The sequence below is a fragment of the Sarcophilus harrisii genome, chromosome 6 (assembly GCF_902635505.1).
Source record: "Sarcophilus harrisii chromosome 6, mSarHar1.11, whole genome shotgun sequence".
Lineage (NCBI taxonomy): Eukaryota > Metazoa > Chordata > Mammalia > Dasyuromorphia > Dasyuridae > Sarcophilus > Sarcophilus harrisii.
Window position 1 is genome coordinate 127820055 of NC_045431.1, and position 72089 is coordinate 127892143.

General features: G+C 37.3%; 1 protein-coding gene across 2 annotated transcripts; it reads left to right on the forward strand.

Annotated features, from left to right (window-relative positions):
• Positions 1–24783: 24783 nt before the first annotated feature.
• Positions 24784–47599, forward strand: PITX2 (paired like homeodomain 2). 2 transcript variants are annotated; one of them, XM_031942064.1, is made up of 4 exons: positions 24784–25095; positions 29593–29648; positions 43305–43510; positions 46269–47599. In XM_031942064.1, the coding sequence occupies exons 2-4, from the start codon at positions 29603–29605 to the stop codon at positions 46830–46832; spliced, it is 816 nt and encodes a 271-aa protein (XP_031797924.1). In that variant the 5' UTR covers positions 24784–25095; positions 29593–29602; the 3' UTR covers positions 46833–47599. The 2 variants fall into 2 exon arrangements, with proteins under 2 accessions (XP_031797924.1, XP_003773038.1); XM_003772990.3 differs by lacking the exons at positions 24784–25095; positions 29593–29648 and adding an exon at positions 41338–42382.
• Positions 47600–72089: the final 24490 nt, after the last annotated feature.

Below are 72089 nucleotides of genomic sequence, written 5' to 3' on the forward strand. Positions count from 1 at the left end.
AAGTTATGAGTTAGTCACCTCTTTTGGGGAGAAAAATTTGGATGATGCAACAAAACTTATTAAACTCTTTATAAAATCTTTGACTCACCAATTCTACTACAGACATGTGATAAGAATAACATATGCTAAAGTCTCTGTCATGTAAACTGGGCTAGTTTTTCTTTAAAATGTAATGAAATGGATCAAAAAGAGAAAACAGAATAATAATAATAAGAATGACCTGAAAACTGTGACCAAAAAAAAAAAAGAATCTTGACACAAATTATAAGAAAAAAAGCAAATTGTCCTGATATGATAGAACATGAAGAGAAAGTAGAAGTAGAAAAAATCTACCATTCACCACCTCAAAGAGATCCTACAAGGAAAACATATAGGAACATTATTGTTAAATTTCAAAAACCCCAAATCAAAGAGAAAATTTTATAACAAAAAAAATTCAAATAGGCTAAAGTTACCATTGGAATTATACAGAATTTATATGTAGCTACAATAAAAGACCACAGGTCCTGGAATATTATATAATAACAATCAAAAGAACTAGGCCTGCAGCCAAAAATAGCATACCCAGCAAAACTAAATATAATATTGAATGAAAAAAATGGACATTCAATTAACTCGAAGATTTTCAGTATTTTGTCTCAAACAAACCTGAATTCAGTAGAAAATTTAATATATAAGAGCCAACATTAAAGACTAATTTCAAAGTACTTAACAAGGACAAAGTACTTAAAAAGGTGAAAACATAAAACATACAGCTAACATTGACATCTATAACTAGGTAGCTCAAAAGAAAGATTGGTTCAGAACTGAATATGATCTAAATCTAAAAAGAAAATTGTCTAGGAAAAGGTAAAAATAGCTATTATGCTATTCAAATGAGGTGCAAAGGAAGAAATAGCAGCATTAGGTGGGAGAGGAGAACTGGCAGTTCTGAAAACCTACTCACATCAGGAATGGGTTACATAGGGAACAATACATGGGGAAGGGATAGGAAGGGGTGTGAATGTGTGTACCATGAAGGGTGCAGCACCCTCCAAAATCTATGAAGAAATAAGGGGAAAGGGAATAGGATAAGGTGGGATACAATAGAGGGTGTAGATTAATAGGAGTGGGACAAAGTATGCATGTTAATAGAGAAGAAATAAAGAGGGAGGGAAAGGCTGGCACAGGAAAAAGTGGGATACAAAAGGGTCTTTAGAATAATGGGTGTTGAATAAGGTATGTGGATTAACGAAACTGTAATAAAGAGTGAAGGCAGAAGATAAGACTGGGATCCACAGATAAGAGGGAGGTTAAATAATAACACAAATTAAGGAGAAGAACTAAAGTGGAAGAGTTAGCAGGAATAGGGAATATAGGACACACACAAACAAAATAACAAGGATCAGGAGTAGAATTTATTAGAAGAAAAAAAAAAAAACAGTAGGCCTAGTAATTACTGATCTCATACAAAGACAAACAAAGATTCAATCAAGAAAGAAATCTATATTATATGTCAGTCAATATTAGTATTGTTTTAGATGCTTATCAATATATGTATATTCATTTGTGAGTGCATGTATATGTGTATATGTATGTATATGTGTATCTATATATATGTGGGAAGGGTAGTGTGAATATATATGTGTACATATATGTTTGTATAAATATATATGGTTGTGGGGTGTGTGTGTGTGTGTGTGTGTATGTGCTTAACTGTAACCTGCTTTGGGAGATGGAGGGGATGGAAGGGGGGATAAAAGAGACCAAAAGAATAACTTACACAGAAACAAAAAACAAAAAAGAATTATAATGAATATAATGTCTTCTATTATTATATATGCTTTCTTGAAATGAACATTTTATTGTTACACATTTTGAATTCTCCCTAATATTCTGCTGGACACATGACAATTTTTTTTATTTTCCTTTTACTATCGTGTTCTTTCTTATTTTGCATTTAGTTTTAAATAAATTTTAAAATAAAATAAAATGTAATGAAATTGGTTTTCAGATTTAACTGGGACTATGGCTCAGGCTTCTGACATAATTTTTTGGTGGTCTACGTATAATTAGAAGAAATCAGGAACTAACAGCATGAGTTGACAACATAGAGGCAGGGAAGCTGTGCTCAAGTAAATCAACACTGCATCCTCATTGAAGATCCTTCCTTTATTATGACTAAATAAACTTTCTTTCATTAACTATCCAGGTATTTTACTTCATTCCAGTACTGAACTAAACTATTGGAACAGCCTGAATCAGGTTTGGCTACAGTGGAGTATATAAGCCATAAAATCCAGCAAAGTCAAAGGCTTTTTCTGCCTTTTATATAAATATTTTCTGCCATTTATATAAATATTTCAATATAACGTTCCCAAGTAATATTTTAAATAATTTTGAATATACTATTAAAAATATTATTCTGATATTAAAAAACTTTAGGATGGATAGGAAGGAAGTAGGTACTGATTAATTAGAAGCATGCTAAACAAAGCATGTTTTATGAATATAATGAACTTTAGTAAGAAATTATGAATATGAAAAATTGGGAAGCATCTATGTGAACTAATTCAGAGTAAATTAAGCAGATTCAGCACAATATGCACAATAATTACAAAGATGTAAATAAAAATTACATTGAAAGGACCATTTTGGGGGAAGAGATGATGAAATGCATTTTCTTCCTGACAAATCTGACTCACTACAGAAGTGAAAGGCTAATTATGTTGGCAGATGTGAATTTTGTGCTATTTTTGCTAAACTGCTTTTTCTACATTACAAGGAAGAATGCAATTGGGAAATAGTATTTCAACAAGGGAAAGTCATATAAAAAACAAAAAAAACATAAATAAAAGTTTAGAATAAACACAAATAAATAAAAGGGAAGCAGTAATACTCAGAAGAGAAAGCTTTACTGAAGACAAGAGATAATCTCATTCACAGCTTTGCCTAGGGCTTATTCCAAACAAGATTCACCCAGTTCATATAGAGTTTCTCCACATCCTGAACTGCTACCTATTGACAACACATTAACAGACTGGTGGGATATTAAATAAAGAGTTTTAAATAGCCAACTTTGGGGGCATCATTTTTTTCTATCAAAGTCAACAGATTCAGGTCAATAAATAAGCATAAGGACCTGCTATACTGTTGTCTCCTATGTTGGAGAGATATAAACATGAATAATCTACCTTCAAGGACTTTAGTTAGATAAGACAAATATACAAATAGCTGCAGAATACCCTAACTACAAGAAAAAATAAAGTGTTCAGAAAAAAGGAAAATTGAGCACATTCCTATCACCCTGGAAGTAGCATTTAAAGCTCAGTTGTGAAGGATAGATAGAATCTTAACCTATAAAAGTGAAAAGGAGTCATTCCAGCTGGAAAGGATACCAGGATCAAAGATACAAAGACAACAAAATGTGTTAGTGCTTTATACAAAAATGTTCATTGAAACTGAGAAATAGTTGCCTAAATTTGCAAGTACCAGCAATGTTGTGAACATACCAATATGCCATTTGTGTAGCCGTAAATTGATCTAATCAGCTTTAAAAGTAATATTTAATCATGTGAGGAAAAGATAAGCAAAATATCCCCCTTCACCAAGATATTTTGCTGATAGGTATATAGCCCAAAAGGAGTCAGTAACTAAAAAATATCCTCCATACGGGAAAATATGTAAATCAATGCTATTTATAGTTCCAAAAAAAAAAATGAAAACAGAAAAGCTATGTCAATTGAGGAATAACTAAATAAGTTTGGGACATCCAAATGTAATGTCCTGCTAAAAACAACAAATATGATAAATATAGAGAACATGAAAAAAGTTACACAAACTGATATAAAGTAAAACAAACCATTAAAAACAATACACACAAAATTGAATCCATGTTTTGTGAAATCTCTGTTCTTCTCTTCTCTTAATCTCTAAGCCACTTAGAGTCATCCCCAACTCCTTCCATTTTCCCACCTAGTTTTTGATAATGATGTGGCTTTTCTCTTTGTTAAAGTCTAACCATCTTCATGTAACTTTAATCTGATCTCTTCCCATCATCCTGGGTCGCTATCAACTTCCTCCCTTTTCATTGGTTTCTTTCCTACTGCATGCAATAAAAATATGGCCAAGTCTCTCTCATCAAAAAAGGAAAAGAAAAAAAAGAAAAAGATCAAACTTTAGTAGATCCCCCTAGTCCTTCAAGCTATTGTCTTACATCTCTCCGATCTGTTTCAACCAAACTTTTAGAAAAAGCTATCTACAGCCACTCCTCACACATTCTCCCCTCTCACTTCCCAGTCTTTTACAATCTGGCATACTTCATCATCAGTCTTTTTGAACTTTGATTGGTCACTGCAATGATTTCTTAACTGCCAAATCTAATGGTCTTTTTCTCACACTATGTTGGATTTGATACTATTAGCCACCTTCTGCTAGATATCTATTCCTCTCTAAACCTCTAAACTTTTGTGACACTACTCTCTGATTTCTCCTCTTCCTTCTGAGTGTCCTTTGCTGGTTTATCATCTATACCATGCCCCCTAATAGTTGCTGTTACCAAAGAGTGTCTTTTTCCTTATTCTCTATGTCTTTGTCTGATTGTCTACTCCTCTGTCTTTGTTTTTAAATTTTCTGTCTGTATGTCTCTCTCTCTGTGCATCTGTCTCTGTCTCTCTATCTCTATCTTTCTCTCTCTATCTCTCTCTCTATTTTTCCATCTCCCTTCCTCTCTCCCTCTCTTTTCCTCCCTCCTCTCTTTATCTCTTTCCCTCTCTCTCCCTTCCTCCCTCTCTTCTTCTTTCCTCTCCTCCCTCTCCCTCCCCCCCCCCTTTCTCTCTCTCTCTGTCTCCCCCACCTCTTTTCTTTGCACCATCCCTTTTCTTTTCTCAGGTCCATCATAGAGCTCCCTCCATTAGCTATCATGGGTTTAATACTGATTCCTATGCCAGTGACTTAAAGATCTATTGAGAAAAGAGCAATATTCAGCCTCCGCACATTTTGACATTCAAAATCAATGGCCCTCAAAACATCTCAAAATCAACATGTCCAAAATGTAATTCATTTTATCTCCCCAAAGTCCTTCCTCTTCCAAATATACAAATGTGTGTGTGTGTGTGTGTGTGTGTATAGAGAGAGATGTTTGTATGTATGTGTAAAATTATTCTACACACACTACTATTTATCAGCTACTTCTCTGGATGCAAATAGTGTCTTTCTTCATATGTCCTTTATAATTAATTTATATATTTAAAATAGTCAAAATTATTCATTTGCCCAAAGTCATTCTTAAAACAATATTACTAAATCCAATGTTCTCTTGGTTCTCTCAATTCACCCTTCATTATTTTGTTCAAATATTTCCATATTTTTTCTAAAACTATTGAGCTCATCATTTCTTATAGCACAGTTGTATATATCACATCTTATACATATACTACAATTTATACAGTCATTCCCCAGTTGATGGGCATCCCTGCAGTTCTTTCCTGTTCTTTACCACTATAAAGAGAGCAGTTACAAGTAAATAATCACCCAAAATCGCAGCCAGCTAATAAAAGTTCAGATCTTTTATTGTGTCCTTCAATATAGCCCAGTTAGCTCAGGCCTATCTCTCTGCTTGGTTCTAAGAGCTCTTGCAGCTTTGTCCTTGGCTTCTGCCTCTGCTTTCTTCAGCCTCCAGCCAGCACCAAGGTGGAAGGTGCAATGAATCTCTCTTGCCTCGGAGAGAGACTTGTGGGCTTCCTCCCAGAGTGCTCCTCTCCGACCCCAGTCAATGTTCCAAATTAAATCCCTGAGTGGCTCACTGGAGCTATATTTATGCTGAATGTAAAAGGCTGACTCCACCTTCTGGAGGCAGGGATTAAGGGAGGTGTGAATTCAGATATCTCTTTCTAAACCTTGAAATCTCCCAAACATGTGAATTCCAATGAGTACTTAAATATTTCTTGCTTCTATGAGCTTTCTAAAGGTGTGAACACAAGTTTCTATCAGTTGTACTTAGTACTTGTTTCAAGTTCTGGCCCAAAATATCTCCTTCTAAGATCAAATCAATCATATTGAACCATGCTAAATTAGATAATTATTGTCTCTATCAACTCTAATGGCTTAACAGTTTGTAAAGATTCCAACACAGGTTCTTTTCCTTTTTCCCTAATCAGTTTGGGAAATAGACCTAGAAGTGGCATTGCTGAGTCAAAGGGTATAGGCAGTTTAATAACCCTTTGTTATTCCACAATTCCATATTGTTCTTCAAAATTGTTGGATCACATCTGTAACCAGAGGACTATGGTAACTGAGTGTGAGTCACAACATAATATTTTCATTTTTTGTTGTTATTTGCTTGCATTTTGTTTTCTTTCTCATTTTTTTCTTTTTGATTTGATTTTTCTTGTGCAGCATGATAATTGTGGAAATATGTATAGAAGAATTGCACATGTCAACATATATTGTATTTCTTGCCATGTATGGGAGGGGTGGGGGAAAAGGAGAGGAAAAAAAATTTGGAACACAAGGTTTTGCAAGAGTGAATGTTGAAAATTATCTACATGTATGTTTTGAAAATAAAAAGCTTTAATAATAAAAAAATTTTAAAAGAAACCTTAAAAACTGTTAAATGAGTAATTCCATAAACAATGAATTAGTGTCTCAATTTTTCCATTTCCCCTCCAATATTTGTTGCTTTTCTCTCCAGTAATTTTAGCCAATGTGGGAAGTAAAAAGTTATATCTTCAGGATATTTTAAATTTCATTTCTCTAATCAATGGTGATTTAGATATTTTTATATTACTATAAATTGTTGTTATCTCTTCATTGGAAAATTACTTGTTCATATCCTTTGACCATTTAACAATTGAGGAATAGCTCATATCCTTATATCCAATCAGTTTCCAAATCTTGCTGTTCTACCTCCACAATATCCCAAGCATCTATCCTCTTCTCTTTTCTCACACAGCTATCATTTTAATTTGTGAGGCCTTCATCAATTCCCACCTATTTTATTTTAATGATCTCCTAATTGATCTCACTGATTCAAGTTTCTTTTTACTCTCATTCATCCTCCACACTATTGCCCAAATGATTTTACTTAAGTGCAAATCATATTATGTCCCCCCTTCAATCAATTTCAGTGGTTCCATAATGCTTCTAAGATCATATCTCCCCTATTTAGGTTTTAAAGGTCTTCACAATCTTGTACCAACCTTCCTTTTGGGCTTCATTGTCAATTATTCCCTTTCTCATACCTTGTGATCTCATCAAACTGATCTTCTCTTTCTATCTCACTCCATCTAACATTTCCATGACTTTTCATTGAATGGCACACCTTCAATGGAGTATACTTTCTATTTACTGTTATCACAAAGAGTACCTCTCTTCTTTCTAGACATAGTTCAGGTATCATCTTCTTCATAGAGGTTTTTCCCTTCTCCAAAATTTCCATTGCCCTCTTTCTTTAGCTACCTTGTATTTTAAACTTTGCACTTAATCTGTTTATGTTTATTTTCTATATTCTTTTGCATAAAGTTATTGCTTCTCCATTAGTATGCACTTTCCTTGACTATGTTAATTGATTCATTAATTATATTTACATCCTCAGCACCTAATATACTGTCTGACATATAGCAGGCACATAATAAATACTTGCAGACTGATTGAATGAATAAATGAATTAATAAATGATAACAATAATATAACTGAGAACAATAGAAAAAAGTAAATTGAAGTCTGTGAAATTATAATGTCCAATTTGGCCCCAAAGAAAAATTTGAGAAAGCATCTCCCCACTTTTTTGCAGAAATAGGAAATTATGCATATGTCATTTCTTTTAATGTGTTTGATTGAAATGAGCAAAGCACTCTTGCCTGAGTTGCCAATTGTGGTCTTTTAGCCAACCATCAAACAGTGCTTGGAGCTACTCATAGCTGTTAAGTACTCAGGGAACCAAGAAATGACTGAGCCTTTGGTCCTCTAATCAATTAAGTCTCAAGGATAATATCAATATCTTTTAGGGAAAAACTAGACTATCTTGAAGAGAGGAAGATGTTAGTTTACATAACCACCCACCCTTCCACTTCTGTAGTAATGCTATAAAAATAATAGAAAGGGAGGGCAGAATATGGCAAAATTTACATAGGTTTTAGAATGTTTATAAACCTTTTTTTTTTTTTTAATTTAATAGCCTTTTATTTACAGGATATATACATGGGTAACTTTACAGCATTAACAATTGCCAAACCTCTTGTTCCAATTTTTCACCTCTTACCCCCCCCACCCCCTCCCCTAAATGGCAGGATGACCAGTAGATGTTAAATATATTAAAATATAACTTAGATACACAATAAGTATACATGACCAAAACATTATTTTGCTGTACAAAAAGAATCAGACTCTGAATTATTGTACAATTAGCTTGTGAAGGAAATCAAAAATGCAGGTGTGCTTAAATATAGGGATTGGGAATTCAATGTAATGGTTTTTAGTCATCTCCCAGAGTTCTTTTTCTGGGTATAGCTAGTTCAGTTCATTACTGCTCCATTAGAAATGATTTGGTTGATCTCGTTGCTGAGGATGGCCTGATCCATCAGAACTGGTCATCATCTAGTATTGTTGTTGAAGTATATAATGATCTCCTGGTCCTGCTCATTTCACTCAGCATCAGTTCGTGTAAGTCTCTCCAGGCCTTTCTGAAATCATCCTGTTGGTCATTTCTTACAGAACAGTAATATTCCATAATTTTCATATACCACAATTTATTCAGCCATTCTCCAACTGATGGACATCCATTCAGTTTCCAGTTTCTAGCCACTACAAAAAGGGCTGCCACAAACATTCGTGCACATACAGGTCCCTTTCCCTTCTTTATAATCTCTTTGGGATATAATCCCAGTAGTAACACTGCTGGATCAAAGGGTATGCACAGTTTGATAACTTTTTGAGCATAGTTCCAAACTACTCTCCAAAATGGTTGGATTCGTTCACAACTCCACCAACAATGCATCAATGCCCCAGTTTTCCCACATCCCCTCCAACAATCATCATTATTTTTTCCTGTCATCTTAGCCAATCTGACAGGTGTGTAGTGGTATCTTAGAGTTGTCTTAATTTGCATTTCTCTGATTAATAATGACTTGGAGCATCTTTTCATATGACTAGAAATAGTTTCAATTTCTTCATCTGAGAATTGTCTGTTCATATCCTTTGACTATTTTTCAATTGGAGAATGGCTTGATTTTTTATAAATTAGAGTTAATTCTCTATATATTTTGGAAATGAGTCCTTTATCAGAACCTTTGACTGTAAAAATATTTTCCCAGTTTATTGCTTCCCTTCTAATCTTGTCTGCATTAGTTTTGTTTGTACAAAAACTTTTCAGTTTGGTATAATCGAAATTTTCTATTTTGTGATCAGTAATGATCTCTAGTTCTGCTTTGGTCATAAAGACCTTCCCCTTCCACAGGTCTGAGAGGTAAACTATCCTATGTTCCTCTAATTTATTAATAATTTCATAGAATGTTTATAAACCTTAACTTGATTATTACTCACTACTCTTAATGTGAGTTTATATACTACTGGAAGAAATTGATTGGATAAACCTAGATATTCCCATTATAAATGAAATGAGAAAAAAAGAAAGAAGTTTCATTTAATGAAAGGATAGTTCATAAGTCATCTTTGAAGAAGCAAATAAAAGAGAGAAGTCTGAGCAAATAAAGAGAAAGGCAGTATGGTACAGTTGGAAGAATGCCAGAGAGGGAGTCAAAGGACCTAATTTTAAAATTTTCTTCTATCACTTGCTACAGCAAGTTTCTTAACCTCACTGGGTCTCCATTTTCACATCTGAAAAACAAGGAAATAGGATTCAGTAGTTTTTAAGTTTGCTTCCAGCTCAGATTCTATGATTCATGTACTGATCTTTGATAGCTCAGGTTACTTTCTTCAGAATTGCTTTTCTTATATGCTTAAAGGCAAAAAGAAATATAATTTTATTAAACATTTAATTATCTCATATTACCATATTTATGATATATACTTGGGAAAAAACTACTATGAAAAATAGATATTTTAAAAAACATATTCACCATAGGGTGGTTAATTTTAAAATGTATTACTTTACAAAGCTGCGAAGCAATTTTTGCAGCAATTTTTGCAAAATTTTGCAATTTTGAGAAATGAGTATTTCTCATAAAAGTTTCGTTTGTCAAATACATAGAGAACTGAATCAAATGTTTAAGAATTTAATTCATTCCCCAATTAATAAATGATCAAAGGATATGACAAGCAGTTTTCAGATGAAGAGATTAAAACTATCTATAGTCATATGGGAGGAAGGGAATGCTCTGAACTCATTAATTTATTAGAAAAATGCCAATTAAAACAATTCATAATTTTAAGATTGGCTGATATAAAAAGGGAAATAATAAATGTGGAAAATATGGGAAAATAGGGACACTAATGCTTTATTGGTGGAGCTGTGAGCTGATCCAAGCATTCTGGAGAGTGCTCAAGGGGTTATGTGCACACAATTTGATCCAACAATACCACTGCTAGATCTGTATCCCAAAGAAATCATGAAAAGGGGAAAAGAACCCACATGTATAAAAATATTGACAGAGTATTTTTGTGGCAAAGAATTGCAAATTGAGGGGATATCCATCAAATGGGAAATGGCTGAATATGTTGTGATATATGAATGTGATGGAATACTGTTGTGCCATGAGAAATGATGAGCAGGCAGATTTTGGAAAAACCTAGAAAGACTTACATGAACTGATATTGAATGAAGTGAGCAGAATGAAAGAACATTATACACAATAACAGCAACAATGTGTGATGATCAACTATGATAGACTTAGCTCTTCTCAGCAATACAATCATCCAAGACAATTCTAAAAGATTCATGATAGAAAATGCTATCCACATCCAGAAAAGGAATTATGGAACCTGAATGTAGACTGAAGCACACTATTTTTCACCCTTTTTTTGTTTTTTGTCTTTTTTCTTTCTCATAACTTTCACTTTTTGACCTGAGTCTTCTTTCACAACATAACTAATGTGGAAATGTGTTTAACATGATTGGATATGTTATAATCTACATTAGATTGTTTGCTATCTCGAGGAGCGGGGAGGAAAAGAAGAGAGAAAAATAGGAATTCAAAAATCTTATTAAAGTAAATGTTGAAAACTGTCTTCATGTGTAATTGGAAAATATAAAATGCCATTAACTGGAAACCAAAGTAAATAAATAAATAAAATGGAGAAAATGTATTGTTTTATATAGGACTTCTCTGTGTAGTATTTGTGTGTATATATATACATACATGTGTACATATCTTGAAAATTGTTGTTTTAAGCTACTATTTTTGAAATAGTCTGAACTTAAAGAATAAATTATTTTTAAATGTATATCAATGACTTACATTAAGCTTCATGGCTTTTAACTAATTTTTCATTTCATTTAAACTTTTTTAAACTTAAACAGTTTACCACTCTCAATTCACCCCACTCACTCAGTTCATTCAAAATTCACCACTCTCAAGAAGAGTATTAGGTCTTTTGTTACTGCCATAGAGAAAATGGTGAAGATGGATTGATGAAAATAAAATGGTGAATCTTAGCCAGTATGGAAAATTTTGTTCCTATTTTGGAGTAATTAAAAAAATTTGATGGGAAAACATTGATTCTCTTCGAAACTTTACCTTTTTCTTACCCCCAAGTCACCTATCAACTATGTATCTCACCTTTATTCCTTTCCCCCAATCTTTTCCCTCTTATAAGCAGAAGAAATGTCTGGATTACAGCCTTCTAATGAAATTACTTTGGGAGAGATCTGGAAATAATGTGCTTTTCCAGTTTCCCAAAAGCACCTCCAGAGTAAGAACTATATTTCAGTTTAATCACATAATTCCCTGTAATGGAGGAATCTGTTTGAAACAATGAAATAATTAGGAAAGTGGGAGGTTTCTTTCACTTTCAGAAGTACTGGATCTTGTATTTAAGTTTAAGAATTTAAGATTATTTTTCATCTCTGCTTAGATGTGAAACAATAGAACTTTCCTTGGATATTACTCTAAGAATCATTCCACTCTGTGTGTGTGTGTGTGTGTGTGTGTGTATGTGTGTGTGTGTGTGTGTGTGTGTGTGTGTGTGTGTGTGTGACTGTCTTTGTTTTGGTGTGTGTTTCTATTTCTTTTTCTCTGTATGTCTGTCTCTCTCCAAGTGTACGTGTCTGTATCTTACACACACACTTCCTATGTGCACCTCCCTGTGTATACAACTAAAACCATAACTTGTTCAGATTCAACTAAAACATTACCTGAGCAGTGGGGACCTAATGAAAATAATGATAATAAATCACATTTTTACAGCACTTTAAGGTTTATAAAATACTTTATATGTATTATATCATTTGACTTAGAAATATTGCTTTCATCATTCATAAACTAACAAATTGCACAAAATTGAATCTGGCAGACAAACTGAGTTTTTTTTTTTTCCTTTCTTTTAAAATTTTTTTGTTAACTAGCTATTTCTATTTTATTTTCTCCTCTCTTTTTTCGTTCTTCTTCCTTTTCTCTGATTTTTCCTTTATTCAGTATTTTACATTTAAGAAGTGAAGATGCTTTTTGCGTTCCTCTTTTTGTAACTTAAAAATATATTAAGGCTTTAAATATAATTTTCATTTCTCTGTATGTTCTACCTAGTTGTTTAAAATATGAATAAAATAATAAAATCACATAAAAATATTGATAGAGTTTTTTTGTGGCAAAGAATTGCAATTTGAGGAGATACCCATCAACTGGGAAATGCCTGAGTAAGTTGTGGCATATGAATGTGATGGAATACTGTTGTGCCATGAGAAATGATGAGCATTAGTGTGCTCATTAGAGAAAAGAATGTCATATGAGAAAACATTTTAGGGATACAGAAGGCCAGATTTAAAAGGGAGAAAGAGAAAGCAACACAAAAAAAGAGAGGGATAGTGCAAAGAAAGCTTTTTTTCCCCAAGAAATAAAAATGCTCTTCATTAAAAACAAGTCATACAAAATTTTTGGATTCATTGTATTTACTCTATTGTAAATCTGTGAATTTGAAAAACTCACCAAGGAAATGTAAGAATAAGGTGAATAAGGGGCAGAGACAAAGTTGGAAACTTGTAATTGTTCCTAAAATATGTAATTGGTTTTTTTCATTTAAGAAATATTAGTATTTTTAGGTCATTAGCATCTTGGAATTGGATTTTGAGAAGTTTAAAAGAAATGCAGCAGTAATATAAAACATAGAGAACATAGAGGAAAATGATGATGAACCTTTGATTTCACCCACAAAGGAGCTTCCTGGTGAAGTATTCTTTCTATAGCCGAAAAATGATAACTGTTCTACCTCTTATACCTAGAGAATTGTTTTGGGATTTTGAGAGGTTAAGTGGCTTGTCCAAAGTCATATAAACAATAAGAAAAGAATTTGAACTCAATTGTTACTGACTTCCAGGTCAGTTCTTCATTTACTAAGCTCTCTATCCACTCTATTACAATGTCACTCATAGGCATAAGTAAATAAAATTGAAACTGAATAGAAATTTTTAAAATAATAGAGAGAGAGATCATATGTCTACTGAGAGACACGCTTGACTGGGAAGCATTTGATTCTGTTCTAAATCCAGCTCTGTTATGGTAAAGATAGATGATCTGGGATAGGTCTCATCTCTCTATTCCTAAGTTTCCATCTGATAAATGAGGATGGCAATATTTCTATAGGGATTTTTTTCTGAAGGTGAAAAAAAAGATGAAATATTTTAACGTCCTTGGAAGAAGAGTGACTGGTTCATTGAATAGTACTGTTTTGTTATTATTTGTACTTTTAACCTTTTAATAAACCATATGATATAACATAATTTTCTTCAGCAATTGGAACTGAATCAATAGACAAATGTACTATATATATGTTCATTTATAAAGAATCTGATTTCATTACCAAGCTGCTTATGGACTCTCCTTTTCTGAAAAGGGCAGTTGATGATTTTTCTGGAATGATTTAAGTATAGACATAAGGTTGGGTCTGATGACTTTTCTTGGTTATTTTCAACTCTTTGATCCAATGTGTGAAAAATCTACTTTCACCATTGTGGAAAAAGCTAGTTATGAGCACTGCTGAATCCAGATGGCAGATGAGATATTCTACATGCCCAGAATATTTATTTCCATCCAGGACTGGGTGTTACTGAATGAGAAAAATCTGAAGAAAAAGCTGAGGCCTCTTTTGTCAGGCTTCACAGCAATGGACTGATTTTATCTTAAAGTGAATAGCTGGATTTCCTATTTGAATCATACTCTGAAGTAGAATTGTATTCATGGGTTTACGTCCAATGCAATCTAATTGCAACAAAGGCATAATGATATTAGTTTAAGGGAGTTCCTAATTTCCTTCGTCATATAGTACACTAGAGAATGACACCCTTATATGTATCCTATTCCCCTTCTTGCACAAAAATTGAGCTCCCAAAGTTATGCTGATAATATATGACATATTTTGATACCACTCAAGAGTCCACCAACAATGCCCATAGGGTGCTGTTCTTGACCCGTTGAGATGATACAGATTTTTGCAGCAAAGTAACTTTCAGCTCCACCATGAGGTACTTGGAATCATAAATTTTGCTCTTTGCTTCTCTCAGACCTCTTTCCCATTGCCATCATATCCTTTTTACCAAGACATACTGTCAGTTGTTTAAAATACAAAATTACCCTGTATTAGGGTGGAGATCACAGAGAATATTATGACATTACAAGTTCAATTGCATTATTCACTTTAACTTGGCACAGTTTAATTTAATTAAAAATTGTTTGTAAAAAAAATAATAAAAATTAAAAGCTTGGTGCTTTTAACAAATTATTACTCTGCTAGTTCACTGACAATGACCACTAGACATTGTACTTTACCTGTTGCAATAAGTAGGAGAGAAAGAGAAGCCTGCCAAGTTCTGCCAACAAGTAATTTTATAGTGACACAATCCAAGTAATAGTGAAACAGTTCTCCAAAGGCTATATGATCTATTCCTTTAAAATTCAATCATCAAGTCACCCTTTCTTAATGACTTTTAGGTCCACCATTGATTGTAGGTCAAAATTTCCACTTTCACCTAAATTCTGATCCAGTGTTTCTTTTCTTACATGAATAGCAAAGGAAGTAAGTTTTTTTTTTTCTTTTGCAGGTTCTTTGGCTCTTACTCTAAAATTCCAGTTAGTTCCGAAAAGATTTAAAATTTTAATATTTCTCTGGCCTCCTGGATGACAAAAATGTCCCTGAACTCTTCTTTCTTTTTTATAATGTAAACTATCTAAGATACATAAATGATCAAGAGAATTTTCTTTGTTCTTGCCCACTCAAACTTTTCCTATAATCTGACCTTAAAAACATGTTTATCTTCCAAAATTCATCCATGCTGTCTATTTCTTCTGATTTTCCAGTTTCCTCATACTTATTGAACAATTTTTTTAACTTCTATATTTCCTTTTATGAGTAAACATTTTCTGAAAGAAAATGATCTTCTAGAACTCATTCTGATCATTACTTCAATGTGCCTTCATCTTTTCTTTGTCTCCATTCTCCCAAACAAAATATGACTATTTCCCATCCTGATCTTTGATAATATAGATCCCTGCCATCTCTCTTGGACTTAACTAGATATCATCATTTCTCCATGTGATTGATTCATGGGATTCCTACACATTTTGTTTGATAATCTTTCCACTGAAGTTATACACATCTTCTGATTCATTTAATGTGTATGATAATAGGAAAATATCTAGGTTATCTCTCTTTTATTTCTTACTCTCACTGTGTAATTGGGTCTTTTTTTTTCCCTTTCCTTTCCTGGCCACACTTTAGCAATATGGTATAATGGTGAAAGAACTGATTTCAGAATTCAGAAGACTTGGGTTTTGATTCTTGCTTCTGACAGTGTTACCCTAGATAGGTCACTTAATCTCTCCACAAGCCAAGCAACTTTCTAAAACTAAGTTGCTAAGCAGATGCCAAATTGTGTTGGTAGAGAATGTCTCTTAACAGATAAAATCACAAGTCCAGTCAAAATAAAAATAATAAATAAATAAATAACTTAATCAAATTCTTTATACCACTTTCAACAAGTTATTATTGAATATATGCTTCAGTTTAATTGTGTAATCTGAAAGCATGGATTTTCATGGATTTCCGACAACATAGTTTCACCAGAAAAAAAAAACTGGTTGATGTTTTGTTTTGTTTTTTAAGAGGCAACCTGGGAATACTGAAAGTATTCCACAATATCCCAAGTAAAATCCAGTTCAATCTTCAATGACTACTTAATATAAAATCATTTCATTCATCCCCAGTGACTTCTGAATCCTAAACCCAATTCATGGCCCATTTTATAGTATTTGTAATTTGATTATTGCACTGATAGATTAAATCAATAAGCTGCCAATCCAAATATATGTCATAATTTGGTCAATTTAGATTATTCATCCACTTAGAAGTTTGTTTTTCCTGGATGTATTACTTGTTTTCCATCCTCCTCCATAATGTTTTGCAAATGAACTTGCATTCTAAATTTTAGATTAATTTGTCTACTATGCTTCTCCCTTTGACAATAGCAGATGTGTGTAAACTTGAATAGTTTCTGGATTCTTTTGGCATGATCATTGTGATACTTGTTTTATTAACATTCTTTAAAATTATGAATAAAGGTGTTATGGACAAGGCTTAAAGTCAAAGTATATAGTCTTTAAATTTGGGTTAATGATTGCTAAGTAATGGAAATTTATAAGCATATAGACAATCATTTACAATTTTTTCCGTTTGATTGATTTTCAAAATTATGTCATGTTTTTCCTATATACAAAATACTGTAAAAAAGTCACTACAATTTTAAATTAGAAACTCATATGATGATTTTTTAAGCTTAAAACTGCACTGGGAATTTTGGGAAATTTTGAATTTGAATAAATGTGCTTGACAATGAGAATCAAAATAAAAAATTTTAGTCAAAAATAAATGTTGATGATCAGGAAATGTCTTTGTTTTTATGTTTCCTATCTTTTCAGAGGAAAGAACTGGTTCCAATAATTTGGAATAGATTTCCTATCATTGTTCAGCTGTATCAATTTAATCCAACTCTTCAAGACCCCATTTGGAGTTTCTTAACAAAGATACTGAAATGGTTTCCATTATTTCTCCAGCTCATTTTACAAATGAGAAAATTGAGACAAACAGTATTAAGTGACTAGTCCAAGGTCACATAGCTACTAAGTGTCTGAGGCTAGATTTGAACTCACAAAGAAGTCTTCCTAACACCAGGTCCAGCACTATGGCACCACTTAGCTGCCCCTTAGATCTTCTGCAGTAGCACAAATTGTATTCTTCAAATGTTAATCTTTTGCCCAATTTGATATTAATTTTGATCTTCATCCTAACTTGTTAATGCTATAATTACAGATAGCTAGTTCTGGAATGGTTCCTACAAGTATGCTAACTGTTAGAATATTGTCAACATCAAGTCCCTTCCAAATCTCTTCTTGAAAGTACCTATGATATACAGACTTGAAGAATCAAGCAATGTGTCCTTCTTTTATATGTTAATTCTGAATCATATTTTCAAATATGTGCTCATATTACATAATATCATTATCTCCCATACATAATGCCTTAGGTTCTCGAGGGCACATTAACCTCATAACAACCCAAGAAGATGGTTATCTCAAGTGACATTATCCATATTTTATGTATGAAAAAACATAATTGGAAGACCCAAGAGATTTACCCATTATCACCCACTAAGAAACGTTGACTTCCAGTTCTTGTTCTACTGAACTATTAAGTGTAATATTGATTCATGTTGATAAAGCATATAGGGGAGGCTAGTTGGAGAAATGGGTAGAACATTGGCACGAAAAAAAGGACAAAGCATATCCAAGTTTACAAAATGATTTCTCACAACAGTCCTCTGAGGTTAGTGACATTTGTCAAATAAGGAAATTTAGGTTCAGAGAAAAAGGATTGAAAAAGCACACAATAAGAAGACTGTACTACCAGCATATTTATCTGCTGACTTCAATGTCAGGAGGGGACAATGATGTCCCCTGATTGTCTTAGGAGTTTGGATGCCTTAACTTGTAAAGTAATCTAGTGTCTCTTAGACCTGACAAAGAAGGATAAGGAATAGGGATAGAGGAATGCATACAATCAGTGCTTGAAACAAATATGTGTTTTAATGATGGTTAGAATGTTCAGTTTATAACATTCTATCACATTTACAAAAATGGAATATGTGAATGGAAAAGACTATCATCCAAAAGAAGTATAGTAAATCAATCCACTCAAGATATAGGCGTTTACCAACCAGGTTGGGAGTAGTCTTGTCCTAACAGTCCTAATCTAACAAAAGATAATCCAGAAATGGTAAGCTTAACAAACAAACAAAAAAATATATCACAAAGCTAAGCTTTTATTAAGTGCCACCCCAGGAACTTCACTCTTTCTGGTTTTCCTTAGGACCCAGAAACAACCACTTTCCTTTTCACTAAGACTTTACCACTCCATATCTCTGGAGCCTGCTGAAGAGGGCTGAACCTAAGAAGAAATTCTGAGGAAATCTCCTACAGCTAATTTCAAGAAATACTCTGATTGGGCGCCCAAAACAGAGTACACGAAGCAGTTGGTACTGTATTAATATTTGATGTCATCCAATAAGACAATTGTGCAGGCAAAAACCTGTTTTGCTCTTACTTGTAAAATCCTGGTACTTCTCCCTTTCACATATAGCTATGAACACAGTTGTCTTTCTTGCTTAATTCTCCTGTAATGAAATAATTCTACATCTAAAAATGAAAGGTGTGTTCTAGTGGGTCTAATTCATAGCGCCTTCTAGTTTTTATTGTTCTTTTTTTTAACTGAATGTACCTTTTGCCCTCTCTCCCCACTCCCTACATTGGACTTAAAATAACACAGATGAGAGCCAAATAGCCATTTGACTCATGGACTTAGGTGTTCTGGTCACCAATACAGTATATAGCATATATACCCTGTCTCTTTGTGGTTTGAAAAAAAATGTCCTGAAGATGTTGAGGACATTTCCACATATGTTCACACTCTATTTTTAAAGGCATAAGAAAAGAGCCTCTCCAACCTGAGATCAGGCAGCCATCAAAATTTTCAATGCAAGAAGTGGAAAGGGGTAACTATAAAATCCTCTAGGTTTCAGGACAGAAAAAGTATGTCTTCATATTTCCTATTGTATGAAAGTAATCAGGAGGGTGCCCCTTTCCATGACTTAAGTATAAAAAGATTGAAAGATTTCTAAAGGGGATATATGTACCAAAGGTCAGAGGTTTCAATAAGCAGGCCTACGGATGGAAAGAAGAACTTGAATAGAAAACTGCTGCTAAAGTAAAGCCACCGAGAAAAAAGGGAGTTGCTGAATAATTAAAAAGTTAAGAATAAGTAAACTCAGTTGCCATGGGGGAAGGGTCGAGGAATAGAGGGAGGAGGGCAAGGAAAGAATTAAAAAAGCAGTTGATGTGGTAATTAAGAATTTGGTGAGAGCCTGGTCAGGTCACCTCCTTTCTCAGATCAGAGCCCCATCAGAAATTCTTTCAAGTGTCCTTCTGCGTCGCCAACTATGACAACAGTAAATCAATAAGTACTTGAAATGAAAGGGGATGCTGACTAGCCCCCAGGCTACAGATTTTCCCGCAGCCTGGCTTTTTCTGAACTCTTATCATGCCTTTGCAGTGCCTCTTTTTAGAAGGGCTACCTTTTATTCCTATTCTCAAGACGAAGGTAAGTGCTCAGTTAGCATATGTATTATATGTGTGGGGTTGTCAGAGCTTGCTAGAGCCCAACTCTACTATGCTCCGGTAGTCCTGGACTCTATGCTCTTACTGCCGGCTCTGCTTTGGAAGGGTAAAGAGAAACTTCGGCTGAGCAGCTTACCCCAGGCCATCCCAGTTCGGAAGCTCATCTACTCTGACCACAGTTGTGAGCCTGAGGGTAAGGGCGCGTGGATCCTGGAGAGCGCAGACACTACAAAAAATCTGAAGAAGACTGAGCTTCATTCTCTCCCATTTAGAAAGAAAGACACTGCCTAAGTGGGGAAAGGAATGGAGGAATTTAGAGTCTTCATAGCAAAGATCTAAGGAACTAGAGGGACCCCAAAATAAATGGAAGAATAGCAATGCGACTCAGATTCCTCCAGTTGAGTAACTACTGCTCAGCTGTGATTCAGATTGTCCCCCCCGACACACCCTAATGTGTCCTGATTTAACAATCTTTCCTGCGACCAACGTTCCCGGGACATTTTAATTAGGTAATTCATTAGTAAATCAATACAGACATTTATATATTCTTTTAGCTCAAGTGGTTAAGTACTAAATTCGAAATGATTATAAAACACTGGAATAAGTGATGCATTGTGATTTTAATTTATATGCAAATCAATTGATTCACTTTCAATGCTGCTTTTTTTTTGGGGGGGGGGAGTGTTAACAATTATTGTATTGTAGTGTCGTAGACATGGATCAAACGCCTGAATTGGCGATTCTGCAACAAGATTTGGACAGGAAGGCAAATTTAGAGCAGCCAACAAATCAATACTGTTCGAAGCGTTTAAACACCGCTAGCCATTGGTATTTACATACTCGCTTGTTGTCAGAGCTGGGGAAATTGCTTGCAAGGTTTCAGATCATAATCCAGATACGAAGAAAGTAAATGGTAGTGGAGCACTCGACCCCCGCGTGTTTAAAAAAAAAAAATTATTGTACCTTTCCCTGGTCTTGGCTATTGAGCAATGGGACTGTGGCACTGAACAACAGACATTAGTCCAGAGAGTTGCCCTGCATTGAATCTCTATTTGTTCTTCAGGCATTTGGATTCTCGTTCGAACGAGTTCCCTCCTTTATTTCAAAAGATTTTTGTTGTTAATAATCGTAGGTCCAGCAACAATCATTCTCAAAGCCCGAAATGCCCTTAGCCAACACGAACATACGCAAAACATTCATGAAACCATTAATATACTTTGGGACTACAATCTCTCTTTCTCTCTCTCTCTCTCTCTCTCTCTCTCTCTCTCTCTCTCTCTCTCTCTTTCTCACACACACACACACACACTCAACTTTATCTCAGATAATTCGAGGAATGGAGAGGGAAAAAACTTTCTAGCACACAGGTTTATTGGAAATTAACTTTGTACATTTCCAAATCTTGGGAAAGCTAAAAGTACATATGTTTAAGCAGGTTTTTACAATGCTGTGGGACTGGGATTCTCATCCTGAATAACAGTAGTATCCGGGACCAACTTGTTTATGTAAAAATGTAACATCCTTGAAATTCAGGATTAGATTATGTCAGTGTCTAACCTCAGAATCCCAGACCATGAGATCTGCTAGCTGTGTTACTGGTACCTTTGATGCTGAAATCTTGTTTACAAGGCGGTGGATTGATTACGTTTGCTAAACTAGGGCGGGTGGTGAGGGAGAAAAAGAGGGGGTAAGAAATGAAAATCTAAATATAATCGCCACGGCCCACTCTAATATTTACTGCGGAGGGATTGGGGTGGAGAAGGATGAAATCCATGTATTAAATTAGCTCCATAGTTTCCAGACACCCTAGAACCCCTGTTCCTCAGCAGCACATCTAATATATTCCCTAGTGATTCTGGGCATTAATTAGTTGTTTAATAGGAGTATGACTAAAAATGTAAAAGAAGGATTAGGAGCGTGAAGCGTATGTCCAGCTCCTTCCACACACTCAAGGAGGGAATGAAAATCATTCTGTATCTTATATTTCTCTAGGAGCCATTTGCATTTCCCACCAGCTGCTCACTTCAGCTGCTCGGGTGCTGGGGCAACCGAGCACCCACAGGCTCATTTCAGGAGCCTGCTCCAGCCCTCAATTGAGGTGAGCCAGCGTCTTCACTGGACAGACTCCAAACAGAAAAACGAGAGAAGAGACAAGATAACGAGAGTGTCGATAAACCCTTTCATTTCAGCCCCTAGTCGTAGGGTCTGCAACCCACTGAATCATGAAAGTGGGGGATTTGCACGACCATATCCGTGGGTCTCTCCAACAACTCCTCCCCTTTTCTGTTTCTCCTGTTCTGTATGTGTCTTAGCAAGTCTCTGTTCCTACCTTTTCCTAGGAAGGGTTCTCATATTCTTCCAAATTCATAGTGAGGCCCATCATCGCTGACTATTTTAATCTCTACAAAAGTGGGGGGAAAGTGAGACGGAGTCAAAACAAAAGCGTGAACAAATTTCCCGAAGTATTGGGAGGAGGGAAGAAGACACAGAAAATCTCACTTTAAGAGTTCTAAGCAGAAACCCAAATATCCATTTCAGGCTGCACGATTTCTCTTTAAACTTGATAGGTTTTCAGGTCTTCTGCGGCTGCCTGACTTGGTGGTGGGATGGAATTGAGAAATTAATTTTCTGGGAGGTCATAAACTTCAGGAATTAGAGTCGGTACTAGACGATGGGGGGGGGGGGTAGAATAATTAAAGTTAAAGCTGTATTTGGGCATTTTCTCCCATTTCTCTTTCTAAATAAGGCTAGCATTTGCCTTGAGTTTCCACCCGTAGAAAGAAAGAAAGTTTGCGTTTTCATGGATGTTATATGTGGGTTAGCAGTGGCTTAGCAATTTAGATCTCACATCAAACTGGCCTTCGTGGCAAAAGAGGATAACCCCTTCCATAAAATTAGCCCATCTGTCGACTGTTAGTAATTTCAAAGAAAACACTCAGAACAAATTGAGCAAGTTTGTTCGTCTGTTTTCACTGCTGAAATGTATTTAAAACACGAGGTAATTCCAGAAAATGCGCGACCTAGCTCAAAGGAAAAAATCCAGTATCTCAATGCAGTATATCTCTTTGAAACCATATAAATCTGACGAAGTTTATTCCAAAGGACTAATAATGAACGCTTGAAACGGGTGGGGAAGAACAAAACTGTTATGAGGAGATGAGAATTCTACTGATCAGGGTTGGAAAATGAAGAGCATCCTCTGCTTTGGAGGATTCAAAGAGTAAGGATGTTTGTGCCCACAAAGCACCTGTTGGAGAAATGAAACATTCCCTAAGACTCGACCTGTCTCAAAAATATAAATGAACGGCATTCCCTCAAAATGGGAAAACTATTGAATTCTAGGATTGAATGAAGATTTTGCACCTAGATTTAGTCTTCGTCTAGATTTGCAGAATAAATGTGGAGAAAGGATACAGTCAATGTTTTTAGTTAGAAGACAAAAAGTCACCAAGTCCTTTGTCTTCCCATTCCACCGCCCAGGAAAATGTTCTTTCTATCTTTATAATGCTAGTCCGGTTTTATTTTTTTGTTTGTTTCGTTGAGGGGAGTGGTTGTTTTATTTTTTGTTGGGTTTTTTGTTAGGAACAAGTATATGTTTCAAGAGAATCCCGGTGCTGCCATTTAATATTTATTATTCAATTCTAGTGAACCCTAATCTCGTCATTAAAAAAAATAATTATAATAAGATATCAGTGACCTCGGGTGAACTTGTTGAGTGTACATGCAACAAAGGAAATTCTAGACTTAAATGAACTTCTGAGTTTTGTCCTTCGAAATCCCTTCATTAAAAAGTAGTGAGGCCAGCCCCCCAACACACACACACACACACACACGGCACACTTACGCACGCCCTGAAGAAGCTACCCACTGAGAAATGAAAAACATTTTCTATTCTAGTCCGAGTGACTTTGAACTAGAGAGGAGTGAACAGTATTGCATTGGGCAAAGTGACATGGCCCACTCTTGCCTCCTTAACACTGACTCTCGCTCTGTCTCTCTGTCTCTCTGTTTCTCTTTCTGTCTGTCTCTTTCTCTGTCTGTCTGTCTGTCTCTCTCTTTGTGTCTTTCTCTCTGTCTCTCTCTGTGTGTCTGTCTCCGTCTCTCTGTCTCTCTCTCTCTTTCACTCTCTCTCTCTCTCTCTCTCTCTCTCTCTCTGTGTGTGTGTGTGTGTGTGTGTGTGTCTATCTCTCTCTCTCTCTGTTTTGGGAGATCCAGAGAGTAGGGGTGTCTCTCTCTCCCTTTCTCTCTTGTTCTTTTCCTCCTTCTCTCCCTTTCTCTTTCCTCCTCTCACTTCTCTATCTCCCCTCATTTTTCTTCTACACTGCTGTACCATCTACTTTTCCGCTAACTCTCCCCCCATCATCCTAGGCTGCATCTTTAGTTCTGCTCGCTCTTGATTTTCTCTTCTTGATGAATATTCGTAGTCAGGTCTCATATCTCACTAACCCACCCCACTCCACCCCCCCACCCACCCCCCACCGCCGCTTCTCCTCAACCCAAGCCAAACACTCAGGCACATTTTCTTTTGTTTTACCGCTTCTAGTTTTCCTGACTCTATTCACTTATCTCGTAAGTTTTATCTCCTTGAGCTGACATAAAATTTTTAAAAATAAATAAATAAAAGACAGTTATTATCTTTCTGCTTCATTTGATCATTTCTCCTATAGTCTTTCTTCTGTATGGGGCTTTCTAATCAAATTTATTGTTCCCTTCTCCGTCTCTTTTTTTCCGTCCTATCTTCTTTGCTCTCTGTTCTGTGCTCTGTGTGCGTTGGCGTGTGTCCTGTCTGATTCTCCCTTTGCTTATTTTATTTCCTCAGTTCTGTCAGTCTCTCCTAGTTCTTCCTCCTCCTTTTCTCTCCTCCCTCCCTCTTTCTCACACACCCCCCCCCCCCCCCCCTTACTCCCTCACTCTGTCTGCTCTGCTCTCTCTGCTCTTTTCGGCTCAGTTCGACTCTCTCGGCTCCTCTGTGGAGTTTTAGTTTGGTGGAATCTCTGCTGACGTCACGTCATTCCCAATACAGACTGAGAAAGGGGAAGAGAAGGGGAGAGAGAGAGAGAAAGGGAGAAAGCTGTAGAGGAGCAGAAAGAGGGAGCCAGCAGCTGGGAGATCTCCAAGGTTCCAGAGAGAAAAGTCCCAACTCCCTCGGAACTTTGTATTCTATTTGGGATCCTTTTATTTCTCCTGGTTCCAGGTTTCTGGTGTTTACAGGGAAGCCAGTAGCTCGGATTGCTCAAGCAGTGCAGTGGAAGGCAAAGGACTTGGTAGAGAGCTCAACTTGGAGCGGGTAAGTGGAGGCCATCCCTCCTGCAGGGATGTGAGATAATGCGAGCCCGCGAATTTGTTCCACTCCGGAGAATCATCCATTGTAGGTGATTTGTAGTCTCTCTCTCTCTCTCTCTCTCTCTCTCTCTCTCTCTCTCTCTCTTTCTCTGTGTGTGTGTGTGTGTGTGTGTGTGTCTTATTCTCCGTGTCTTTCTCTATCTCTCTCTGCGTCTCTTTCTGTTTGTCTCTGTCTCTGTCTCTGTCTCTCTCTGTCTCTGTCTCTGTCTCTCTCTCTCTCTGTCTCTGTCTCTCTGTCTGTCTCTCTCTCTCTCTCTCTCTCTCTCTCTCTCTCTCTCTTTCTATTTCCCCCTTTCCTTCTTCCTCTCCCTTTCCTTCTCCCTCCCTCCCTCCTCTCTCTTTCTCTTTCTCTCTTAACAGATCTTTCAAAGCCCTTTAACTAAGCAAAAAGACCAACTACTCTTTTCCTAGGAGTTGTAGAGGACAACATCAGTGGAGGTCAGTGATGGTATTTACACTGAGGCATCTTCCTCAAAACAGTAATCTTGTTGTTAATAAATCCTGAGGCAACCGGATTAGCATTCTAGAGATAAAGGGGATAACAAAAAGTTTCAGAGTTTAAAAGAATAAATGACCACTTAACTGGCTGCTGCACTTTGGAAAAAAAAAATTCTTTTAACTAGTAATTAATGATTTAGATAGTAGGCCTAACTAGCAGTTTTACGGAACACAGAACCTCTTGCCAAGCAGTGCAATGTAACATTACTTAAAGTTACAAATTATCTCTCTTCTACTGATATACTCCCTCCCCTTCTATGAAACTAAAATCGTGCACTTCCGTAAATAAAGTGGTTGCACTGCAATATTTTTTTTTCAATGAGCAAAATTGTTGATTGTGCAATATCGGGGTAGCGGGAATAGTTCCCTATTTTCATTCCATTTCATCGAAGCATTTTTTCAGTCTTTCAAGATGATTTCTAAATCAAGCCACGATGATATAATGTGATTGTTAGAGAAAGACAGGGTCAAAATAATGAAATTAAAATAGCAAAATTCAAAAATCCTGGAAAATTTCTTAGTTACGCTTACCTAATTTCTAAAGATCTTGTCATCAAAGAATATTTATTACTTATCAGAAATTAAAATGTCATCAAGTAAAATAGTATTTCCTAGAAAATTCACATGATTGTAGCAAGAAGAAAATAAAGGAAGACAGAGATGTAAGAGAGTAAAGATTATGCATTGACACAATTATATAACAATCTGCCAACATTAAAATATTTGGTTTTCAGTATGAATAAAATAATCTCATTTATGAAATGAGTATTTTTTTTTCTCCAGGAAAATAATTTTCATTTGTTCCTAATAGTCTTTTTTTTCCTTTCATGTTCAGATCCTTGGTTCTAAAACATTCACAACAGGATGATGTGAATATCTTTTGAAAAATACTTTTAAGTTTAAAAATAGGTTAACAATCAGAGTTTTTAATATCGAAATAATATCTATCACTAAATAATCTGAAAGCTTACTCATTCATTTGATATTTGAGGTTCCTAATCTAGATTTCTAGTATTTAAATCTTTCATTGTAACCTTGCTAACAGGTAAAAACAGTGGGAAAGAATGTAGTGAGAGTGTTTGTTCCTTTATATTTCAATTAATGTTTTTTCTACCATGCTAATTTTTTTTCAATTGAGAAAAATCTTTTCTGTGTTTTTTTTTTTACTTGTTTCTTTTGGCATGTGTATCTGTGTTAGCTAATATGATCATAAGTAGGGAGTAAACAGTGTAACAATTTGCAGGGACTCCTGTAACGGAAAATAGACAAAACTGAGATTTGGTGAACAGTCTGGGCACAAAAGAAAGTAGAAGATGTTGTCTTTTTTGAGAGTGTGCAGATTAAATCATGAACTTTGGAGGTAGAGAACAACTTCTCTTCCAAAAAAACAAAAAGTTGCCCATCTCAATTTGTTGGATAATTTTGCCACCTGAGCCAGCAGTAAAATGGAGCAAGTGAATTTGTTATGAAAGATTTGCCTTGACAGGACAAGTTTCAGGGCCGGCAGAATCATGATCTGAGGGTACCTTTAAATAAACATGAGAGAGAGAGAGAGAGAGAGAGAGAGAGAGAGAGAGAGAGAGAGATACACACACACACCAAAAAATGCACATTATATATAATATATATCGCTCAAATTATTTAATCATAACTTGGCTATCAGGCCCTATTATTAAATGAGGCACAAAATGTAGATTCCACTCTGCTTTGAAAATAAATCTTCAGACCATAAGAACACTATCTATGTCCTGAGCTAAGAAACGTGCCTTGACCTCCTTTTCAATCCATAGAGCTGAGCCCTTTGAGCGCTGTAGGTTTGGTTGTCGCCTCTATTTTGTTTTTTGTTTTAAGCACTGGAGCTCTTTTGGAAAAGTGTGCTAAAGAAGCAAAGTCAGCAAAGAGCTGACTTCTGTTGCTCAGATTTGTTATTCATATAGTTTTAATTTTTTAAAAAGCTAAAACAACCAATGAATCTCTTCAATTGTACCCCTCAGTACTTTGGCCACCAGGCTAATAATGTAGCCAGTTCAGACATTTTAAAAAAAATTACAGAAATGATGATGACATGCAAATTTCCTCTGAAATTATCATAAGTAAACATTTGAAGTCTGGACTAATAAAATCCCATCTGTGTTACTTCATATCGAGTTAGTTGAGAGCTGTGATAATGAATTTTGTAATATCTCATGAACAGACATCTCAATCAGGGACTAATCCTGTGATTTTACTCCAGAATCACTAAATCTGGAGGCACCAAACTGCTACTCCCGGACATCCCCGGCAAAGCAAAGGAAAACAGTCCCCTTGCCTATAAGCATGCCTGGCTTACTGCCTCCCTCCCTAACCTTTGCCTACCCAGAGAGTAACCAACTTTCCCATTAGGCTGGTGATCTTCTTTATCCCCGATCCTGAGAGAGAGACAGGGACAGAGACAGAAAGAGAGGCAGAGACAGAGAAAGGAGGGAGAGAGTAAGAAAGAGAGAGAGATTCCTGTGAACAGTGAAATTGACCATGGGACCCCACTGCTGGCTGAGCGGTAGGTTTTTAATAAGACGATAAGAGAAATAAGAGTAACTGTAGAAAAGGAGGAAGACGCCACAGTACTGTAGCTAATGAGTTGCCTTGTTTCCCCGTTTGCACTTAGCACTCTATTCCCCAGATCGCACTCGATCCTTCAAATTTCACCAGCGAGTCTTCCCACTACAGAGCTAAATTGGAAAAATAAAATGAAATGAAATGAAATACCGAATCCAGGATCTCTCTGGCTGGCTGACTCTCTCTGTCTGTCTCTTTCTGTCTCTCTGTATATCTGTCTCTGTCTCTCTGTCTTTGTGTGTATCTCTCTGTGTCCGTCTGTTTCTGTCTGTCTCCCCCCTCCCCCTTCAATAGACAGAAACCCAAAGAACCCAAGAAATGTGTTGCTTTATTCTTCTTTTCTTCTTGCTTTTCCTTTGTAACAAAAACGGAAAGTTTTTCTGTAACCCACCAGAGCTCTATAGCTCGCCGCCCTGTACTTTTCCCGTTTGTAGTGTGGCAAAAGGCCCTCCAACGGCCTCGGTCAATTTTCTGTTGGCTCTACAGAGTGGCTGGAGATTTAAGGGACTACCTGAATTTCCGACGTGGGAGTTGGGGGGAGCAGAAGAAGATCTCTAATGAGGTTCTTTTCAAGTACTTCGAAAGCAATAAACACGCCCAAGAAATTTACTCCAATTCCAAATGCTGTTCTTTCACTCCACTCCCATCTTGCACCGCCTTCTCCCTCCTCTAAGCTCTTAAATTATGCTCTAAGGTAAATGAATGGCTGGGTGAATATCTTCTGAGTAAGGCATGGCTAAATATGGAAAAGTTAATACCGATGGATTAAGAAGCCAGAGTCCACAAGTTACTTGAGCATCCAAAGCCCTTGGTGTAAGTACCAGGGTTCCTTTATGTATCAGAAGAAATTCAGAGGAGGGGGGAGGGGGAAGACAGTTCAGAGGGAACTAAATGCGAGACTCTCCATGTTTTGCAGTTTTGTAAAAAAAAAAAAAAAAAAAATATCACGGGGTAGATTTGTGATTAAAGGCGTCTTTTAGCCAGCTTCTTCGGGAGAGTGACTTTTTTCGGATTCTGTCATTTGTTTCTTTCTGCAAACGAGTGACCATTTTAGACGGTAGCCAGCCCTTGCAATGACCCTGAGTTCGTAGTACTCTCATTCTGCACGCCTGGGCGGTGGTACCTATTGGGAAAGAGCCTGACGGTGCCTGTGCGGTGCAGAGTATCCAAGGAAGTTCTAGGATCTTGAACTCCAAAGAGCTTATATCCGATCCACGAAAGCAAGAAGCTTGTTTGACGCCTGATTACCCGGAGAGCTAGGCCCCAAATCTCCCTAGACAGTTGTCTGTTCCTCGGCAGATCTGGGTCCCAGAACATTTATCACCTTTCCTCTTATTCTTGTTTTCAGGTAACGGGTGATGGAGACTAACTGCCGCAAACTCGTTTCGGCTTGTGTGCAATTAGGTAAGAGGGGGTCACTCGATCTGCGGTGAGGGGAATAGTGGAGAGAGGGGTTGAGAAGCGGTAAAAGAAGAATCCCTTCAAGTTTCACTTTCTAGGGAGCAGCACAAGGCAATGAAAAACTTGGTGATCTCCCTTGCATCTTTTCAGGGTTTGAATAGGTAAGGAAGAATAGGATGTGAAAGGCCTCATCTCCTTTCAGAATTCCATGTTCTCAAGATGGGCTGAATGGACCTAAAAATGGTCATATATATTCTAGGATAAGGAAATAGGAATTGTGCCACAACAGGTCGAGTGTCTAAATTTCTCCCCTCATCCCGAGAGCAAGGTGATGGTCGCGGCGGCTGCGTCCTCTAACTAGAATCTGATTTCTGTCCCTTTCTCTGTCTTCTCTCCTTATTCTACCTTGCCTTTTCCTTCCCTGCTGCCCTCTCTGTCTTTATTTCCATGCATCATTGTACGTGTGCCCCTGCTCGTATGTGTCTATGTGTGTATGCCCCAGGCGTACAGGCGTCGGCCGTTGAATGCCTTTTCTCCAAAGACTCAGAAATCAAAAAAGTCGAATTCAATGATTCCCCCGAGAACCGGAAAGAAGTGGCAACCAGCAAGCTCTTCACCAGGCAGCATCCCAATGCCAACGGTAAGCCCTAGGAGCAGGCAAAGCTAAGGCTGGCCAGACCTCCTGAGCGCTCCTCATAGACACAGCTCCCGGGCGTCTGCCTCCAAGTCCGGGAGACTAGGTTAGGATGCTGCATCTGCCCCTCGATTCCTTTGTCACATAGAACATGCCATGGTGGGACTAGCAGGGAAAAAAGCTTCGCTTTTTTTGTAAAACTTTAGATTAATGCATGAGAATAACAATTTTCCCCAAAATTCTCCTCTCTCTTTCTGTCTCTCTCTGTCTCTGCCTTTTTCTCTCTGTCTCTCTGTCTCTCTCTCTTTCTGTCTGTGTGTGTCTCCCTCCCTGGCTCCCCTTCTTTCCTCCCCTTCTTGTCTTCTCCTCTCTTCTCCTCTCCTCCCCCTTCCCTTCCTAGAATTTTCTATTTCTACCACCTTTCTTGTCTACTTTATAAAGCAATGGGGCAACAAAATGGTCCAATAGCGACCTCTGCCGCTCAAGAGAGTTTACTACAGCTATTCATCCACAAGAGCCTGAACAGGCAACTCTTTTAAATCCTGGAAGGCCAAATAACTTTTGAACTTTTGCCCAATATGACTGATTTTTGTTGCGGTCGAATTTATTGAGTGTGCATGTTTAAAGTGCGTCATTTTTCCTTATAATGATAGTGATGTCGATGATGCGTGTACTCTGGTTGGAAAGGTGGCGGGTGCTGGTACCAGCTCAGTGTGGGATAGATCTCAGCCTGGGGATCAGAAATAAACTATGTGGGTGATTTGACCAATCCTAGAAGTGGTTAGGATTTTTTTAATGAGAGCTGGGTGGAAACTCTCTCCCGCATGGATTCTGGGGAGTCGACGGTGTATTTCATTTGAAAAGCAGTCAGGTGTGTGTGAGGGGGGGGGGGGTTGAAAAAAAAAAGAAAGAAAGAAAGAAAACGTCTCCACTCATAAACACACACACACACACACACACACACACACACACACACACACACACAAAACCCCACACATTTTCTAAATTGAAATTTGTCCTGAGGGAGGGAAAATCCTCTCCTTCGATGTAAAGGTTAAGAACCAAAACTTAGTTAGTTGTGTTCTATTCTTTGGATTTTCCAGGCGCCACCCTAAATTTAAGAAGCTATGTTTCTTTGATAGTATGAGAAGATAGAACCTGAGCCACTTCGGTCCACCTAATTCCCTCTTTCCGGATTAAAGTTTAAATCTGTGGATATTCTGGAGGATGGGGCTGGGGGGAAGAGTGAAAATAAGCAGTTATTTTCCAAAAGAAGGCAAAAGTCACATTTTCCAGGGTTCTATGTAATTCAAGGAAAGTTTAATTTTGAAAAAAATTCTGCAAATATAAGTAAGGCGGCACATTGTGGAATGAAGAAGGGACTTTAAGCTGAAACAATGTATTCCACACGGTCAGTTAAACACTGACTTGCAAAGTGTATAGGATTAACCCCATTGGGTTAAATAGGGGCAATGCAAAGATAACAAGGAGTGATTTCTGTCATTAAGATTGTGTTAAATTCTTCTTCTGTTTGATAATCGGTCATAAAAATAAATTATTAGACCAAAGTGTGTTTGGGATATGGTTTTAAAAAAATCAAGAACAGAGATCATTCTCCATGAAAGTGTGTGTGTTTCTGAGGTGAACTGACCCACTTTCTGTCCGATGAGAAATGTCACAGTTTCAATTGTGCTTTGACTAGCACGTTTATAGAGAGGAAGCTCTACCAAAAATTAACCATAGAAATATTGGAGGAAGGGTCACTGAATTACATTTCTCCCTGTCCTTGTGATTAGAAGACAATAAACCCTTCTCCTATTCCACTACCATCACCTTCCCACTTTAGCCAAATGGTTTCTAAGAGCAGGTGGTCTTCATCACAACCTAAAGAAAATAGGAACCCTGCTAAGTGAGATCACCCCTCCCCAGGAGAAATAAATTTTGTGAGCTTTTCCAAACCTAGAGTACTCTGGTAGGGTTTCATAAAATTAATACCCGTGCATAACACATCCTAACCGTTTACTTTCTTTGTAAAGAAACTAATGGGACTTAAAGGTAGCCATTAATTAAGAGGCTAGATATTATACGTGATTTTAGTTTGGATCTCATTTTTTAGACAAAGGAGAGAAATTGTTAACCAAATGTATTTACTCTTATTAATTTAAAAGAGACATGTTATTGGAAACATCTGAAAACCATAAGTTGTTTATTTTAATTGGATTCTGGGGAATTATTTCCTTGTTGAGCAGTTAACCCAGTGTCTGGTGCATAATAGGTGCTTAACAAATATTTGACTGAACAACGGACTATATGCCATGGTTTCAGTTATCCTATCCCTGAAATCATCTTTCCACAGGCCCTTTACTGAGAGTAAATAATTTCTGGAGTGTCTTCACACATTAGGAGCCCTTTTTAAAAGAAAAGGAACAGAAACCATTGCTCACTTTAGCTTATTTGCAATGCATGTGATTAAATGAAATATTTTACTTTTAGCAAAGTTTGCTTTTCTACTAAGGTTTTTGGAAGTTGTCCTCGGGCAACTAAACATCAAAAATTATAAAGTCAGCATACTCTCAAGTAGCCTGATTACTCCACACAGAGTAATTACCTCCTCAATAACTTGTGCTAAAGAACAGGTCAAAATTGAAAGGATTCTGTGTGTGTGTGTGTGTCTGTCTGTCTGTCTGTGTATGAGACTTTCTCTGTTTCTATCTGCTTCTGTCTATCTATCTGTCTATTTGTCTGTGTGTGTGTGTGTCTCTGTCTCTCTCCCTTTCTCTCCTCTCCTCTCTTCTCCTACTATCCTACAATAATTTTCAAGTTCAGTAAAATATTAAGACTGATTGGTGAGGATTTGAATGGATCAGCTTCCCTGGCCCATATCCATATGAAATTACAGGACTGCAGTTATCAAAATCAAATAGCCTGGAAAGGACTTTTGAGAGACTTCTAAAGAAAAAAAAAGGAATAGGATTCAAAAGAAAAATTGATAAATGCAAGCATGTAAAGAATATTTTTTAAATGGATTAGGAGTTCTTAATTCTAATTCCTAACTCTTCCACCTGGGTGACCTTGGGCAAGTAACATCACTTATGTTTGTTCATTTTTTAAAATCAGTAGATGGACTTGATTATCTTTGAATACCTTCCATTTTTAAGACTCTATGACTTTAAAATGTTTCCAGTGCAAAATTCCAACCATCATTCATCATCATCAGGCAAGGTACCACTTGCATAGACTTCAGCTAAAACTGAAATTTCCAACAATCTCCAGTGGCTCCGGGAACTCTTGAGGCAACCAGAGAACTGTTTAGCCAACCTATCTTTTCGATTGCAATGCCAATAGTCTCCTTGTGCTATTAGAACTTTATCTAGCTTGGGAGTAGTAATTCTAGGAAATTAGTATTGCAAACCTGATTAGCAGTAATGTTTCTGCCAGAATCCACTTAAAAGAAACAAACAAAAAAAGGCATCTTTTCACTAGTAACCCAAAAAGTGCCACTATAATTTATTATAGCTCATTTTGGAATAAGATCTAACCGATAATGTTCTCTGAAGTTTCAACTCAGAATTTTTTCTCATGTCCTTTCCTGTTGCACCTTGAAGGATCACTGAAATTTCCTATATAGTTCCTTCATTCTCTATAAACCTTAAACAGAATGTGACCTTTTGTTTTCAAAAAGTATTTAATATCCTACCCTTTCTTTGGAGTCCAGATCCAAGATCCACTAAAGTCTCTTTAATATCCCTTAGTCTCAAAAATAGGAAATTATTTTAATTTCTAACTTTGAAATTGGTGATTATTTATTTAATCTCTATGATCTAAGGTTCCTAACTATTCAGAATTTTTTTTTGCTAAAAATGAAGTAGAAACTAAACATATATGCCTTTCTTAAGTAGACTTGGGGGGAAAAACTGCCCTGAATCTTACTAATATAGAGAAGAAAAACTGTGAATAGCAGAAGACCTTTAGAGTAGAGAGGTTTTTAGCTCTATCAAGAGAAGAGAAGAAAAGATAGTAAAGGGAATATCTAAAAGTAAAAGTATTTAGGAAGAGAGGGAAGAAAGAGATGCAGGAAAAAGGGGTGCCTGGGACCAGACCAATTCATATTGTTATAAAGGCAAAAGAGATTTTTGTGGAGGGGGGGGGGTTCTTTTTTTTCAAAATCTTTGTTTTATTGGAATTCTGTACAATTCAATGTTTTTTGCTTATTGGTGCAATTTTAGATTATCTTTAACAATACAAAATGATTATGAGGACCACCATTCAAATGTTTTTCCAACAAAGAGAAAAAAAAAGAATGGAAATTAAAAGTTTTTTTTTCTTGTTGGGTTATTATTTTGCATAGCCTATTATTAATATATGCAAGAGTTGTCAGACTGACTCCAGGGAAAACTAAATGTATAACGAAAGCTTATTCGTGAGCAGGAATATACTAATGGAACAATCTGATGTCTTCTTAATCCTATGTAAAAAGCTTTGTCGTCTTCCTAATATTGACTGAATGGGTAATTAATGGCTCTTCATCTAGTAGAATATCCAGTAATCCAAGATAGGAGAAAGAAAACAAGCCAAAGGTAAAAGACAACTGGACTAGCTTCACATAAGCACCAATTTATCCATTTAGGAAATTATTACGCCCGGAAATAATGATGTTATAGTAGATAAATTCAAAAGTGGGAAACTATATACCTATGCTTCTGCACCAGTACCTAGCCAAAAGTGTTCTCTCTTTGTCTCTCTGTCTCTGTCTCTGTCTCTCTCTGTCTCTATGTGTATCTCTCTCTTTCTCTGTCTCTGTGTCTGTCTCTATCTCTCTGTCTGTCTTTCTTTCTCTCTCTTTCTCCCCTCTCCTCTCTCTTTTTGTCTTTTTCTCTTTCTTCTCCTACATTTTTCTTCTTCATTCATTTGTCCTATTTTTCTTTCTCTGGTAGCAGTTGGGTAATGTATCTTTACTACAGACCTTCTCTGGCATCTGAATTGTAGTTGTGTGGCTTTGCTAACAAATCAAAAAGTTAAAAGCTAAAAGACTTTAGGGGAAGAACAGGGTGGCCTATTGTACATCTGTTGTTTGAGGATCAATCTAGCTAAATCCAAAGAGATTCATCAAAACAAAAACACTGGCCACCAATTGACTTTTTTTTTTTTTTTTTTTGTCTCAAAGTGATTCATGAAAACCTGGAAGGGTTGCAATCTACTTTTTGAGAAAGAGATTCACACCGAGGAAATTGCTAATCTTTCAAGTGTCAGCATATATAATCAACACTTTTGCTATAAAGCATCAATTTGAAGTACCTTAGCCTAAGGAGATTACCAGGGCCAGCAACTTCACTATACCAAGACCATTTCTTCCTAAAACTATTTGCCAAATAACCTAAAGGATGGGGTGTAATTTATAAGAAGGGTGATTTTCTTTGCCAATCTAGTACCCTCATAAATACTATGTTCTAAGCCCATTGTTGGAGGGGAGGTAAAATTGGTGGGGAGGGAGGGGAGTGCTCATGTGATCGATTGGGTGAAGTGTGTGTGTGTGTGTGTGTGTGTGTGTGTGTGTGTGTGTGTGTGTTAAAGAGATAAGCAGGAATGGAGTAACTTTATTATGAGGATCTAAACCCTCAAGTGCCAAAGATTCTACCAGCATGTGTTTTTTTTTTAACACTTTGATATTTTAATTTAAACCTTTAGAAGTAATATATTACTTGGGTTACTACAATGAGGTTGCTTTTTTGTCAGCTGACAGCTTTTAAAATATTATTTCACTAGGGAAATAAAAGCTTCATCTCAGATTATAGGTGGGTATTTTTGGATTTATGTGATTTATGGTCACCATGACAACTAATGCTGAATGTTAGCTATCCTCATGTCTAGCACAGGGAAAGAGGGACAAAAAGAAAAAAGAAGAACCAACAAATGATAAGGGTAAGGAAAAAAGAGAGAAAAGTAGAGGGAGTGAGGAAAATAGAGAGACAGGGGAGTTTTAATCAAAGTACTGTAAATAAATATGCGTTATCTTCTCTTCCTTGAGTGCAAACATCTCTTTCAAAATAAGAACTCTCTTTTCTCTCTGTCTCTCTATCTCTCTCTCTCCCCTACCTCCCTCTCTCACACACACCCATTCCTTCCTCCCTCTTTGTTTCTGGCTGTCTTTTTCTCCCCTTTCTCTTTCTCTCCTTTGGATAAGTTAACCCCAACCTAAACATGAAGCCTAATTTATTCTGACCTGGAGAGAATTTAGGTTAGAAATCACATTCACTAATTTGTTTCTGTCCCTTCGGATTTTGCTGTCTCTTCTGCCTCTATTTGAGATGCTTTCAGTGAGGAGCAAGATGATTTTCCAGAAAATATAAACTCCCTAGCCCATTTTCTGAAGAGTGAAATAAAAGCTCATTTGGCTTTTAGGGGAAATTGGACCTAGGCATCCAAAAAGTCCCAAAATTTTACTTTCTTAAATACTTTTTACAGCACATTATTTTACTTTTTTTTTCTTCTTTTCTTAAACATGGTAGGGAATAATTGTTATGATCCTATGTTTGCAGTGTTTTGTTTTGTTTTGTTTTGTTTTGTTTTTTTTAAAGATATACTCCCTTGAACAGGTATATATTCCAGGCATTTACTGTTTTATGTAGGAGGGCATATCACTTCAATGCATTTCTAAAGACCAGGCTGACTGATCACAATATTTGCTTCTTCAAGGCCCAATAATTTTTATTCTGCTGGAAGACCTAGTTCTCATTCTAGGAAAGGGATGAAGTTGCCAAAGACATGATATGCAGACAGATAGAGAGCAAGCACAAAGCATGACCTCTTGGTGTTTTACATGATCTTGACATTCCCTTTGAATCTTGTGGCTCTGAGACTCGAAATCCAGAAATTCTCAATGTTTGAAATATAAATCGGTGTTCTTCCTAGAGAGCTGTATATAACATTTCCTCTTCGATACTCTGTCCTGCCATTTGTTGATCTTGTAAGTTTCCAGGGAAGAATTCCCCAAGAGGAACTGTTGACAGGTAACTTCACTTGGAGTGAAGGCCATTCTTTATTTCGATAGCCCTATTTTTGAGTTTGTCTGTTCCACTGCCTATTTCCCCCATAAGGTTCAGAGACTGAAGCCCATTTAGGGGGAAGCTTAATCAGTGTTTGCACCCTGCCTCTCTGAGCTCATTACTTTAATTGCAAGGGGAGGGTAAGAGCAACAAATACTAACTAGTGCGAAATTAAGTAAGACATTTTTTTTTAGCTAAATATAAATTCAAAACATGTCTGACCTCATGTCAGATATTCCATTTCTCTAACAATATTTTTGGAAGAATTAAGAGAAATCCAACAGAGAATACTTTCTAATGTTTCTGGGAGTTGAACTCTTTTGCTCGATTTCACTTCCCATGCCCAACCATTCCCATCCCCAATGATCAAGACTAGCACCTCACTGTTTGCTATGACAGATACTGATTTTTTTCTTGGTCGCAATTTCTGTGTTAGAGGCAGGAGATCAAGATAATTTGGACAACCAGACAAATCAGCTTCCAATCCAAGTCTTATTAGACTTAAACTCCCCTATCCTAATGGCCAGTACATACATATATATATATATATATATATATATATATATATATATACACATATATGTATATATACATACACACATGCATACATGCATGCATACACAGTCACACTTCTTTTTCTAGGCTTTCCTTCATTATAATTTTCCCCTGAGGCAAACTAGGGTTAAGTGACTTGCCCAGGGTCACACAGCTAGGAAATGTTAAATGTCTGAGGTCAGATTTGAACTCAGGTCCTCCTGACTTCAGGGCTGGTGCTCTATCCACTATACCAACTAGCTGCCTCCCTTCATTATGAAATTAATAATCCCAGTTTGGTTTGGTTTGGTTAATGAAAAGGGCTTTTTATCTCCAATTCCCTTTCTTAACACTCTTTGTCCAAGTGAAAATTTAATACCTACTTCTATGCTGTTGAACTGGGTAGTAATGTTCAGTAAGGTAGAAGCATTTAAATGGAAAGGGAGAATGAAAGTGATTGCCTAAATATTTTTTTTAATGTAAAAGAAATGTAATGCAAAGAAAGTACATATCTAGTTCATTTATCTGGCTAATTCAGAAAACTTTCTTCTAATCTGTAGCCTCTCAATAATTTGTCCCTCTCTCTATTTTATTCTGCATGTGTAGAACAACTTAAAATCTTTCTTTTTTAGATAGTAGAGAAACAAGTAAACTCTATTTTTCTTTCCCCTGCTTTTAACCAAAGAATTTACAGTGCAAGCTTCTTGAGGACAGATTTTCTTTCAGTTTTTGTTTTTGTATCACCAGTCTAGCACTACTCCCGGAATAAACTATGAGATTAATAAATATTTATTATTTATCCCGCAATTGAATTAAATCGTTCTAAATCAACAAACTTGGAGATGTCCATAATAAACTAAAATTGTCATTCTTTTCCATTTTCCTCTCCTCCCTTCCTTCTGTTTGATCATATAGAATCCTTGTAGAATGTTGGAGATGAAAGAAAAGTAAGTAATCTTCTCTAACTCAATATAATCATTTTACAGATGAAGAAAGTAATCATTTCGCCTCTATTTGTCTTGATGAAAAAGCTATTGTCTATATAGACCTACTGCCCATAGGTAAACCAATTCTCTACTTTATTTTAATAAGGGCTTGAGGTTGAGAGCTGCTCAGTGAACTAAATTAGGAAACAGTTGAGGGAGTCAACTTTCCAATATAATAGATTTATTTTTCCCCTTATAGTCTCCCTTCCTCCTTGCTCCCAACCAAAGCAAACTTGGAGTTTCAGTCTTAAAGGAGAAAGGAAAAGAGGCGATTTGGATGGTATATTTTTTCATCCTTTGAAGTCCATTCCGTAGAGACAGCTTTGGAGGAAGTGAGGTTTGGGGGGACTGCAGCTATGCAGAGATTTAAAAAGACGGGAATATGATTAGTAAATACGATGTGCAGAATGGAGCTGAATTCATATTGACTTAGTTATAGGTCATCGGCTGGCGGTGCAATGGGAGGAAATATTTACTTTACACATATACTTTATGATCTTGGGGGAATTAGAGGAAATTCAATAAAACGTCCAGAATCATTTAAAACCCTTATTTAAAAGACTTAAGCAAATTAGAGTCTTATCAGATTAAAAGCCACTACAAATGTAAGAGCATTGTCTTCATGGAAACGCTGTGGGGTCTGAAAAGGAGATTCTTTGCCAAATCTGAGGGATAAAACACGTCATTTAAGCACCAGATAATGAGGAGAATGTAAATTAATTTAACCTTCTTTACCAACAGGCTGCCGAAATAATATGCATAATTTAGTGACAAGATTGTAATGTTATAATATGGAGGCGCATATGAGCATCAGTTAAGGGAACCTATTTTAAGAAGGGGGATAAAAGATCTTAGCAGGTGTGTATTCTGTGGGGAGGGGATGGGATATGGTAGATGGAGGAGACAACTAAAATGAGAAAATGCACGTTAGCTAAATTTTCGTAAAGGTTTGAGCATAACTGTCCAGAAAGAAAGGCAAACACTCATTTGCTTTTCTAAACTAGGGTTGCTTAAAAATGTGAGGGAAATGGTGTAGAAAGACCTTGTTTTCGGCAGTACAAAGGAAAGACACACAGGTTTCAAATATATTTGCAGTCTGATAGTTCTGCCCTTTTCCACACTGAAATAAGTTTCCAAATCATGTGAACAAGGCCAAAGAGATAGAATTTCTGAAGATACCCAGCATTGATGCTGCAAATCATTGACAGTAACGTCAAACAAATGCACAGTCGGTGACGATAACACTAACTCCACAATAAAACAATCACAAAAGCTGAAACCCCAGGAGAGATTAGTTTGCGATCTCTATGTGACCTACGAAAGGACAAAGTTGTTTTCCCTTTTGTACTTTTTCTATTACTTAAATTTCCTTTAGAAAATAATATATTTATAAGCGGAACCGGTTATTCAATTAGAGGAGAGTGTTCTGTCTCAGAGGACTGCATTTTCTCTTGGCTTTATAAATCTGTAAGGTTTTACATTATCTAGCTCAGATCTCACTCCAAACTTTCCACCCTCTGTGATACCTCTCCTTAACCCCTGGACTTTTGGGCTTATAGATTGGGGAGGGAGGGGGGATATATAACCAGAAAATATAATTAAGGGTTTTTTATTGACTTTGAAATGAGAAATTTGTAAGCGTTTTTAATTGTGGAACGCTCATTAAAGCATATCTTATATGTAATTAGCCCAAAGTGGGCTTGAAGCAAATTGATAACAAAGTAAACAAACGCGTCAGATTTAAAGCAGGGTTTCAGAGAGAACGAGCTTAATACAGGGTACAAGGAATTTAAAAGATATAGGATATGTGTCTTAATGAATGTTAAGTAGAAAGGATAAGCCTTCAGTTATTTGGGAAAGCTAATTTGAATTATCTGTGAGTGGGTAGTCTAAAGTGAACAATTTTTGAAAAAGTGAACTGATAGTATATTTTGTATTTAAAAAATCTAATGCGAATAATAAATTCATTTCTAGTCAAGATATTTTTTGTTTGTGTGACAGTGGTTCCATCTGTTTTTACTTATCGGTAGTCTTTTCGGGGGACGGAGGGAGTTCTTTGAAATTAAATATAGATTAAGGTAGCATTTGCCTGACAAACTTTGGAGGACATTTTAAGATTTGGTGGTGTGATTTTTTTTTTCTGATGGGAAGCAATAAGACACACTTTAATGTAACAAATTGTCTAGATTGACACTGAAGAAAGGTATGATCGAGCCTATCTACTGTCTTCGAGCTTCCCTTTCCATGCTCCCGCTGCGTTCTGAGATTCCCATTTGCCTTCCCTTTCCAAAAGGCAAATCTCTAGTTGTTCGGAGAGAACTAGATTGTGTCGCTTCACCGGATTTTTTAGTCCAGCCCTACTCCTCAATTAGATTCTCGTCTTTAGAGTCTCCCTTCCTCAACATTCAAGTCTCCTGATTGGTGGGCAGCGACGTCATTCCTGCCCTGAGAGGCGGTTCCAGGGGAGGAGGTGGAGGTGGAGAAGGGCTGAGGAAGGAAGGAGCCGAATGACGTTTGTGCCAGAGGAAGACCGCCTCTGGTTTTAAGATGTTAGGCCAGATGGGAAGGGGTTGAGCCGCTGCTCCGGTCCGCTGCTTGCTTGGGTGCTGTGAACGAATCTGAGTCTGAGACAGGTTTAGGGAAAGCGGGTTACATGGGGTCGTACCAGTGTAAGTGCGTTTGTCTGTGAATGTGTGTGTGTGTGTGTGTGTGTGTGTGTGTGTGTGTGTGTTTTGAGGGGAGGACTCTCTTCACTGTTGCTGCCGCAGCCTCTTTGGATATGATTTCATCTACCTGTCCCTGTCACTCTTGACACTTCTCTGTCAGTGCTGCTTGCAAAGAGGGCGGGCGGCAGTAGAGCTTTTTCGGGTGATTATTAGGCTTACTCATCGGAGGTCTCTTTCTCCCCCTACTTTTTATTCCTTTTGACCTGGGAGCTCTCTTCAGGAGAATTCTGCTAAGCTGTGCTCTCTTTCCCACCCTACTCCCACGCCCCTCAAACCCTATGCCTCTCTTTTCTTTGGGACTAGAACGCTTACTGGGGTCCGGCAGGGTTCTCCCACTGAAACATCTAGAAGAGCTTTCTCTGTAGACAAACTCCAGTGGTTTCTTCAACCCGGTTCTTGCCATTGCCTCTACTGTTTGTTTCCGAGCGCTTGAAAGGCAGAGGCGGCAGCGGCTGTGGTCCGGGACAGCGAACCTGAAAAGCCGGAGCTAGCGGCTGCGGTCACCGGACTTGGGGATAGGGGGGTGGAGGGCGTAAGGGCGCTTTCCGAAGACTTGCAGCAAGACGCTTGGCGTTGTGCTTCCTTTGGTCAATGAACTGCATGAAAACCCCGTTCCATTTGGAGCATCGAGCCGCAGGGACTAAGCTGTCTTCCTCCTTCTCCTCTTCCTCTTCTTCCTCCTTCTGTCATCATCACCAATCTCCACCGGCCATGGCTTCGGTTCTGGCTCCAGGGCAGCCACGCTCGCTGGATTCCTCCAAGCACCGGCTGGAGGTGCACACCATCTCAGACACTTCCAGTCCCGAGGCCGCAGGTAAGGGAACGGGACAGCCCTGCTTCTCTGCTCAGCTCACCCACCCACCCCACTCCCACTGCTAAGTCCTACGTCGCCCCCTATAGCTTCCAGGGAAGTCTATCTGCCTTGCATCCGAACCCCTGATTGGGGGCGTCAGCAGCTAACCCCAGGGACTCCTCCCAACCTGTCCGAGCACTCTTCCCTACCTCCTCTTCCTTTCTTCTCCTGGATAGAACTGACTGGGTTGGCATAGAAAATTACTACCCGCCCGTCCCCTAAATCCTTGTTTCCCCTTCAGTATCTTGGGGTGCAAAATCCTACACTGCAGTTTAACAAAGGACGACGACACTGAGTTCTCTCAGCTTCCTGTGTGTCTTCTCCTTCCAACTTTAACCTTCCAAGGAGCTCAAGGGGCTGTGGTTAAAAAGGCAAACAGCTCTCCTTGAAACTCCTCGGGAAGGTGACAGACAAGATTAGCTCCAGGACGGTGGGACTTCAGTGCAGACTAGAGCCTAGATTGATATAGCCCTGCTTACCCAGGAGAAACCTGTTTTTTCTATCCGGGGGTCTGAACGACCCGTGTTTGTTTCGAGGACTGTATGTGTGTGACTATTGTGTAAACAGATAAATATGCTGGCACGTGCTCTTAAAAAAAAACTAAAACAAACATGTAAATAGCGCGCCTTGGGGAGGGGGGGGAGAGAAGAGAAACACTCTCGCGCGCACACATAAACACAGTGAGAGAAGCTACAGTAATCTTCAGAGAACACCCTCCCAGAAAAAAAAAAAAAAAAAAAAAAAAAAAAAAAAAAAAACAGCCCAGCTCCTTCTTCCAGGGCGGCATCCATAGAAGCGGAATTTCTTGGCTGGGGATTGAATTGTAGTTTTTAGCTAGTTAAGAGTGACAATGACGAGATTCCTTTCTACCTTGTCTTCCCAGAAAAAGATAAAAGCCAGCAGAACAAGAATGAGGACGCCGGGACTGAGGACCCATCCAAGAAGAAGCGGCAGCGGAGGCAGCGTACCCACTTCACCAGCCAACAGTTGCAGGAATTAGAAGCCACCTTCCAGAGGAACCGCTACCCCGACATGTCCACCCGAGAAGAGATAGCCGTATGGACCAACCTCACGGAAGCCAGAGTGAGGGTAGGCATGGCTATTTAGTCTGAGAGGGTTTGAGGATAAGAGTGAAGAGAAGGGGCATGGGGCTGGCATTGGTCTAGGAGATGGGAATGGAAGAACAGTACAAAAGGGTATGGAAGAAAAGTCGGGAAACTTCGGTGCCTTGCCTTTTTCTCTTTAGTTGCAGCGTAAAGGCAGCCTGCTATGCGTGTATGAACGTGTGCAACACGCGCAGCTAGACCTTTCCCCCCACCTTATTTGTAGAAAGGCTGCACCCCGGTTTTCCGCTTTGCATTATGTTTCTTTGACGTGAAACGATATGCTAACAACCAGGGAAAGAGTTCAGAACAGGCTCAAACCTGTGCTGGCTTTAACTGGAAAAAAGCTGTAAAAATACATGAGGGCTGGTACTCCTTTCAGAAATATTCCCTGCTGCCCTACCCTGTATTATTCTCTCTCCTTTTTCTCGTTCTCTCTTCTGTGGCTCATTTTTTTCTCTCTCCCTTTCAACCACTTCCCCTATGGGGGGAAGGGGAGAGATTGGGGCTGTTTTGTTGTTTGTTTGTTTGTTTTTTAACAACTGCTCAAGTATCTCTCGATTTCCACTCCCTATGTTTTAAGATTTCTGCTTACGAAATTTAAATGCACAGTTAGTATCACGCTTGTTCTCTCGTTCTTTAAGAGCCAGATAAGAAATATCTTGGCATTTTTTTAGATTTTGGTTTATTTAACTTTCCCTAAATAGGAGGCATCCTTTGGAATTGGATCCCAAAACCCTCCCAAAATGATAATTAATATAAATTGCAGGACTTACCTTAAATGTGAGGCAGGGTCGGCCTTTTAATGACTTAAAGTGAATGCAAACACATATTTCCCCTTCGAAAAGCTCATTTTTAAACTGATCAGCAAAAAAAAGAAAAGTGTCCAAAATAAATATTAAAATATATACACGAACACACCGAGAACTGAAAAAAATTTTAAAAATACAATATAGGTTGGGAGACTGAAGATGAACCACTAGTTATTAATAGGAATTGAACTATTAATGCTTTTATACAAAAGGGGGAGGGGGAAATAATCCAACAACTCCAGAAACCCTAGGTAAAAAATAAAACTCGATCTCTATTTATGTGAGCCTGCTTAAATATGCGTAGATGTGTGTTTCTTAGTAAAATAACCAGGATGAGGTTGAAAACTGTTTTAGTTTAACCGCGAGGAGCCGAGAACTTTAGTTATTGCTCCATTGTTTTCGGGGAAGGTCAGTCTTTCATTAGCCCGCGTTTGCAAAGAGCGAACTGCCTAGCATGTACTTCTGCCCGGGCAAAGTTTAGGTGGCCTGGAGTGGGAACGACTGATGCGGCCTTGGGGTTTCAGTGAAATTCTAAAAACTTATCTTTTATTTTCTCTATCCCCACCTTTACGCCCTTTGACTGTGAGTACACACTTCTCCCGCATTAGACTAGAGTCCCGAGCTGTCTTTTGCAACGCCTTCTGCAAATACTTCCCTGCTTCCCCAGCCTAACTTTTCGATGAGCCAAGAGAGAGCAGAAAGAGCTTTTTATAGCAGTCGGGAGCAAAGAGGAAAGGGAATGAAAAGAAAACCGAGGATGCTAGAAAAAAAGAAAAAGAGGATTAAGAGGCTGGCCCAGTGGAGATCTGTAATGTAAAACATCACTGGTGTCAGAAATGAGTTCCCAGAGCCTGGGCCTCCCTTCAATCCACAAAACTGGCTGGTGGGTGGCTGATGGACTTAGTCAGATGTGGATTGGGAGCGGGGTTGTGTAGGGGCCATGAGTGGGGGCCGCCGTCTGCGAGGGCCCCTAGTTTGAGGGAATGCCTGCGCGGCTAGGCAGCAGAGGGTCGGAAGTTTGAATCACAGAGAAAGGGGAGCGTGGATTGTGAGAGGGGGCGAAGGGGGGAGGAGGAGAGAAAAAGCTAAAAAGGGGAAAAGACTGAGGGTGGGGGAAGGGTATGGGAGAGTGTGTTGCGGAACGATCCGCTCTGTGTTATGTTCAAAGATCTTGGAATTTAAAGAGCTGTCGACGCAGCCGGCCTTGGGGTTTTTATTTGCTTGTTTTGCTGGTCGGTTTAAGGGGACATGTATTGCTTACGGTGCTACTGAACCAGGTTATCCTTGTGCCTCCGAGTTGGGAGTGCTCAGGCCGTGAATGAGAATTGGGGTGAAAAGGCACTGCTTGAGCTATCTTCTCTTTTTTTTTTTTTTCCTTTTTTTTCCCCGGGGGTGACTTTTTAATGGAAAAGGGAAAGGAAGGAAGGAGAAGGAGAGAGAGAGAGATCTTAGTTAAAGAAGATTGAGTTTTTAAAGTACAGGACGGGGGAGGGGATGCTAGAAAGACAGCTGTCCACGTATTTTATTTAGAGTCAGTATTTCCACAGCCAGAAGTGGATTGAATTAGGGCCCTAGACATCAGAATGCAGGAAATTCAGCCTGAGAATTGTGTCTAGCCTGGCCGATCTCCGAGCAAGGATTTGTACTCTCCATTGCACCCTCCAACCTGGGGGGGGGGGGGGGGGGAGTAATAAAGGGAGAGAGAGAGAGAGAGAGAGAGAGAAAGTTTTGTTGAGGTGAGTGAGGCGACCTGCGAGTAGAGGTGTAGGATAGGAAGCTAGCTGGTAATTAAAGGCAACCAGGGGCTAATGAGAGGGGAGGGGAGACAGAGAAAACGAACGACTTTCTGTCACGTTTTCTGGGGCCTCACTCACTAATCTGTGCTCTTGTCCCCTCCTCTCTCTGCCTCCTTCCCGCCTCATTTTCTTTCAGGTTTGGTTCAAGAATCGACGGGCCAAGTGGAGAAAGCGAGAGAGGAACCAACAGGCTGAGCTATGCAAGAACGGCTTCGGGCCCCAGTTCAACGGCCTCATGCAACCCTACGATGACATGTACCCGGGCTACTCCTACAACAACTGGGCTGCCAAGGGCCTCACCTCGGCCTCTCTATCTACTAAGAGCTTCCCCTTTTTCAACTCGATGAATGTCAACCCCCTATCTTCACAGAGCATGTTCTCCCCGCCTAACTCCATCTCGTCCATGAGCATGTCGTCCAGCATGGTGCCCTCGGCGGTGACCGGCGTCCCGGGCTCCAGCCTCAACAGCCTGAATAACTTGAACAACCTGAGCAGCCCATCGCTGAATTCAGCTGTGCCAACGCCCGCTTGCCCTTATGCGCCGCCGACCCCTCCGTACGTTTACAGGGACACATGTAACTCTAGCTTGGCCAGCCTGAGACTGAAAGCGAAGCAACACTCCAGCTTCGGGTACGCTAGCGTGCAGAATACGGCGTCCAATCTGAGCGCCTGCCAGTACGCAGTAGACAGACCAGTGTGAACCCCAGGACCACCAGAGCGCCTATCCAGAAAGCTGGCGGGAGGGCGGCTAGGGGGGTTGTGAGGGAAACACAGATTTTTAAATACTGAATGGGAAAATCCCTTCCTGGAAAAACTGAGAATTCTACTAGAAAGTAATGAGCACAAAAGAGAGAGGGATCGAAAGAGAGAAAGACTAGGAAACCATTGAAATAAAAAGCGCTCTTTTGTTTTCAAAGGAATTTCCTCAGTTTCCGACATCTTTCACTGAAAGTATTTCCAACAGTAACAAGGACATATATATATATATATATAAATATATATGGACAAATGTTTGACTGGATATGACATTTTAATGTTACTATAAGCTTGTTATTTTTTAAGTTTAGCATTGTTAACATTAAAAATGATTGAAAGGATGTATATATATGGAAATGTCAAATTAATTTTATAAAAGCAGTTGTTAGTAATATCACAACAGTGTTTTTAAAGATTAGGCTTTAAAATAAAGCATGTTATACAGAAGCGATTAGGATTTTTCGCTTGCGAGCAAGGGAATGTATATACTAAATGAGACACTGTATGTTTCTAACATTATTATGAAAAAAAAATTGTGTGAATATAAGTTTTAGAATAGTTCCTCTGGTGGATGCAACGATATTTCTGAAAACTGCGATGTAAAACCTGCCCTGTGTATAACATTTCTTACTATATTATTGTTTTACTTTTCAGTAAACATGAAAAAAAAATGTGTTTTATTTCATGGGAGTAAAATATACCGCATACTTATTGGTCTGGATTATTTTTCTCTTAATCGGAACAGCGGCAAGTGCTTCACAAAGAATGACTTCTAATTTCATCTCTTTGCCTGTTTCCATAGAGAGCACAGTATTTTCTTTTCTTGATAGGATACAAACAAATCATTATTTACCTGAGGGGCGGGGCAGATATTCAAGCCATCAGTCACACAGTGAACAAGCCAATGAACCCAGTCTTTTCTTGAGTCTTCTCCATTATGTTTTGGTTTAAACGCATAGAATCCAATTATTTCTAATAAACGAAGGAAGAAACGTGCAAAAGGATAGTGACAGGAGGAAGGAAGAAAAGAAAGAAGGAAGGAAACAAGTATAATTTTGTATGACTATCATGTTAAATTCTTGAGAAAAACAAGTTGTAAGAAGGGGAATTTTCTCTGGAGAAAGATTGTGTGTATACACATCTAGAATATAGATAGGCTGTGTATATATCATATGTATGTGTTTCTTGACTTTATATAGCTGTATAGATTTACAAAGAAACACCTCCTGTTCAAAATATTTAGTTTCCTGAGTTTATGTTTCAGGCTTAAGTAGAGAAATCCTTCATGTAATATTGCACTAGGATTTCTAAATCTTTTGTAGACATTAAAAGAAACATAGACCATTTCAAATAACCGCAGCCCTTCAGTTTCTCAAAAGACCCAGGAGGTTGAGAAGTTAGATTGAAGTTTCCTAAATCTTGTAGAGCAATAAGTCGTTGAAGGAAAGGTCACGATCCCTGTGTTTTGTTTTAAGTAATATTAACCCAGTAATTCTAAACCTGCTTGTTCGTGAAATTATACAGGATTATAGTTTGCAAGTTCCAAGACAATGAAGCAAATCAAGATGAATTACACCTATGGTCCTCTCATCGTCTGACATCTGAACAGAGAGTTCTGTTGTTTCAACCTGTTTTTTCAAAGCATCTAGACTGGACTCAGACACTTTTTTTTCTTTTAATATACAATGTAATTTCATAACAAATATAATTCATGCCGAAGAATTTGACAATGATCAATGGAAAGTTGACTTGATTGGGCGGCGGGAATTTCGTTGGGTTTGGGTTTTTGCTTCTCTTGTCTTCTGAGCTCCAAAGGAGTAAGAAGTTTGAAGATCAGCTTTCTGGTTGGGAAGTGAGGGAAACAAACCCCGGTCTCTGCCTGTTTTTCTGTGTCGAAGGAAAACTAAGTTTTTATATTTGGATTGCTTTTATCTGTTTGAAACTACCTATTGGTTCCCTGGATGACTGATACTAAGGTTTTGCTCTGCCGTGGAATCTCTCTGCCACTTAAAGAAAAAGGTCATAGATAAATGTTCTGTTTAGAGATCAACGCTCGATGTTCATTCTCTCTCTCTCTCTCTCTCTCTCTCTCTCTCTCTCTCTCTCTCTCTCTCTCTCTCTCTCTCTCTCCTTCCCTTTATCTCGTTCATCCTCTTTCTCTTCCTCCTCCTCCTCCTCCTTCTAATGATTATGATTATTCTCTCTGAGCTGCTATCAATCTACATCCCAAATCACGCGGTGCTGGGGGCAAATAGAGGCCCTTCGGACATGGGGTCACCTCCTTTCTTGTTGTTCTCTTGAGAGCAGTGGAGAGGAAAAGGAAAAGGAGTGGAAAGGAAAAGTCCACACGGGCGGACTTTGACTTCTGCAGCCGCTGGGCTATTTATCTGGGCCTCCCTGAGAAACTGCTTTGGTCTCCATGATCAATGGGGGAGGGAGAGGAAAGGAGGGGAAAAGAAGGGAAGAAAACAGGAACCTTTACACCTCTTTAATGTCATGAATAGTTTGGAGGGGGATACGTATTAAAGGGATAGGAAGAGATAGCTAGAGGGGGTCCAGGAGTAGGGGAGTGGAAGCTGGTCATAATAGCTTGAGAAGAAGATGTAGAATAGAATATGGTGGCTTATTAGAGGAGCTGGCATTTCACTTGCTCATTTGACAAACATCTACTAATCTGCAAGATTGAACATATCCAGTGGAAACTGGAGTTGACAGAAATTTGTAACGTTCTTTCCTAGATTGGCGTGGATTGAAGGGTAGGGACTATCCGAAGCTTGGAATCCCCTTTCCCCACATGAGTACCCATTTTTTGTCGCGGCCCTCCAAAAGCCGGTATTCCCTCCCCCTGCCCTGCCTTTACGTCCACTTCTCTACTGCAAGGAGAGAAAGAAAAGTTGGGTTACGGTATTGTGGGATTCCAGCTTCTCCCTCTCCCCACCACCTCCCCTTCCACACACCTCTGGTCCTCTTTCCAGCCGTGACCACTGCCACCATCTCGGTTCCACTCAATCGATTTTTGCTGCATGTCGACACTTATTACCGGTGAGTGTGAGGGTATTTTCTCTCCCTCTCTAAGTCTCTTAATGATTTCTGAGCTAGTTGTGTATTAAAGTGCTTAAATGATCTATAGCATGAAAGTCAGCCTCCTCCTCTACCTGGGTTCAAAGATGGCAGGCAAGCCCAGGCGCCAGATAGCGAAATTCTTAAGTCATTCACTTCAGCCTCTTCTCCACCCCTCGCCACCTCTAGTTCTAATCTGTGCAGTTCCTTCTCTTTACAATTTTTCGGAAAAAGAATAGTACTCAGTCTCTCTAACTTGTCAAAGGATCAAAGTTTTCCTGAGATCTTTCGCCCAAGTTTTTGTCTTCTTTTGCTTTAAAACACAAACAAAACAGAATCCCTTATATTTACTCTACTCGAATTCTCCAAATTAGAGGTGGAATATTACCCACTTTTGTGTCTGATTTGCTTACCAAATAGTACAGATTTCAGCTTGCTTGCGAGCTAATTAAACACACATACCTCCACCCCTGGAAACCCACGTTAGAGTCTTGCTAGGTCACTTTTGTTGTTGTTGTTGTTGTTTTTTAGAGTCTCTGGATCCAAGATGTTTTTAGATTAAGGGTCTAATTCACTGATTCTGTCTTTCTTGCTTTTACCACCACCTCCTCCTCCGGCTCAGCCTCCCAGTTAAATCTGGGAACCCTTCAAGAAGTATGAAAGGATAAGGGTGAAAAAAAACCTAATAGGGAAAAAGAAAGTGTTTTAAATCTCAGTTCTTAACAAAACCCTCATCAATTTAACGCCCTGAAGTTCAACTGACCTTTTTTTGAGGTGGGTCTATTAAAAACAGCACGATCTCACTGGCTGGCCCCAAAGGGCCCCCCGAATGTGAATAAACAGTGCTGTCTGGCTGCCAATACACATCCTAATCCACCCGCACACTGACGGTCCCCCTGCTCTCTCTCCGGGAGAGGAAATCTGGGGATTCATTTTGTAGTGCAGGTAGGATTGCTCCGGCTTTCTGGAACATTCGGGTTTTTTTAAGGGGATCAGAAAAATTATGCCTGTAATTACATCAGTGACATTTATGAATATAAACTACTATTGATTGACTTAAACAATCGGGAAGCTTCATCTAAATACACAACCGTAAGTAAGAAAAGAGGATAACAAAAGGATAAAATACAAAGGGAAGGGGGTTCTAGTAGCAGTTCTGTATGAGATTTTTTAAAAGTTCTGTGTTCCTCTATAACGTCAGGTCTGGCAATTATAGTTTAACAGACTAAATGGTAATTCAAGACAGGATTTTAAAGGGTAGTTTAAGTTGAAACACGTTTGTAAGTACTTAATGAATTTACTTTTTTAAGAATAAAAAGGACTTAGAGGTGGAGGATAGGACATGTGCTCTATGACTCCAAGAAGAAAATATCCGAAAATCAGAGAGGTTTATTTATCCTCCCCACTTCTTTTAAATAGTCCCTTCCCAAATAAACACAGACCCCTTATTGTTGTTCTCCTATCAGTAAAAGATAGAATTCAGAAGGCATTGTGTTTGGAAAGACTAACTTCAACTCACCTTTGTTCTAAGTATTTTACGTGTTTCATTTAAATATTTATTTTAGATTCAGTTGGAAGATTTCAGAAAGCAAGGAAGAAAGGAAGTCTTCCATGGAAGGAGATAGTTGGTTATTACTCTGCTTTGTTGTGATTTTTGTTGTTTTTTCCCTACACTATGACTTCTGCCATGATAATTTGGGCATTTGGCCTTATAAAATGGCAGTTGTAGTTAAAGAGGAGTTAGATGATGTTATAGCTCTTTATGGGGATGTCCAGAAGAAGATTTACATGTTCTTTTAAACATGTAATGGGCATACATTAAGGGTGATCACTTTGGGGAGGAGGGAATCCTAAATATGGAGGATTTGCAGTAAGGAAAGACCATCTTCTGGACAAAGGGTCATAGAATTTGAACTAGAAGAAACAGAAGAGCAAGAATCATTTTACAGAAAAAGAAACTGAGACCCAGAAAGAGTAAAGTCCAACTACCCACCCACTCTTCTTTTGCCAACAGAATAAGCAAGATCTGGAGAATTTTTCTTAAGTGATTTTTTTTAAGGTCACAGAAGTAGTAAAAGGCACTAGACGTTCCTAATCCTTTTTAATACCTCATTCTGTTGCCCCATCACAAAAAAAAAAAAAAAAAAAAAAAAAATCCTTAGAATAAAATCCTTCTATTCACCTAGCTTTAGGAAACTGAAAGGAAGGGGTTGTGCCTCCTCAGTGCAATGCTTATTCTCTGTTCACAGTCAGGATCAAAGTTTTTCCAGAGCCCGATAAATTGATGGCTGTATCTTAGTCACATACAGAGGAGAGAGGCAGCAAGAAGTTTTTGGATTTTGTCTCTGTTTTATTTGCATTGTCTCAGCAGGCCAAGTTTTGATTTTGGCATTTAAATCCCTAAGTCTCGGGGCCTTTCCATTTGATACTAGTTTTTCATAGTTTTCTGCCTCCCATTACCTCGCAGAGAAGCGACCTTCTTCGTGGCAAGATTGACTCCTTCAAAGATAGCCGGACTCCATTCTTTTGGCTTTTTATGTATAGCTGCTCTCAATGTAGACTACCCTGAGTATTTTTAGCTGCTGACTTGGAGAAGGTGCAGGAGTGAAGGATAGAAGGGACTGGGAGAACTAGGACTGGAAGGAGGCTGGGAGATGAGCAGCATCAGAGTTAAATCAAGGGAGACGCTTTGATCTGATAAGGCAAAGTCTGGTTTATCTGCTTCTCCAGAAACAATCCCCTTGTAAATGTTTGGCCTGACTTTGAGTCAGGGAGCTCCCCCTTCCAACTCAATCCCCTACTTCTCGTGGAAGGAGTGAACAGGGGGATTAGGAACGCTTCGGACCCAGAGCCCGCAGTGTTAAAAGTACACAAGCAGATGACTTCTTTACCTGACTACATCTCGTTTAACTGCTAACGGTAAGATCTGGAAGGAACCGTGGAAGCCATCAAATCCAACTCTCTCTTTATACAAATGAAGAAATTGGCTTACAAAGAAAGTTAAAGAATTTGCCCACAGTCACACGGCTAGCGAGTGAAGGAGGTAGGATTTAAATTCAGATTGCCCTGACTAATCCAGTGTCCTCTCCACAAAGGAGAGAGTGAAACAGGAACCCGATGTTCCTTGTATAAAACTTCCTCTCTCTCCCCCCCATCCCTTCCATGGGAGTAATTTTGTTGTTGTTGTTGTTGTTGGGGGGTTGGGGGTAGGGATTCGCTGAATTAGAGAATCCATTTCCTCAGACTGTACTTCCAAAGAAAAGCCAGAAAGGGACCCCTAGAGCACACTCTATGTGTTTAATAACTAGTCCAGGGAAATCCGGTGTACTCCCACTTATTAATTTGTGTATTGCTATATATAAAATTGCGCATAAAATCATATGGAGGGGGACGCCCCTATGCCACTCTCCTTGACTTTCCTATTTCTTCTCCTTTCCCCAACCCGTAGTCCACAGCCTGGCAATCTTGACTGGCATCACTTCCCAGCTTGCTCTTAAAGAAGGTTTTTGTGTCTCCTCCGGCAAAGCGCCCTCCACGCATACGCATTCCCAGCCACGCCTTCGGCCCTGATCGCACGTGCTGGGCTCCCAGAGCCGCGGCAACAGAAGATAGCTCGGTTTGCCAGACTAGCTGGCCGTTGCGCACTGTCCCTTGCTGGTGCGGTGAACTTTGGCGCTTCGTGGGCGGTCTTTGCTACTCCTCCTGATGCGCCAACGCTGCTGCGGCAGCCTCAGCAGTTTTCAGGGCTCCAGAGAGCTTGGCTTCGGGTTCCTGGGGCTGTTGCTTCTCCATCTTCTGTTTCCTGGGAGCGCTTAGCTGCTCAGAGGCAGGATACAACCTTGGGGTCCTGAACGGGCCCTACTGAGCCGGAGGGAGCCTGCACAGGGAACTCAGTCGCACCCAAACAGAGCTCTTCCTTCTCTCCTCTTCCTGGCAAATACAACCCTGATCAAAAAAGGCAAAAAAAAGCATACCAAAATATTAAAGAGAAACTCAGTAGACAAGCTTAAAATCAGTTTCATGGGGCAACTCAGTCCCCATTTATCTTCATTCACTCTCTCCCCTTCTACTTCTCCCCTCCACAGCCCAGCCGACACACACATTAATGCATATATCTTGAATATCACTCCCCTCAGCCTCTCCTGCCTGTCTTGCTCCCAAGTGTCTGCGCAGTTGAACATTAACTTCTCAGAACTATAGTGTAGGGTAAAACGTTACATATAAAAATGAATCATCTATCAGAATCTTGTGAAATGGGTCTATAATTTAGGGATGTTCTGAACCCAGGGCCACCTAATTCCCCCCCTCCCCCAATACAGGGTTATTACGTGCTTACCCCTTTGCAAATAAAAATTGAAGACTTTAAGGGAAGTGGGTCAATTAGCCAATCACTCGTTTTTGCCTATGAAGTTTCTCTTCTGTGAAGGTTTGATTTGAATGGTCTTAGCAATGAACTGTAATTGTCTTTGGTTGGTGGTTGGAGAAAAGGACAGTAAGGAAAGAAAAAGTGTGATGTTGGAAGGGACGGGTAAATGCTATTAGTAGACATTCTTTGAAGGGCTGAAAATGAGAAAAGCAAAAGAAAGTGGAGACTTAAAACAATAACCATTCCTCGAAACCAGGCTTGCAATAATAACCCGTCAGGGAAAACCAGGGAAATGGAAACATTGCCACTTCTGGGGATCAGAGACTGAATGAAAGGAGACCACTTGTCCTAAGAGAAGAACATCACAGGTGGTAGATACCTAGGAAAGAAGCAGCTACTAAATCTGAAAAAAAAAAAAATAGAGAACGTGTGTGTGTGTGTGTATTTGTGTATAAAATGTTTATTGGGGAAGATGGGGTTGGAAGGAATGGGGAAGTGAAAGAAATAGGTGAAGTAAGGTGAAATGAGATGAGATGAGTGGAGAGTTGTGTTGTATCAATCTTAGTGAGTTTTGGGGAAATCTGTGAGCTTGGTCAAGGTAATAATTTTGCCCTAAGATGGGAACAGAATTAATTCCAATCACCCTACTTAAAGTTCTAAAAAAAAAAAAAAAAAAAAAAAGCTGATAGTTTTGTGACAGGGCCTTCATGAATACAGGCTTCCCAAACTGAGCAGTTCTTTGATTTTTAACATTTAAATTCTGACATTATTATTCTTTAACAAGAAATAATAATTTTAAAAGAAAACGGAGTGCTTTCATATTTATGTCTTCAAGAACATACACGTGTAGTTATATGTTAAAGAACACAAAAGAGAAAATTCAAGGCACTGTCTTAGATTAAAAATGATAAAAATCTAACTCTTGAATAAACTCTGTATATATTTTTTTAAAACATACCTCTCATTTTGATCCATTTCTCTCTGAATCAAAAAAAAAATCTTCTCTTGGAGGTGAGGCCTCCTTTTTCTTTTCATGCTAATTTTGTGAAGATGCAATGAGTATATGCCAAAGATATATCTCTTCACAGCCCTTCATTTTTACATTTCATAAATAAAGTATTAGAACTGAAATGGATCTTAGAGATCATCTAGTTCATACTCTTCATTTGAGACTTGAGGGTGCTGAGATCCAGAAAACAGTGTTTATCATTAGTCTTCCACAAAAGAGCAATAGTCTGAAAACTGGAAGGAACCTCAGAAACTATCTTGTCCAGTCCCCTAATTTCACAGATAAGGAAATTAACTCTCAGAAAGGATGACTTCTCCAAATATGTGTGAGAAGTGGGATCTGAATTCAAATACTCTAATTCAGAGTCAAGGCACTTTTCACTGTCCATTAGAGAGTCTGATTTTATTTCAGCATGTAAACATTTTGTATTTAAAAACTAGCATTCCTCTTTCCAAGAATTTGGCCATTATGAATTAGTCAACCTCTCCTTATCAAGGGTACAGGTAGAAGCCATTAGAATGAGAGTTAGTTGAGGGAAGGTAGTATATTTTTACTTTTCTTTATATTTCCAGTAGTTAGCACAAGACTTGGCACATTAAACACTTTATAAATGATTGTTGACTTAAGGTATCTAAGGAATACAGACCAGAGGGATTAAAAACCAGAACTTTAAATCTGTAGTTTTGTGTAATAGGCATAGTTGTGTTACTCTCTTTTTCTTGGGTATGTGTTATGGCCTGATCTTAGATCTGCTCAATGTCTACAACTCCATATTTGTCTGTACACTCCATAAATGGTAACAATCATTTTTCAAGATAAATGACTTGAGGTTTCCCAATAAGTATCTGTTTCTTAGGTAGTGTGTCCATATATTGTGTATTCTTGCCTTTGTTGTTTACAGATGATGGGGGACAAGAAAGAGACACCAACTAAGTGTTATCTGTGAGAGAATCCTTAAATGTGTGGTAAGAATTAGAAATGGATTTGGTCATCACCCTCAAGAGAAAATAGTTTTGATTTTAAGATAGGGTTTCTTATTAGGCACTGCTTTATTTGGCATCAATATTGTAAGTTTTTAATTCTTTGATTATGAATTTAGCACACAAATATATATATATATACACACATTCCCAAGATCCTTAAAGTATGGAAAAATTATTATCTACCCCCAATTCCCATATTAATCCCCCCCAAAAAAAAAGTAAATTTAATGAAATGTCATTATAGCAGTCTGGCTCCAGAGGGATAATTTGAACATCAGAACAAAGAGATAAACAAGAGGTGTGACTCACCCAGACTGTATCTCTCCTAGTGCCATAATTGGGCCAGTGAAAATTTGAAGAAAAAAGAGAGTGGGCATGGGGGATAGAATGGGTGCTGGGGAAGGAGTGGGGATACAACAGATTTGATTTAAGCAGTCCTCTTTCAGGCAAATTACCATGTTATCTGACACTCTCTGTCTATTTGTGTCCAGGGTAACTGACAATTCAACCAAGAGGTCACAGACTCAAGAGCTCAGGAGTCTTCTGACGACTAGAAACAAGTTTGACAAGAAAGGAATCTGGGTGGGGTACTATCAGACTCAAAAATGGGAGAGGGAGCCAGCTGGCATAGTCTTATTGTGAAAGGCTCAAAGTGACTCTAGATTTCTCCAGAAGTTGCACCAAACACTGTGTCATCCATTAAACTTTCAGTTTAAAGACCTAGGACTGAGATTAGCTATCAACATAGCCTCATGTAAGAGAACAACTCATCTGTCTCTTTACATCTCCACTTCCTTTTTTCTACTCCTCTCCTGCTTCAACTATTTTTTTTCTTTCCTTTTTGCTTATTTCCTTTTCCAACACTCTGCCCCACCTGCGTGTTTTTATGCTCTTTTAACATCTTTAACTCAGCTCAAAATCTCTCTGATTCTTAATCTTCCTTTAGAATTAAGATTTCAGATTTGTTTTATGTATGTTATTTTCCATACATATGTCTTTGGTAGGCATTCAGGAGTCAAAGGTTAGCTACCTGTGAATCATTCACACATAGTGTTCAGTGTTGATATTAAAAACAGATGGCATGTCAATTCCAATACTGGGAGAAAACAACATAGGAAAGTTAGTCTTTTCTGTGAATGGAACTCAGCCATTCCTTATAAAGGAGGATAGGAACAACTGAGTTATGTCTAATGTTTTAACAAAGAAGCATGTGTAGAAACATGGGTGTTGGGAACAGAGCAGCCTAAGAACACATCCTTTTAAATCAGTCATTATTTTAATAGAATACTCCTCTAAAATACTAAACCAGAATCTTCATACTGATGTAAAGATGACTCAATTAAAGTAGGGGATTCTTAACTTGGGGCCTATAATATTTTAAAATATGTTGATAATTATATTTCAGCATAATTGCTTTCCTTTATAATCTTATGCATTTTACTTTATGCACTTTAAAAGATTATTCTGAAAAGGGATCTGTAAGCTTCACCAGACTACCAGAAGGTCCATTACAGGATAAAGGTAAAGAACTCCTGCTCTAAAGTTATGTCAGCAGAGTATAAACTCTGACACTCTTACCAAGTTGGAGAAGCTTCAAATGGTTATCTGTTGTCTAAGAATTAAACTTAAGCTAAGTTCTGAGACAAAAGATTGATTATCAGGTAATGATTTATTTTGGATAGGTAACGCATCAATTTTTTGATCAGTTTCGTTCAAGGCTGCGAAACTATGCATATTTGTTATTTGATATATTTCAAGGAAAATTCAGCCAAGAAAAGTCCTTTATGGGACTTATTTCCTGAACCCCCTGTATCTTCATTTGTCTTCATTTTTTAGAAAGTTCTATTAATCACAGTTCTGACTTGAACTTGGTTTAAAGGCTTACATAAACTGATGCAAAGGGAAGTTAGCAGAATCAAAACATTGTATACAGTACCAGCTACATTGTTCCTATTATGAACTATGAATAAGAGCTCCTCTCAGCAATACAATGATTGAAGACTATGCCAAAAAAATAATGAAGGAAAATGCTATCTACAAACAAAGAAGGAACTAATGGAGTCTAAATACAGAACAATGCATATTTTCACTTTCTTAATATTTTTTTTTGGGGGGGGTTCTCCTTTTAGTCTATTTCTTTTTTCACAACACAACTAATGTAAAAATAACCTATATAAAATTCTTATCTTTTTAGGAAGGGAAATGGGATGGAGGGAGAAATTTTTTAATGAATATTTAAAATTATTTTTAAATGTAATTTAAAAAATAAAATAATATTTTGTAAAAAGAACTTGGTTAAAGGATAAAATTTCTGCGTATCCAATTTCTGTTGTTGATCCCTTCCTCCCCAGTTTCTTCTTTCCTGCCTTTCTTCCTTACTTTTTCCTATTACACAAAGGAGTAGTAATTAGATTAGTATTATTCTCAGTATTCTACAGATAAGGGAACTGAGGCAGCAAAGTCAAATGATTTTCCCAAAGTTAGTGGTAGAACAAAAACCCACTAAGGGCTAGTTCTTATAGCTCCACATTCAGTGCTTTTTCTACTGCATCAGGATGAGACAATATGAAAAATAAAGTGCAAAACCAGAAATCAAGTAAAATTACCAAGTTCCTCCTGCTTCTTTTCCTTTTCCTCCTTCTTTTCTTCCACTTCCTTCCTCTCCCTTACAACCTTAACCACACCAAAGCATTTTTAGGACATTTAGCAAGGTTGTGAGGCTACCAGACTCTTTCTTTAGAAAAAAAATCATTTATGAATGGAAGAAAGTTATCTTTCTGGGCTGTTTAATATATGAAAATAGCTGAATTGATTAAAATAAACATTCCAGTTCTATAATTTTCACATTCTAGGATTAGTTGGTTTCTTTTTAAATCAGGTTTATACTATACAATTTCCATCATTACTTGAAACTTTCAATTTCATTCTTTATGAAACACATTAAAAATCTACATGCATTATACAATTATAACAAGATTTTTAGAAACATTATTATAGGAAGTAGGGAATAAACCACTTTGATAGCATTGCCAAATAAAGAATTTTTACCTATTTACTTTTTAGAAAAATAAGACCCATCTTGCTTTAGATTTACAATCATTACTCCTTTCAAGTATAGTTTACTCACCTTTGAACTTTACATGCATGATATCAATAATTTATCTTCTTCAAAGTAGGTATCTTTCCAACTGCCACCAATGGAAAGATAAATACAGGAGACCTAGATGAGTTAAGGGGAGGGTCACAACTCTTCCCAAACCAGTGGCTTTCACAACCATTGTTGAATGAAGCAGCTTCTATGGACCAGTTAGACTATAGGGATCCCAATATACTAGCACCCACAGGGAAGACAAGCCAGCCTAATTGAAGCACCAAACCACTCTGAAGGAGAGATGTGTGTGCCTCAGACAGGTCCAACCACTATCTTGACCATCATCTCTCTTCAGACCCTGATGAATCTGGAAATAATCTAAGACCTGAACTCAAGTCTTTAGATTAGCAATGCTTCTAGACCAGTTTGAACATAATAAACATTAATCTAATTTTATCTCTGGAAATGACTTAAAGAAGAGGCATTATGGCCTGCTCTTCCTCAGCACCATGAGACCTTTCCATTTCCCTTGCAACTGAAATCTACCATATGTTTTGTCTCACCATTAGAGTTTGAGCTCCTTGAGATTAGAGGCCTTATTTTTCTTTTCTTTTTTTAATAATAGCTTTTTAATTTTCAAAACACATGCAAAAATACTTTTCAGCATTCACCCTCACAAAACCTTGTGTTCCAAATTTTCTCCCTTCCTTTTCCCCAACCCTCCCCCCCACAGCAAGGAGTCCAATATATATTAAACATACATATTTCCACATTTATCATGATGCACAAGAAAAATCAGGTCAAAAAGGAAAAAAATAGAAAGAAAACAATAAGCAAGCAAGAAGTAATAAAAAGATAAAAATACTATGTTGTAATCCATATTTAGTTCCCATAGCCTTCTTTCTGGATGCAAATGATTCTTCCTTTCACAAATCTAATGGAATTAGTCTGAATTACCTCATGTTTGAAAAGAACAATGCCCATCAGAGTTAGTCATCACATAATCTTGTTGCTGTGTACAGTGTTTTCTTGGTTCTACTCCACTTAGCATCAGCATGTAAGTCTCTCCAGACCTTTCTGAAATCAACCTGCTGATTGTTTTTTTATATTACAATAATATTCCATAACATTCATATACCACAACTCCTTCAGTCATTTCCTCAACTGATGGGCCTCCACTTCATCTCCAGTTCTTTGCCACTCCAAAAAGAGCAACTACAAACATTTTTGCACATATGGGTCCTTTTCCATTTTTTATGATCTCTTTGGAATACAGTAAAGACACTGCTGGATCAAAGGCTATTCACAATTTGGTAGCCTTATAGGCATAATTTCAAATTGTTCCAGAATAGTTGGATCAGTTCACAACTCCACCAACAATGTATTCCAGTTTTCCCACACACCCTCTAGCAGTTATCTTATCTTTTCCTGTCATCTTAGCCAATCTGAGATCAGCACTTAAAGGCACAGTGTCTTACTTATGGTAAATTTAATAAATATTCTATCCATCCATCCATTCATTCATTCATTTAAATTTTTATAGCATTTCTCCAATCACGTTCTACCAACTACCAACCAAACTTCAGATTTTTTTTTTTGGTCTAAAGAACATTTAGTTGCACTATAATAAAGTCCTTATAAGCCATCTACTCTATATTTTTTTGTTTGCTATCTGCCACCATAAACTGCATCAGAATGAATGGGGAGGAAAGGGAAAATAGTATTGATTTTGATGAAAGACCTTTGAGGTATCTCCACTGGAAGGATACTCAGTGGTCAAAAAGCTATAATTTGAAAAACATTGCTCTAGTTCATGACAATAATTTAGGCAGAACTCCTCTGTAGATTTTATGGTAGCTGGATTAATGAAGATCATGAGATAGCTTCATTAATGAAGATTCTAGGTTTCAGGAAGGTAGAAGGTTGGGAGGACAGACTGATGTGATGCTTCTGCTAAAGAAATGCTGACCTTTGTCTTTAGTCTGTTTCCTCAGTCAGAAGATGTTACTCATAAAACAACAGTGATTTAAAAAAAAAATAAAAGACCCTGGATCAATATGACTTTTAAATTGACAGTGAGATCCTCCTTGTTAAACCAAGTGATATTTGTATATAGGGTTTAGGCTATATACAAATATAGGTGTTTAATAAATATTTATTTCCCTTCTTTCTCATTGTTGAAACTTGTGCTTAAAAAAGGTAAAACCTAAACTCAATTTTGTCTCCATGGACAATCTGACCATATAAGATATAATGGGAAGAAACTCTTTCCACATAAATAAAGTCATAGCTAACCAATTGGTAAAATATTAAATGCTCTTGGATTAGGCAAGCAAATATAATAAAGATGACAATACTACCTAAACGAATCTATTTATTTAGCGCTATACCAAACAGACTCCCAAAAAACTATTTTAATGACCTAGAAAAAAATAACAATAAAGTTCATGTGGAGAAACAAAAGGTCAAGAATTTCAAAGGAATTAATGAAAAAAAATCAAATGAAGGTGGCCTAGCTGTACCAGATCTAAAATTATTTTATAAAGCAGCGGTTACCAAAAACATTTGGTTTTGGCTAAGAAATAGACTAGTTGATCAGTGGAAAAAGTTAGATTAAAAGGACAAAATAGCCAATAACTTTAATAATCTAGTTTTTGACAAACCCAAAGACCCCAGCTTTGGGGATAAGAACTCACTGTTTGACAAAAATTGTTGACAAAATTGAAAATTAGTATGGCAGAAACTAGGCATTGACCCACACTTAACACCGTACACCAAGATAAGGTCAAAATGGGTTTATGACCTAGGCATAAAGAATGAGATTATAAATAAATTGGAAGAGCATAGGGTAGTTTACCTCTCAGATCTGTGGAAGAGGAAGGAATTTATGACCAAAGAAGAACTAAAGATCATTATTGATCACAAAATAGAAAAATTTGATTAGATCAAATTGAAAAGGTTTTGTACAAATAAAAGATTAAAAGGGAAGCAATAAACTGGGAAAATATTTTTACAGTCAAATGTTCTGATAAAGGCCTCATTTCCAAAATATATAGAGAATTGACTCTAATTTATAAGAAATCAAGCCATTCTCCAATTGATAAATGGTCAAAGGATATGAACAGACAGTTCTCAGATGAAGAAATTGAAACTATTTCCAGCCATATGAAAAGATGCCCCAAGTCATTATTAATAAGAAAAATGCAAATTAAGACAACTCTGAGATACTACTACACACCTGTCAGATTGGCTAGAATGACAGGGAAAGATAATGCAGAATGCTGGAGGAGATGTGGGAAAACTGGGACACTGATACATTGTTGGTGGAATTGTGAATGCATCCAACCATTCTGGAGAGCAATTTGGAACTATGCTCAAAAAGCTATCAAACTGTGCATACCCTTTGACCCAGCAGTGTTACTACTGGGATTATATCCCAAAGAGATTTTAAAGAAGGGGAAAGGACCTGTATGTGCAAAAATGTTTGTGGCAGCTTTCTTTGTAGTGGCCAGAAACTGGAAACTGAGTGGATGCCCATCAATTGGAGAATGGCTGAATAAATTATGGTATGTGAATATTATGGAATATTATTGTTCTGTAAGAAATGACCAGCAGGATGATTTCAGAAAAGCCTGGAGAGACTTACATGAACTCATGCTGAGTGAAATGAGCAGGATCAGAAGATCATTATATACTTCAGCAACAATACTATATGATGATCAATTCTGATGGACGTGGACCTCTTTAACAATGAGGCGAACCAAATAAATTCCAATAGAGCAGTAATGAACTGAACCAGCTATACCCAGAGAAAGAACTCTGGGAGATGACTATGAACCACTACATAGAATTCCCAATCCCTCTATTTTTGTCTGCCTGCATTTTTTATTTCCTTCACAGGCTAATTGTACACTATTTCAAAGTCCGACTCTTTTTATACAGCAAAATAACTGTTTAGACATGTATACATATATTGTATTTAACTTACACTTTAACATATTTAACATGTATTGGGCAACCTGCCATCTGGGGGAAGGGATGGGAGAAAGGAGGGAAAAAGTTGGAACAAAAGCATTTGCAATTGTCAATGCTGAAAAATTGCCTATGCATATATCTTGTAAATAAAAAGCTATAATAAAAAAATGATAGAATGGGAAGAATATGCTTATTTCCTTCTTTTGAACTGCTCATGTTTGTAGATACTATAGGATTAAATGCATCAAGCTCTATAATACCCCAAGGCTTGTTTAGATAAATTAAGTTTTAATAGTTTAAAACATCAGTAAGACTTTGGGAAAACTCTGTATATGAATATCCAGTAAACTCAAATGATGTTATTGTATACGATTTTCTTTTCTTTCCCTCCTAGCTGATCCTAATTTTCAAAATTGTAACCAAACTGTTTTCTGATATTTAATTAATTAGCTAAATAAAAACATTATTAGACAGTATGTGTATGTATGTGTGTGTGTGTGTTTGTGCTTCCACATGCACACATGTGCACTGTGATAGGAAATGGTAAAGCTTTAACAATCAGATAATATTCAGTATCCTATCATAGAACTTCAAGTCTGGTAGGTTATAAAGCCTACTGTACTAATTACTATACACTACTATATTGTACTAAAGAAATAAATTTTTACTAATGTCCAATTCTTCATGACCCTGTTTGATGCTGTCTTTGCAAAGATACTGGAGTGGTTGGCCTTTTAATTCTCTTGATAACTTTATAGATGAGGAAATTGAGGAAAATAAAATTAAGTGATTTGTCCAGGCTCACCCAGCTAGTAAGTGTCTGAAATCATATTTAAATTCAGGAAGATGAGTCTTTCTGACTCCAAGCTTGTGCTCTGACCTCTGCACCACTTAGTTGCCAAGGAAAGAAATACAAGTAACTCTAACACATTATATAGCAATTGAAACTAAGTATAGTAAAACAAAATACTATGTAAATTGTTGAGAAATAATTGCTTGTGCCTTGAGGCAAAATGGAAGGCTACATGTGGGTGAGGAGAAGGAGAGGGGAAAAAAAGGAAGGATAGATGAGAGAATACAAACAGCATCCAATATATCAGTGATGTGGGAGCTCAGTAATCCAGTCTTATGCTAGTGTTCTCTCTATGGCAAAAACAGAGCAACAATTAAATTCTTGACTTGTATCTTTGTCTTGATTCTGGATAAAAGGAAAGAGTTGATTGTTTGAAGTACAAATTATTGAGTTACTTGTAGAAGTAACCATTCCATGTTAAGAATACTGAATGTATAAGAGTACAAATCCAGAATAAATAGTTCTTGTGGCCTAAAATTCTCCACAGAAAGCCAAACTTGTTTCATTTTTATTTGTTTGTTTTGAAAAGGCATATGATTTCATTGATATAAGAAAATCCTGGTACAGAATTTCCTTTGCTGTTGTAGGCAATACCTTCAGCTGGGTAGCCTTGGGTGGGTCAGAAAAGATCTGAGTTCAAATACCCACTTCGCATCTGACCCTGACTAGTTTTATGACCAACAAGTCACTTAATTTCTCTTTGCTCTAGTTTCCTCTTTTGGAACATTGAAATAGTAATAATACCTCCAGGGGTGATCTAAGGACCAAATGGCATACTAATAAAGCTCTTAATTCAGTATCTGGTGCATAGTAGGTATTTAATAAATGCTCATTCTTTCCCCTCCCACCTTTCATAATTTATAATCTTAGAGATTAAAAATTAAACAACTTGTATAGAATCCCATAACTAATGAGTTGATATAAACTAGTAAGGAAACCTCTACTAGAGTACCTTCAGAATCTGTCCTGGACTCCTTGGATAATTTTAAACAATATTAATGAAGGCCTAGATGGTATATCTTTTAACAATGTAGCTGGTCCAAAGATAGGCTATCAACTATTTTGCATGATAGAGCTAGAGTTAAGACTTTTCCAAGCTAGAATTGTCTAATAAGATTAAACATCATAAGGATAAATTCTGTGACCTACTATATACTTGGCTTAAAAAATAATTGATGTAAGTAGAGGGAGGAAATCATCTAGAAAAACACTCTGTAAGCAAATGTCAATATCCTGTAGTCATAATGTATTGCAAGTTCAACATTGTGTGGGTTTGGGAAGAAACCACATTTGTGATATTATTGGTCAGGTAAGATCTATAATGTGACTTGTCAATTGAAAAAGCTATGACCATGAATAACTATGACATGATTGTAGGAACTGGGGTACTTCAATCTGTAGAAGAGAAGGAATTAAAATTGTTCCCAATAATGGGGAGAAGTTGCAGAAAGATAAATTTGAGCTCAAAAGAAGGAGAAACATTCTAACAATTAAAGCCATGCAAAATAGAATTAGTAGAGGTCTTTGGATGAATATTTACTGCTGGTGTCATAGAGAAGATTTCTACTTAGTTATAGTTTAGATTCCATGAATTCTGAAGTTCTTTTCATCTCTGAAACTTTTGACTTTGGTGGGGGAGGGAGGTTGTTTAAAATTCCATATATTTGTGTAGAGGAGTTCAATTGATTTGGTTTTTAAAGGGTATATAAGAATTCCAAAGGAAAAAAAGTGACAGGGTAGAAATTTTATTCCTTTGTCACCTATTGTTTGACAAGAGGCACTATCTGATCAAAAAAATCATTTCACTGATAGCTCCTTTTTCCCCATCATGCAATACAATTTAATTAACTATACAAAATTTAGGCATCTACTGTCAGCAAAGCAAAGATTCTCCTATGACAATCTTTTCTTTTTTCCTTGTATGACTAATTTCTCAATTAATTTCAACTTCTTATATATACACACGCTTATTTTGTTAACCTCCTCACTCACACTCATACATTTCCTAATTAACTCAAAACAAACTTTTCCTTCTTCTTGATCCATTTCTTCAGTAATTTTCCCCCTAAAATTTTTTTTATCACATCATGCTATCATGATGAGTGTTAATGATATATCCTATTTCAAGAGAATGAAAAAGCATTAAATTGGTCATTAACAAGAACTAGTTCCATCAACTTCCAAAGCTCTTGAAAATACCCAAAAGTTCCCTTCTGAATTTCCACAAAAGTTTTCATCTACTTCTTCCTCCTTTATGGAAATGTACTTTTCTATAAACAACAGTATTTGAAAGAATATTTTAAAAACATTTTCCAATTTGATTGTCTTCTCTTTTATTTATTTACTCATATTTCAATAATATTGTTTTGTGCTGTTATTCATTGCAAGGTGACAATTTAGTCTAGCTCTCTCTGATACTAATTCATCTAAGATCAGGAAAAAAATAACAAAATGGACACATAAAAAACATGAATTCATGGTCACAGTATGGTCCCTTGTATGGAGAAAAGATAGTTTCAACAGTATTTCTCATTGCTTTTGTGGTTACCTCTCTAATTCTCTACCTACTTAGAAGTCCACAGTATTTTTTCATGCTCATTAGAAAGCTACCAAGGAAAAAGAATTCTTTTATAGTTGACCCTTGTTTATATGACTCAACAGCAAGTGAAAAGGCTTTTTGTTACCACAAACTCAGAATACTTTCACATGCTCTGATAGAGGAAACGAACTCTTACATGACTGGAAGCAAATTCACTCAGATGCCACATGGGTTGGTAATATGAAGAGAATGTTTGTGCATACTCTAAGGACTGGACCTTTATTGTCCAATTCTCTCTTATAGGCATACAATGCCATTCTACTTCTATTCCCCAACTGCCCCCCAAAAAAAAAAACTTTCCTTAATATTGTTTGCCAAAGAGAAGAATTAATTAATGAGCTAATCCATCTTGGACTCCATAAAAGGAAGATTAGTGACTAAGATATGAAGACTACCTCTTAGAGTATGATCATTTCATAGCAGAGAAAATATTGAAGAATGATGTATTTAGAAGAGTATTTTTTTTATTTTTTTTTAGCTGAGGCAATTGGGGTTAAATGACTTGCCCAGGGTCACACAGCTAGGAAGTGTTTAGTGTCTGAGGCTAGACTTGAACTTAGGTCCTCCTGATTTCAGGGCCTGTGCTCTATCCACTACACCATCTAGCCAACCCCAGAAGAGTATTTTTTGTTAGAGAACAATACAGAATAGAACTTTCCTAGGCTGTACATTCTTCAATAGTAGGGATTATTTCCTTTTTTGTTTGTTTGGTTTTTTTGTTTTGTTTTGTCTTTGTATTCCCAGAGCCTCTAACAGAGCCTGGTACATAGTGCTTTGTATGCTTATTGAGTGAGTGAGTGAATGAATGAGATGTTGGATTAAATGGAGTGATTAGGGGTAGGGAATGCATTTCTTGGAGTAGGAGGGAATAGAAGAGTAAAATGGGAAAAGCATGCCAGAGAGGAAGAAAAAAAAACCCGCAGCCAATTATCTTGCTTTCTTTGTCTCTAGAAACTAGGTTAGACTCAGTTCTCTTTTAAGGTTCCTTCTGGATCTGGAGTCCATGACTGTAAATCTTTCAGAGAAGAACAAATAAATGAAACATCCCAGTATTTCACATACAAGACATCTAATTTCCTATTCTCTTTGGTGCCTAAAGCATTAATACCCAATATGAGAGTGTAGGAGTTTTCAGTACCAATGTAAATGGAAACTATGTCTCAGTAGATCAATTCTAGGTAACTATCTAGAGCAAATGGAAGTGGAGTGTTTGCCCTGAATCACTCAGGTAGGGATTGGTAAAGAAAGTACTTTACTTCAGGTCCTCACAATAGAGTAGCACTGTCTCCTTAAGAACATTAAGCTTGTCCCATTAAAAAATAGAGAGAGAGAGAAAGGCCTCATTCCAGGTAAACCAGTATGTGAACACAACATGAGACATCCATTTGGTTACCCTGAGACACATATTACTAAGGGGAGAATCTGGCCTACTAACCATTTGGCAACACTGACAGAGGGCTAGTAGGAGGGAAAGAAGGAGGATTGAAATTTTATAACACTAATTCACACAAATTTATCGAACTTCCCCTATACACTTCTATTCTAGAAACCTAAAATTGGTCCAGTTAATCAAAACACTGTGACACTGACACTGTGAAGAGATAAAGCATGAGACTTGAAGTCAGAAAGATGTAAGTTTAAAGCATGATTCAGGTTGTGTAACCTTGAAAAAAAATACTTAAGTCTCACTGATAGAGCTTCTTCATCTGTAAATTGAGTATCATGATAGTAACTATCACAGGTTTGTAGTGAGGATCAAATGAGTTAACATGTGTAAAATTTCATATAAATTAAAGCTACTATTATTAGTGTTTAATAATAGAGAGGCTTGTAAGATCATAATTCCGGAAGTAGAAGGAATCTCACAGTTACCTAGTCCCATTTAACCCTCATTTTACAGATGAGCAAACTGAGAGATTAAGTGATTATTTTAAAATCACATAAAGTAGTATCAGAGGAAGAAAATGAAGGCAGGTCCTCTGGCTTTTCATATACTAAAAATTGTAGTTTTAGCACATATAAGAAAATTGTGATAGTAATCTTTGTGCGGACATTTTTATAGAACTTTGAAAAAGATGCATTGAAAAAATTTGTCTTTATACCTCAGTTATTCTCATACTTCTCACCATTAAACTCTCCTTTGTCACAGAGAAATCGTTGAGCAAAATTGAACAAAATAACTTTACTTGGCATCATATGCAACATTTCATACGCATTACCTCCCACTTCTCATTGGAGAGGAAAGAGGTATGTTTTATTACCTGTTCACTGGGATTAAAATCATACACTATATGATTTAGAAGTTTTCTCCCCTACTCTTCTCCCTATCTCCCCCTTAGCTTTTGAGAAAACTTTCTTTAATTTCCACTCTCAAAATAAAATCTTATTCCAAATAGTGTAACAGACAGGTTTCCCCAAAAAAGCACATTAAGTGCTTTTTAACATATCTTATTGACTATATATTGCATACATACACATATATATATTCAATCAAGCTTTGAGTCACGTATTATGTAAACTGAATCATTCCCTCATTATGTGAAACTGTAAATGAATAACATGGCTTGCTTTGAAATTCTAGATTTATTCATGCCAGTTTAATGACTGTGTCCCTCAGAAACGCATAAATGAAGCTTGACAGTCAGTCCACATGACTGTAAATGGAATAAAGTGGGGTGTTAAGGACCAATCTATATTTCAACACTTGATCAAAATGTGTTGACCACTGATTTTCACATGGCTTTGGGTCTTCCTGCATGAGGAATAGTTATAGTAATTGGGAGCTCTTCTCTAAAAAATAAATAGATAAATAAATAAAGTTTTGCAGTAGTGTAAGTACTAACTTTTTACTTTCTCAGTGGGTGGTCCAGCACAGAATTCCCCAGTGGATGAAGCTATATAGAGCCTGCCTTAAGCTGAAATATTTAAAAGATTTTCTTCTGTGTAATTTAAGATATATTCACAAGAAATATAGACTCATATTTAACAATAAGTATCTTTGGATTTCTCATGTTAGAAAATTTGAAATTTGAATATTTTATATAAAATGTACAAACAAAAATCCAATCCTAATTTCTTATTGATTATGCTTTATTATGATTTTTTTATATTATTTAATTATGATTAATGATTCTACTTTCCTTGACTGTTCATTGTTGACTTTCTTTTCTTCTCTTTATCCCAATACTTGTTATCTTCTTAATTTCTAAATCTACAAAAACATGTAAATGTAAAAAGTTGCTTTTCTGCACTCTCATTCCTTTCATTTCTTTGTTATTTACTGAGTATATACTAGAGTATATACTAGCTTTGTACATGTTATGAGGAACAAAAATTAAATGAATAATACTGTTTTTGTCCTCAAAGAACTTATACTCTGGCACTATGGAACCAGCTGCTTAAATTGAGTGTCAGGTGAAATTTAGATTTTATTCTTTAGGCACTGAACAATCACAGAAAGTTTTAAAAACAGAGAATGATGTGTTTGGAGAGACAGCATAAAATAGTGAAAAGAAAAAATAAATTTGGAAGACCTACAAGACCTTAGTTCCAGTCCTGGTTTTGCTAGTCACTAAGTGTTGTTACTCTAGGCATCCTACTTCAATTCTCTGAGCAACAGTTTAATTATCTGCAAAATGAAAATACTATGTTAGTATTCTCTTCAGTGAAACAGATCCCCATTTGTTCATGCTTTTTATAAGTTGCTCTTGTCCATGTCCTCTTATAGAACTTCCATAAAGAGTTCATTTAACATGCTGGGGCTTATACTATATATATATACATATATATATATATATATATATATAGCATTCTATAATTGTAAAACACATCACAATTCAAAGGTCAGTTGTCATTATTGTCAGAATTGCACTTTAGAAAATTAATCTGACAGTAGCATATGAAGTCTATTGTAGTAGCATGTGATTCAAAATTGGGAATCCAATTAAGTTCTTCAGGAAAGAGGGAGAGGGCATGACTTAGAATACTGACAATGGAAATGGAAAGGGAATGATAGATTCAAAAGAATTTGGAGTGAGATGCAGTTGAACTTGGTGAAGGGTAAAGAAGGAAGAGAAGTTACATGTCATCCCAAGGTTTTGATGTTACACAAAGGAAGAACTTCCTTTTACAATGATAGAAAAATCTATATTTGAGAGAATCAGATTGGGAAATACAAAAACATATTTATTTTTAAATGTTTTATTAGTGATAGCCTTTGTCTTTACATTAGTCATTTCCCATTACCCTCCAGACAGAACCCTCCCCTGTGACAAAGAAAAAGCATTAATTAAAAACATAATATTTTATTTTGGTAGTCCTTCACTTCTTCACTGTATTGTATTTTATTAAGATCTACACTGCTTTTATTATTAGTCAACTTGTTAAAAATGTTTTTATTTTTCTTTTGTCATTTTTATTGTTCTTCCTTGGTTCTGATTCTTGCATTCTACTATCAATTTAATGTGTATTTCTCCACACTTCTCAAAATCACTCATGTTTATCATTTTTTTACTATACATGAACATTCCATTACTTTCATATAACAATAAGGTTGAGGTTTTTTCAGCCGTTCTCCAACCAGTGGGCACACTTTGCTACAACAAAAATGCTTCTATGCTAAGTACATTTTAGTTTCTGTGTTCAACTTTCCCACATGATATATTTAGTAATGAAATTGCTGAGTCAATGAATATGGAAAATTTAGCCACATTTTAGTAACCTATGAACAGTTTGGTGCTATGATGTAAATAGGAATTGTTATTTTCCTTCTGGGCCCCACGTTTGTGGCTAGGGCTTTTTCTTCCTAATTGCTCTCTTAAGCATGACTTTTTTCCTACAGTCCCTCTCTTAGTGCCACCCCTCTGGCATGATTTAGTTTCCTTTCAAGTCAGTCAATAGAAATAAGCAATGGGAAAAGGAAGTCACCAAGCTCTAACTACCTGTTCCAAATCATTCTAGCCTTCCCAATTAAAGATATTGATGTATTTATTTAGAAATATCCAAGATTTAGTTTCCTTTCTTTGTTCTGGGGAGTTGTAAAATTGAATCAATAATTCTATCATTTATAGCTCTGAGCCCCCAGCCAAGAAAATATGCCTCAGTGACTATATTTCACAATTTAAAACAATATATTTCTTTTCATTTCTCCCAAGTACTCCTCAGCCATTTGTTTTCTCTCCCAACTACATTTGAATAATGAGGCACAGGTCAGAAATACAGTGGTTAACCATATTTTTTCTTTAAAAAATAAGACTTTAAAGGCAC

What these genes read in the sequence shown, in the direction of transcription:
- PITX2 (XM_003772990.3), top strand. Translation starts at nt 42,160, where the DNA reads ATGAACTGCATGAAAACCCCGTTCCATTTGGAGCATCGAGCCGCAGGG. An exon ending in TTCCAGTCCCGAGGCCGCAG is followed by an intron (nt 42,383 to 43,304) that starts GTAAGGGAACGG and finishes TTGTCTTCCCAG; the next exon opens with AAAAAGATAAAAGCCAGCAG. An exon ending in TCACGGAAGCCAGAGTGAGG is followed by an intron (nt 43,511 to 46,268) that starts GTAGGCATGGCT and finishes ATTTTCTTTCAG; the next exon opens with GTTTGGTTCAAGAATCGACG.